Source organism: Neomonachus schauinslandi, chromosome X (assembly GCF_002201575.2).
Source record: "Neomonachus schauinslandi chromosome X, ASM220157v2, whole genome shotgun sequence".
Classification (NCBI taxonomy): domain Eukaryota; kingdom Metazoa; phylum Chordata; class Mammalia; order Carnivora; family Phocidae; genus Neomonachus; species Neomonachus schauinslandi.
This window is the reverse complement of record NC_058419.1, coordinates 89,180,072-89,252,160: the sequence shown is the minus strand read 5'-3', so window position 1 is coordinate 89,252,160 and position 72,089 is coordinate 89,180,072. Positions and strand designations below refer to the sequence as shown.

The 72,089-nt window shown below is 38.4% G+C and overlaps 1 protein-coding gene and 1 pseudogene across 1 annotated transcript; one reads left to right on the top strand and one right to left on the bottom strand.

Annotated features, from left to right (window-relative positions):
- Nucleotides 1–7,800: 7,800 nt before the first annotated feature.
- LOC110573384 (E3 ubiquitin-protein ligase RNF128-like) lies at nt 7,801–9,095 on the bottom strand. Its single transcript, XM_044911867.1, is given in 2 exon segments — nt 7,801–8,795; nt 8,798–9,095. Coding segments are annotated over 2 exon segments (1,293 nt in total).
- Nucleotides 9,096–36,089: 26,994 nt separating this feature from the next.
- On the top strand, nt 36,090–37,671 carry LOC110573015 (annotated as a pseudogene).
- Nucleotides 37,672–72,089: the final 34,418 nt, after the last annotated feature.

Below are 72,089 nucleotides of genomic sequence, written 5' to 3'. Positions count from 1 at the left end.
CCCAAAGGTATGGCAGCTTGGAGCTGTCAGCTAATGGTGCTCCTTCCAGAACGTTCTCTCTTACGGGGCAATCTGTAAGTGCACTTCCATGCTGCCTCCATGGCTGCCATCATCTTCATTATCTTTATTCACAATCCTAATTCTTTGTTTTTACAGACACTACCAACAGACAAAGTTGCCATCTTCCAAATTTCTACAAACTTTTATACATCAGGATCTCGACTGACACTGTTCCCTCCCTCTGCCTTTCCCTTTCTTCTCTGCCTGGTTATCTTTTACTCAATCTTGAATAATTAGCCAAACAGTTCTTCCTTTATGATGTCTTCCATACCCCAACTCCTTTTATGTCCCCCACAGATGTTGGCAATACTTCAGAAAAGCGTTCATAACATTTTAGTTAGTTGTTTGCAAGCATTTATAATGCTAAACTTGAAAACTCTTTAGTGAAGGAACTATTTTTTTCTTTTTTTTTTTTTCTTTTTTTCTTTTTGTTTGAAGGAACTATTTTTTATTTATTTTTGTATCCCTAACTCTATGATTCCCAAACTGTATACCCAGGCACCCCAGAGGTGTACAGGGAAGTCACAAGGGCTGTCATGGGGGTAATTAAAATTTGCAAAGAAAGCAGAATGACACAGCACGAACTCTAACTATTAAGTTGCTTGGCTCAAACTACTTAGTAAGTGGAACTGTTAGGTTTTTTTTTTCCTTTTGGCCTAAGACTGCTGTGAAAAATTGAATGAGACACTAAAGGCTCTGTGAACGGAGAAAGTTTCAGAAACTCGGCCCTAACTCCCAATAAGCTCAGTACTTGGCACGTAACATCTGGTAAATAACTCAACTATTGATTTTAGAGAATTTATCTCACTTGCAAACATTTTATTGGCACGTCCTTTCTCTGTGCCAACCATTGTACTAAGTACTTTATATGCATTATGTCATTTATCCTTCCAACAGCACTGCAAGGTCATTAACATTGTGATCTCCATTCTAAAGTTTGGGAACCTCTGACATGGAGTCACGAAGTCACTTTCAGGAGTCCACACAGCTCAAAAGTCATGGAGCTGAGATGCCAAAGCCCATTCTATTAACCACTACACTCTACGTACCTACATACAAACTCCTAAAAAGTTTTCAAAATAACAAGCGGTGAACTTGATGGAAAATAAAAGAATCACATTCACATTTCATTGCAGTATATAGCGAAAGCGACCCTTTGACAGCTAAGTAGATGAATTCATTAGGGGATACTTCTTCAACAACTATGATTGAGTGTCAGGTGCCTGGGTGGCTCAGTGGGTTAAGCGTCCCGGAGTCCTGGGATGGAGCCCCGTGTCGGGCTCCCTCTGCCCCTCCCCCCACTCGTGCTCTCTCCCGCTCTGCTCTCTCTCAAATAAATAAATAAAATCTTTTAAAAAAACTGTTATTGAGTGTCTGCTGTGTGCAAAGTGCTACAAGGGATACAAAGACGAATAAGAGATCACTCTGAAACTGACAATGTTGAAACAAAGTTCTTTTCACAATGGTTTCATATTTTCAAGATACTTTGCTCTTCTGATCTCAGTCTGCCAGTGAACCTTTTCTCTTACATCTATATTTTGCAAAGAAGCTCTTAGGGATTTAGTTTTGTCCATTCAATTAGCTTCTTCCTACTAGGGTTGAAATTTTGACTGTCTAGGCCAGCCACTGCACTTGCCCTACTTAAGTTTTAGGAGCTTCAGGCAACTGAAAGAGGATCTCCCATTCCTTCTTTCCTCTCCTTTCTAATTTAAGAGGGGCTCCTAGTTGATAAATTAACAGCAGCAGAGGGTATGAGGATCGATAAACTGAGGGTTCCAGAAGAGAGGGGGTGGAGGGATAGGGTAGCCGGGTGATGGGTATTAAGGAGGGCATGTGTAGTGATGAGCCCTGGGTGTTACATGCAACTAATGAATCATTGAATACTACATCAAAAACTAATGTACTAATGTACTATATGTTGGCTAACTGAACATAATGAAAGAAAGAAAGAAAGAAAGAAAGAAAAAGAAAGAAAGAAAGAAAAGGAAGGAAGGAAGGAAGGAAGGAAGAAAGAAAGAAAGAAAGAAAGAAAGAAAGAAAGAAAGAAAGAAAGAAAGAAAGAAAGAAAGAAAGAAAGAAAGAAAGAAAGAAGAAAGAAAGAAAGAAAGAAAAAAAGAAAGTAAGTTGGTGAAGCACAGCGGGTAATGTATGGAAGTGTTGAATCACTATATCATACACCTGAAACTAACAGGACACTGTATGCTAACTAACTGGAATTTAAATAAAAACTTTAAAAAAATTGGTTAAGCAGCATGTAGGGGCAAGTGTTCTGCTGCCCTTGGTTGGCAGGGCCAGGGAGTACCAGAAGGACAAGAGTCATCATGCACAGGTCACCAGCATTGGACCTCATTGTCACCAGCATTGGACTAGCATTGGACCAGCATTGACCTCAGGTCACCAGCACTGGAATCACCAGAGGTCTTTTGAAATGAAGTCTGGGACTCCACTACTGACTCCTGAAATCTGCTTCTTGTGGAATCTGTCCCCCCATGTGAGTTTCACACTCCCTAAAATTAAACGAGGCCAGATTCTGTATATTTGTAGGAAACATTCAGATTGAGTTATATGTTTATAGTCAGCAATTCGTTAAGGTAAAATTGTGGGCTACAAGTCTTACATTGTTCTGACAGACGGGAGAGCTGGTATCTAGTTAGGATTCTGATGCTGACTCTGTATAACCTTTAGTAAGTCACTTAACCAGTCTGAGTCTGAGATTTTATTTGATCTCTTGTATTACAATCTTGAAGCTCTATGATTGTATTCTATTGAGCACAGTCACAAAATAATTTAAGAGGCTATTACTGGACCCTTAAAAAGCAGAAAAAAGTTTTATAGATAATGAATATAAAATAAGATAAGCATAAAGCCCTAAAAATATAAAAGAAAACTTCAGAAGGCACCATTTCAGCCCTGCACAAGCACATATCCAAAGCCTTCCAGAATTCTGTATGAATAAATGTAAAATAAGGGATTTGGTCTTACTTTGATGCTTATAATACCAGGGGCAGTGGACCAGACTGAGTCAGTATCTGGAGAAATTGATGAATTTTACATGGTCTTATGTGACAGATGTAATGTTATTAATATCAGTGAAGACATAAGATAAATTGAGGAATACAGAAAATAATTTTATCATTGTGTAATCATATTTTGTTTGATTAAATTGCAAATATACTTAATTTTTATATGTAACCATGCAAGTTTAACCTGTTACTACAAATACCAATGCAGTACTGGTGATGAGCTGAGAAGATGCACAACACTGGCTTTTCATGCCTGACATTCCTTTCCTTAGAACATTTGAACCATCAGGAAAAGTAAAGAACTAGCTATAGAAGGGTAATATATACCCCTGGCTGAGATTTCAAAGTGGAAACTAAGTTTTCTAATTTCCCTTCTACCTTTATGGTGTTATAAAAGGTTGAGATAGAAGCCAAGAGGTTGACCATTTGAGCATTTTCAGAATCTATATTCTTAAACTGGAAGGCATTTTTCTTAGATATGGCTGTGGAAACACATCTCTGAGAGTTTTTTGATATTCTGAAAGGAGAAAAATACAGAGAAAAATCTCTCATGAATTTAGAAGCACAAATTTAGAGGCAAAAATCCTCAACAATATACTAAGAAATTGAACCAATATATAAAAAGAATTATACTTCAGAGACAAGTGAGGTTTATTTCAGGAATGCAATGTTATTTGAAACTTAATAAATATAATCTACCATAGCAACAAAGAAAAATCACATGATCATATCAATCAAAATGCAGAAAAATATTTGATAAAACTCAAAACCCATTCATGATTAAAAAATCTTAGGAAATTTAAAATAAGCTCTTTGTAAATTAAAAATAGAAGGGGATTTCCTCAGGTTGACAAAGAAAATCTACCAAAATAGAAATCTATAGCTAACATTGTACTTAAAGATAAAAGACAATGTTTTCCCCCTAAGCCTAAGATTGGAAACAAACCAAAGATGTCCATTCTCACCACTTACATTCAATCTAGTATAGAAAGATCTAGCCATTGCAATAGGACAAGAAAAGGAAACAAAGGAATGCAGATTGGAGAAAAAGAAATAGAACTATCCTATTTTCAGATGACATCATTGTCTATGTAGAAAACACCAAGGAGCCTACCAATAAGCTGTCAGAAACTAACAAGTTTGGCAAAGACACAAGATGCAGGATCAACACACACAAATTAATTGTATCCTATATACTAGCAACAAAAACATGGAAACCAGAATTAAAATGGAATATTATTTATAGTTGGGTAAACAAAAGAAATCTAACAAAACACATATAGCATCTGTATACTGAAGATTACAAAACATCAAGAAAAGAAAGTAAAGAAGATCTAAGTGAATAGACAGATATATCATATTCATGGATTAGAAGACTCACTATAGTAAAGATGTTAGCTTTTCCCCAACTTGATCTATAGCTTTAATGCAATTCCTATCATAGGCCTAGCAAGGTTTTGGTTTTTTTTTTTTTTTTTTTGCAGATATAGAGAAACAAATTCTAAAATTTATATGGAAAGGCAAAGGAACTAGAATAGTTAAAAGAATTTTTACAAAGAATAAAGTAAGGAATCTGAGATCACAACTTACTATATATCTACAGCAAGCAAGACAATGTGTTATTAAAGAAGAAAGAGACATATAGATCAATGTAACAGAACACAGAACTGAAAAATAGATTAACACAGATACGTCCAGATGATTTTTTATAAAGGTGCAAAAACAGCTCAATGGAGGAAAGATAGTTGTTTTCAACAAATTGTGCTAGAACAATTGGACATCCACAGGCAAAAAAAAAAAAAAAAAAAAAAAACCTTTGATCTAATCCTCACACTGCATACAAAAATTAATTCAAAATGGATCATGAATTTAAATGTAAAATGAGGAACTATAGAAGAAAACATAGGAAAACATATTTGGGATCTAATTCTAGGTGATGACCTACTGCTTAAAGATGACCCCAAAACCATGTCCCATCTAAGGAAAGTCATAAATTGGGCCTCTTGCAAATTAAAAACTTTTATGCTACAAATAATACCCTAGTGTGAGGTTGAAAAGACAAACTACAGATGGGGAGAAAATAATTGCAAACCATATATCTAAAAAAGGCCTTATATCTAGAGTTTATAAATAACTCTCAAAATGCAACAGTTTTCTTTTTTTACAAATAACTCAATTTAAAATGGGTAAAAAACCACAAAAAGATATTTCTACAAAGAGAAGATACAGATGGTGAGAAACATGTGAAAATGTTCAAAGTCATTGGCCATTAGGGATATGGACATTAAAACCACAATGAGATATCACTACATACCTTTTAAAAAGCTAAAATAAAAGTCAGTGATAGTGCCAAATGCTGGCAAAGAAATGAAGAAATGAGCTCTAATATACTACTGGTGGGAATGTCAAATGGTACAGCCACTCTAAAAAATAGTTTGGCTGTTTCCTACAAAACTAAACATGCATTTATATGACTCAGCAATCACACTGTTGGGCATGATCTCTGAGGAATGAAAATGTATGTTCACCAAAACACTTGTACATGAATACTCTTAGTGGCTTTGTTCACAATAGCAAAATATTAGAAACAACCCAAATGCCTTTCAATAGGTGAGTGGTTGAGAAAACTCCGGTACATACATACAATGCAATACTGCTCAGTAATAAAAATGAATGAACTAATGATATATGCAACAAGCTGGTTGGACCTCAAGGGCATTGCACTTAATAAAAAATGTCTCAAGGAGCCTGGGTGGCTCAGTTGGTTAAGCGATGGACTCTTAATTTTGGCTCAGGTCATGATCTCAGGGTCCTGGGATACAGCCCTGCATTGGGCTCCCTGCTCAGCGGGAAGTCTGCTGGAGATTCTTTCCCTCTCCTCCCTCTACCCCTCCCCCTGCTCGTGCGCTCTAAATAAATAAATAAATAAATAAATAAAATCTTTTAAATATGGTTCCACTTACACAGCATCCTTGAAATGACAAAGCTATAGAAATGACAAACAGATTAGTGGTTTCCAAGGGACAGAACAAGAGTAGGGTAGTGAGTAGGTATGAATTCAGAGGTAGTATGAGGGAGTTTTTTGGGGTGATGGAATAATTCTATATCTTGATTGTAGTGATGGTTATTAAAATCTATACATAGAATAAAATTATATGGAAATATACATATACATAAAATGTAGGTTAAAAATGGTGAAAACTAAAAAAGGTCTGTATTCTTTTTTTTTTTTTTTGGAATATTTTATTTACATTTTATATTTAAAGAGAATCAATACAAATCGGGAAATATTTACAGCATTTCAAATCAGTGTACAAGAATGCAATGGTTTTGTCCATTCTACATTTAGCAAACAAAAATACATGTCTGTTCAGCTTTTGCCTAAATTCTGCTGGAATTTGCACTGGAAACACAACTTTAAAACCAAGATAAGCCACACAGAATACAAATAAAGTGCATTTTTAAGTAGCTCTATTTTACTTTGGTGGATGAAAGCTTCAAATTTTATATTAAGGCACCTGGAATTCTCCCCCCCCCCAATTCTTTTTCAAACACCAAGAAAATGTGTTCACAAAATTTATAGCTATATGGACAGAATTTTTGTTTACCTAATGTAATTTTAGTCCATTTAGGTAAAATGTAAACTCAATTTTCAAAGTTGACATTGTTTGGAAAACATTTTCTACAGAATGATTTCTGCAGACAAATTCATACACAAAGATCAATTACCAATTTTTGTGTGACTTACTCATTATCATTTTCAAATAGTATGATAATTTATATACTCTGCTTTTGAAAATCCCATAATTTTGAGGAATAGTTATACAGCATTTTTTTTTAAAAGATTTTATTTATTTATTTGAGACGGAGAGAATGAGAAACAGAGAGCATGAGAGGGAGGAGGGTCAGAGGGAGAAGCAGACTCCCTGCTGAGCAGGGAGCCTGATGTGGGACTCGATCCCCGGACTCCAGGATCATGACCTGAGCCGAAGGCAGTCGCTTAACCAACTGAGCCACCCAGGCGCCCAGTTATACAGCATTTTTATAAAGAATCTTTTTGTCTATAATCTTATGTCAAATTGGTGTCATTAATATACCAATCAATCAGTCCAGTGCATATTCTCTGATAAACTATGCTCAACACTCACATGAAGTACATTTAGCCTAATTTTTAAAAACAAGAAATTGTTAAAATGAATACTTTGCTTTAATCTTGTTCTATCAACTTAATGTAGCCTAAAGAGACATTTCATGAAGTACTAGCCTAAGTTTGCATTGCTTTTTACATTACAATTCCAGATCAATATAAGCACCTGGAGAAAAACCCTGACACAGATAGCCCAAGCTAAAATAGTAGTATTTTTAATTAAGATACTATCATAAAATAAAGTGATTACAGCTACTCCACATTTTAAAAGCAACATGTTTTTATAAGAAAATTGTTATAAATGAAAAACATGACTACTTGAGAGTTTTAAATGTTTAAAAATGTTGCTATCACTATCGAGAGGACACTTGCCTATGAAAAACATTATGAGCTTGTGGAAAAAAGTTAATAGATTAAATATTTTAAGTAATTTAACTATAGCATTATAGTAGTCAGCACTTTCAGTATCATTCTTATTTAATTAAGTTTATCCAGTTCATTAATAGTAAACTAGCCCTGATTGGCAGTTCTGTTATTACTAAAGTTTCAAGTTTTCTATTGACACAAATTTTATGATTTAATTTCTCAAACAGCAGTCTCTTGATCAGGAGTTTCATCTTCTTCAAAGGTTGGGTTGTCAACATGAGGAACAACATCCACTGCCATGGAACTTGCCTCATGGTTTACCAGCTGGAGATTTTCATTTGCTGACTGCACATGTTCTTCTAAAGGTGGTTCATCTGCTCCCTGAACAGAAGCATAGCCAGACGATGCAGTCTCACTGCGATTATCCTCTTCATGAGGAGAGGCACTATTTGATGTTTCATTGGAAACAGGGACTTGTAAAGACACTGATCCATCTTCAACATCCACCTCAATTCCCAAAGCTTTGAGTGTGTCACATTTGCACATGGGGCAAGTCCTGTGTTCTAACAGCCATGGGTCAACACATGTCTTATGGAAAATATGGTTGCAGGTTAAGATGCGCACCAAATCATTTGGTTTATATAGTTCAATACACACAGCACAACTATCTCCATCAGGGCCAATTTCCTTGTTTCCTTGTTTCAGTGTACGTAGTTGAAGCCTCCCAATAGCTTTTTTAGCATCTGCCTTTAATTGTCTCTGTTTCCTGCTTTGAGCTCTTGCATTCCGTAATCGTCGAGCAGAATAAAAGATAAAATAGCCCACAGTTGCTGCCGTAATAATAAAAAAGGACACAGAAACGAAGAAAATTGAATAGTGATTCACCCAAGGGCCATGTTTTTTCCCTACTTCGATGACCATTGTTACTTGTATGCCTCTTTGAATAGATTGTAGAATTTTTGTGCCTTTCAGATTGCCAATCATGACTGCAACAATGTCTCCTGCACCCGGGTGAGACATGGGGATGACCTCATTGCGGGTCCCCGGGAAGTTAAAGATGACGGCTCCAGACGCCCCTCTCTCGTAAGCCAGATGGATCTTGTCGGCGAAGGTGCAGCCCCCGCCGCGCTGGATGAGGGCCAACCAAGAGACCTGCACGGTGCTTCCCCAGTCCCCTGGGACCGTGGGCACCGTGAAATCGTGTGCGGGTTACAGGCGTTGAGCGCCCCCGGCCCGTCGGGCGGGACCGGGACCCCAGCCACAGGCTCGAGCGGCGAATCCTGGCCGTACACGCCCTCCTCGCTCAGCTCCCACACTGTGCGGTTCACTCCGGTGTGCGGAACCCGCCAGGACACGTTGAGGTACGCGGTCCACACTGCCTCGGCTCCCCGGGAGCCGGGGGCATGGGGGCTCAGCGCCAGCAGGAAGCACCACGCCAGCAATCGGGAAAAGCCGCAGCCGCCGCGGCACAAGACCCCGGCCCCGGGCGGCAGCCCCATGGCGCGCGCGCTCTGCGGTTCCCGAGTGCCCCTGGCCCGCACCCTCCCGGCTCTCGGCAGGACCCCGGCCGGGCCCAGGTGCGCGCCAGGTGGGGAGGGGCCGGCGCGCGCGGGGAGCGAGGTGGGAGCCGCGAGGCACGTAGCGTCGGGCCGAGCGGTTGCGGCAGATGCAGCTCCTCGCAGCTCCCGTCCTCTGCTCAAAAAGGTCTGTATTCTTGTTGATAGTAATGTACCAATGTCAATTTCTGGGTTTGATATTGCATTATCTATAAGCTCTACAAGATGCCACCATTGGGGAAAGCCAGGTGAAGGATACAGGAGAACTTTTATAACTTTTTTTGCAATTTCCTAGGAGTCTATAATTATTTCAAAAGAAAATTTTTTTATATAGATGTAATCAAATGGACTGTTTTCGCACAAAGATGCAAAACTGGTATGTTGAGGGCCTTGGGTTATGTGCTCCCTAGAAAAATTGAAGAACAGGCTCAGATCCCAGGTGGTATTGGATGATCAAAAGATTCTCCATTATAATAAGCACTTCTGGCTTCTGTGCAAAATCACCAAGTCAATTTGGCAGAATAAGATGATGATTTAATATCAGGGCCTTCATAACCATTTCTCAGTCTATCTTTCCAACCGCATCTCCATCCATCCACACAAAGAACATGACATATAGAGGTAGTGGACTACTTTTTTTTATTTCCCTTGGGCAGAATGCATATCATCATAGCTCTGAGTCTTTTTCCTGCTTCCTATTTCCAGGAAGACCCCTTCCCTCATTCTCCACTGATGAAACTCACCTATACCCCTCTAAGATGCCTTTCCTCATTATAAGATTCCACCCTAGCCAGGCAAAATTATTTGTTTCCTCTTTACCCGAAGAACTTATCACATTGTAATACAGAGTTTTTGATTGGTTTAAATCTGCCTCTGAGATAATAAGTTACTAGTGGAAGGAAACCATATCTTACCTATCCCTTGGATAGTGTCTGGCATCATGCTCAATAGATTTTTTGATGACATTAATTTAATGCAGTTAAAATGGATATTGAGGAATTGTTGACTTTACCAGCTAGCACATGAGTATTCTATGTGAATAAAAAGATTTAGAGATAATAAGGCTGGAAAAATGGATCCCTTCCCTCCGTACAGATAAGCCAAAAGTTAATAGAAGTCAAAGACCCATTAATGGTCTGGATTAGACAAGACTTGGCACAAAAACAAAAAAGGAAGAAGACCTTTGGAAAGAGAAAACTGAAGGTTAGTCTCATTCAATTTAAAGGGTTCACAATGTAGAAGGAAAATGGAATCGCTTGATATTATTTTCTCACTTGATATTATTTTCTTGATATTATTTTCTCACTTGAAAAACATCATCAATTCACTGTTGATTGTTGTTCTATAATAAACAGACCAGTTATGTGCCTCACTTGGACTCTGAGGCTCCCAGTTAGACCAGTTGATTACTGAAATCCTCAGGTGTGATTGGTGTTGTAAAGAGTTAGAGTACATGTTAAGGGAGAATACCAGAAGAGAAGATGGCGATAATGTTTTTAACTTATGCATCCCTAACTTTGAAATGTACCCAGAATAAAGCCATTTCTCATGACCACCACTGCCACCATCCTGGTCCAACTTGTCATTGTGCGTCACCTGGACCATGGGAGCAGCTTTCAACTTGGAAGAACTGTTTACTCTGTTTTCAGCTCAGGAGCCAGAGCTGTTAAAATGCAGTCAATTCCTATCACTACTGTGCTCAAACCTTTCAAATGTGTCCAATGTCCCTCAGAGAAAAAGTAAAGATTTTCTATGATTTGTAACTTGACAAGACCTGTCTCATCCTGTTATTACTTGCTAACCTTATCTCCTAGGGCTCCCCTTCTTACTGGTCCCTTGCTACACCTCAAACATTCCAAGCGCACTCCTTTCTTAGGGCCTTTGTCCTTCCCCCCTCCCCCTACAGCTCTTCCACTAACCCCTGACTTCTTGCGTTTACTCAAAGATCATCCTCACTCTAAAATTCCAATTCACTATGCTGCCACTTGACACTGATTTATGTTTTCTCCCTAGCATCTATCCCTATCTAATATAGCAGATTTTTTATTCATTTACCTTGTTTTCTACTCCAAGATACCACATCATTATGTTCTTCAAAATAAGAACTGTTACTTCACTGGGTGCCAGATGCTGGGATGACGCCTTTTTGTGTGTTACCTCATTAGATTTCCACAATTTCCCTGTGAGTAAAGCAATACTACTCCTATTTTTCAAATTAGGAAATAGGTTTACATCAATGGCCTTCCTAGTGTATTTGAAATCTGCAGTGGATCCTTTTTTTTTTCTACTCCCATCTTCCATATGACCAAATTGATTTCAGTAAAAGTCATAGAATAATTAATATTTATCATTATTTTCTTGATTCATTCTTTAGTTGTAAAACAAAAAACCATTAAAAAAGAAAAAAATTTCTTCTAGAGGGGAGGGGGGTGGGAGGATGGGTTAGCCTGGTGATTGGTATTAAAGAGGGCATGTATTGCACGGAGCACTGGGTGTTATACACAAACAATGAATCATGGAACACTACATCAAAAACTAAAGATGTAATGTATGGTGATTAACATAACAATAAAAAATTTTTTTAAAAAAGAAGAAATTTCAATTCAAAAAACCAAGTGGGCACCTGGGTGGCTCAGTCGTTAAGCATCTGCCTTCGGCTCAGGTCATAATCCCAGGGTCCTGGGATCGAGTCCCACATCGGGCTCCCTGCTCAGCGGGAAGCCTGCTTCTCCCTCTCCCACTCCCCCTGCTTGTGTTCCTGCTCTCGCTGTCTCTCTCTCTGTCAAATAAATAAATAAAATCTTTAAAAAAAAAAAAAACCCAAGTGAAATAACTCAAGTTCTTTGTGTGTGTGTGTGTGTGTGTGTGTCTTTAAGATCACTTTACCTTCATTGTTTATTTCAAATCTACTGTTTAAACACAGGAATGTAGAGTACCTCAGGGACTGGAGATGTGAAGAGCACATAAAGTGAGCTCGACTAATTCTGACTGACCCTTTACTTAGTCTCTCTCTAGTCTGTACAAATGCATGTAGCTGAGTCTCTGTGTGTTAGAATAGCTAAGGGTTTTCAAATTTACCACCTTAATGCTCATGTTCAATGTTTGTTAAAGGATCAATAAGAAAAATGTGCTTACATAACACAAATATAGACACAAAGAGTCGTGGAAGCTGGAAACAAAAAGCTCTCAGACTTCAAAAAGAGAGAGGAAAAAATATCCTCATGAATGAATGTCATGACAGATAAGGAGTTTGAGATAAGTCTTTGAATATAAATAAGTCTGAAAGTTGACAATTCCGGGAGGGCTTTTCTAGTGTAAGGTAGCATAGAGGCAAAGGCAAAGAGGCAGGGAAGCTCAGCATGTTTTAAGCCTAATGGGGAGCAGTCTGGTTTTACTGATGCCTTGGGTGGGGAGGAGAGGAGTGGAATAAGAGAAATAAGTCATGCAAGATGTTAATTAGAAGTTTTGAGATTAAACCCAACCCTCTCATTTATACCTGGGCAAGCTATTCTGCAGGTTGCTCACACTTCTTCAACCTACTCCCTTCCCCATACAGGACAGTCTGTCATCCCTGAACAGAGCCAATCAAAGGGTTTTTGATATAGGACTATCAGAGGCTCGGAGAGAGGTATCTGCAAATAACTACCATCCTAACTCAATTTACAACACTGCCAAAGGAGTGTGCCTTCCCCGCCATTTTCTGGTGGAGCAGAAATAGCAGGAGCAAGGCAATAATTAGCTAGCACCACTGATTTGTGTATGTGATCAGGGACTGAGTCAACAGGGAAGTAAAATAGGCTTATGTTATCCCAGGATTTTCCAACACTCAGGTTTACATATTTATACAATAGCACCCCTTCTTAATTCTTTGCTTCCCCCTTTGGATTCCATCCATTTTTCCATTCATTATCTACTAGACCTGCCCCGGATATAACCTGGGCCACTCCCTGAAAAGTCATACAGTGCTGCTACCTCCAGAGCTCAAACCAGGCTTGACCATACTGCTACCTGCTTTATCACCCATACTCTCCTTCCTTATGCTTCATAACGCAGGTCTGTTTGTTTTTTTTCACATGTGCCCAAGCTTTATTATGCTTCCATGATGCATATTGTGTAAAGAAATAGACATTTGCTTTCCATTCTACCCTGTAGTTGGTGTGAAACTGACCTATATCTTCACTGTCATTATACTTTGCCATTTGAGGGAAGACTAGTCTGTACCAGAAACCAAAGCAAACATTACTTGTTTCTGAAATACTATTTGATTTTGAACATATGAATATATTTTGTGGTCAGTTTTAGCCCCTATCATTTACTCCCCAGCACAGTAACAAATAATTTTGTCAGTTAGATACAGGCTTATGATACAACTTTTTTAAAGTAGAGACCATTGCTATTTGGGCTCTGAGCTAGGCTGTACATGGCACTATTTTCATTTCTACCAGAAATCAAAAACAATGTTACTTCTCAGGGCAGCTCTGCCATATTAGTATATCCCAGCAGCCAGAGAAGGATGAGAGCTCAACAAACGAGCAGAAAAAAGGTTTATTTTTTATTAGAGTGGAAATAATCTCTCTTACAAATGTATGCTTGACTTAAATACTTGATGTCAGAATGTGAAAAAATTAAGGGCTTGAAAACATCAAGGATATTTTGAGACTTCAATATGAAGTTATTGGAAAAAAACAAAAGTGTTAATCATGGAATTTGGGTATCTAGTCTCATATCCACAGGACCAATGCATGAATTAACATTAACATTGTTTCTGTTGTTTTCCTGGATGTCTGGGGGCTATTTCATTATGCATTCTAAAATCTTTTGGTATTAGTTTGAAATGCTACAACACATTTCATAGGCAAATAAGACTAATAATTAGATTACTTAAAATGACAAAAGATTGGCAAAAAAATAAATGTCTAACAGGATGAGATCAGGAAATTATGACATATCTACCTACTCACTCAACCAAACTCTACTCAGATATTCAAAATAAATGAGTTAGCTGAACTTTCCCTAGCCATGTTTTACTCTTTCATTTATTCAAGAAAATTTACTGAATAATCCATTTTGTGCCAAAAATCTCTGCTAAGAATCACTGGTAAGCAAAATATATCCGGTTCCTGTTCTTATGCAACTTTCCTCTTAATTGACCAATAAATCATATAATCCAAATATATCAGTATCATGAAAGGAAAATATACAATGAGCTAAGAAAAGATAATAGGGACACCTGATATCAACAGAGATAGAGAAGGATTTTCCAAACTAAATTGTAGGCTATTATAATGTTAATAACAAAATTTTCAAAAACTTTTTACATTTGTAAATTTCAAAGTACTTTATATTAGTCATTTTTGCTTTCGTTTTCACTACGTTATCAAAAATGCTCTGTGGAAACAAACATAAACCAGAAAACTAGAGTGTGTTGTTATCTTTTAGCTTAAATATTGCAAAAGTGAGCCTTAAACTTCATGACATTGATTTTAGGATCCATCTGAAATATAGCTAAATAATTACAGAACTTCCTGTGAATATTACAGCCCAATAAAAGTTAGGAGGTTTGAAGTATACCTTTAATGTTCAAAACGAGCACTTTAATATGAGACATCAAATCTCACAGCCAAAAGTGCTCGATCGAGATTAATCCAGATAATTTCTTCAGGAGATCATGTTATTTATCAGTAGTATATATAATTCAGGGTATTACACAATCTGCAAAACAGTAGCAATTTAATATAGAGGAAGGGCATCAGCACCAGCTGAGAGCACTTAGAAGACATACCAATTTGCAACCATTGCCCTTAACAGCAACTTGCTAAACATGAAAACTACAACACTACCTTTCTTTTTAATTAAAAGGAAACCTAGAGAAGTTAATTGACCATTCATTCACTCAGTGAGTATTTATGGAGTGGGTATAGAAGAAACTGTACTAAATCATCAATTATCAATCCACATGGCAGCTTTTTTTGAAGAACAACACTGTCGACATTAGGAGGATGTTACTGGGAAGCCTCTATGACATAGTCTGCCCTTCATATGCAGTGGCCCATTTTAAAGTTCGGTATTGTTACAGGCAGCAGTAAATACAGGCATCTGGGACTCTTGGGGGTGGGGAATGGGGACTCTCAGGTGAAGTGGGAAGTCATTACTTTGAAACATTGTAAATTTAGAAGGAGCCATTGACAAACTATTTTGCTACTGTGTGTGCTCGTAAGACGAGGTATCATTAGGAAAAGCCACATAAAGCTGTTGCAGCTGTGTTATATAAAAAGTGGGGACAATTTAATAGAAAATGTCATCCTTTGCAGAATGCTGATTGCCTATTTTTTTTCCATAAAGGCTTCTCATCAGAGGGACTCCAGCAGCTTGAGAAGGCATCCTGTCACTGATGTTCCCAGACGTCCCCGAGTACAAAACTCTACATGTGCTGTTTGGCATCTAAAACATTCTGCTTTCTTTTCCCTTTTCTTTTCTTTTTTTTTTCCTCCTTTGTACTCCACTATGGACTTTGGAATATTGTCTTCTAGTGAGGATGGAACAAGGACTGACTTTTTGACACTGGAATTTCAGTGTAAACAAACAAGCAAACAAAAAAAATCGGCTGAAGCCACGAGGTGCTATTTTTCTGTATTCTGGTTCAGGAAATCCTAAAGCTGTAACATGAGATAATTCTATAATGTTAAGGATTTCTCCTTAACAGATGGCAGTCATTACAAGTTACTGTAGGGCATAACTCTTCAGAGGCTAAGATAAAAATTTGTGTCCACACAAAACAGAAAAGAGATTTGATGGAAAAGAGGCAGGGTCAAGTGCTTTTTTAATCACGTTAGAATTCTCCGACTTGAAAGTTCTATTTTCTCATAATTAGTTTCAGAAAGGTGACTTGGTCGTAAATTTTACATCATAAAAATCACTGGGCTTCAGAAATTTAATAGCTACATGTCTTCACTGAGTTCAAAATAATCCCATAATTCTTGTCAAATGTTCTACATTCAATAATTCAGAATTTGTTGTCACTAAGAGGATAAAGGTTTATACTATTTGGGTGTAAGAAATGCTGCAAAGTAAATATATCATACACTACCACAGCCCAAAATAATTGTCAGTGCCATGCACACAGTGGGGATTCACTTGTTCATCAATTCATTCATCCCACAAATACGTAATGAGCATCTCCTTTCTCGGGTATTGGTCTGGGTGCCGAAGATGCAACTGTGAACAAAAGAGACAAAAATCTCTTTTCTTATGGAGCTTATCACCACTTGAAACACACACAGACACACAGACACACACACACATATCTGTGTTAAATTAAAGAGTGACATACCTTAGTGGTTCTACAGTTTGGTAGTCAGATTTTGTGCCTTCTCAGATTACTGGTATTTACACCAGAGGATGGCAGAATATGCCACCCCAAAATAACCTTCTTTGCCATAAAGATTATTTTGAGCTGATTATTTTGAGAAACAGGAGACACAGGAGAAGCTCTGAAAAGAGTAAAAGTTACTCTTTTGTATGGGACATTTACATGTATAAAGGAAATCTCCATTTCTATTTTTTTTAAGATTTTATTTATTTGAGAGAGAGAGAGAGAGAAAGCGCAGGAGCAGGGGGAGGGGCAGAGGGAGAAGGAGAGAGAAATCCAAGCAGACTCTGTGTTGAGCACAGAGCCCTATGTGGGGCTTGATCCCATGACTCTGAGATCACCTGAGCTGAAATCAAGAGTCAGACTCTTAACAGACTGAGCCACCCATGCACCCCTGGAAATCTCCATTTCTAAAGGTGTCTCCTTCACACTACCAGGAAGGGAAGGATGACCGCAAATCACAAGAGACTCTTATCAATGGAGAAGGCACTTAAATAAATCTGCATAACAAACCTTATTTGGTTTACCTTACTTTTCTAGGTCACCTGCTCATAAATGGCCTCCCCCTTGCCCTTCTTTCTTTTGTTTTTAGCTGAAGATAGTATTTAAGCCTGAATTCTAAGCCACCTCTGAGAATTACTCATTTTCCCCTGGTTATTGAGACAGGGAAACTAAAGGGACCCCATGAAAAATGTTGTTTTGTCCTTTGCTCCTTTTCCTGCTTCTCTTCTTGCTAGGACCTGCACCTCTGCCTTACACATGTCTTAATGTATGTCCACCTTGTAAAGGTCAAGGATTTAATGGTTTCTTTGGAGCGTTCCAGCACCATAGATAACATCTAAGGAGTGACCAGACCAGGTCATCATATACGTTTTCTGAGACCGCGGACTCCAGGCACCTTGATGCCAAGACCCCTTGCTCCAGGCCATAAGTGACTTATGGAGGACTCCTGAGCACTCATTCATTTCAGGATGCCTGAGAGGACACATCCACCAGGCCACCATCCTAAATAAAAACTCCAGACCCCAAGCAAAGATGAGACTCATTCTGCTTTTCCATTCTGAGTCTCCCAGACACTACATCTGTATATACTCTCTCCATATCTTCAATAAATTCTACCCCCACTTCCTGCTGGCTTGGATTTGATGTCCATCCTGTGCAAAGCCAAGGACACTCTTCACTGGTCCTGCAGGACTCCTCTGGGTCCTCAGACCTGGCCTGCTTATATCAGTATCTTCCATGTATACAGGAGATATACATGCTAAACTTTTGTTTTTCTCTTATTAAGCTGACTTCTGTTACAGGAACTTCAGCCAAGACAAGTGTTACACAATTAAGTGATCATGTACACAGGATGACCTACATCCCATCACCTCTGCCACTGTGGATTGGTTAAAAGCAAGCCACAGGCCCTCTTTGTAATCCTTTCCCATTGAGTATATGGAGAAGATACGTGGCTTGTTTTTGATGGGAACCCAGTCTTACCTAACACATTGATTACAGCTTTGTGAGACATGAACCAGAGGACCCATCTAAGCTTTGCCTGGACTTGTGGCCCACAGGAACTGGGGGATAATAAACATTGTAGTATTTTTTTTTAATATGGCAGAGAAAATTAACACAAAACAGAGTTGTGATCTTGCTTTTAGATCACAGAGATAACTATCACTCATCAAACTAAAATACTTCAAAGCCATTTTTTGATAATTAGGTTATATCTTCTGTGAAGGAATATTTTCAAAAGTATTGCCTCATTGGGTCAAATAATTGTTTTGTGTTAATATTTTTGTCACACAAGTCCTAGTGGCCTACACTAATCTGATGGAATGAGCCAACCACATAGGACCGGCCTTGTCTTTACGGAATGAACCAATTTATAAACAAACCCATGAAGGTCCCATTTCTGCTCCTCACTCAATGAGCCAAGACAATGGGCCCATCACAATAGCTTAAGTATAACTGTGCTTAATGTGTATTTTATCAATTTATCAAGAGCTTTTACTAACTTCATCTCTCTTAGTTCTAAGTCAGTGAGAGAAGTATGTTCCCCAGGTTTACAACAAGGAACCTGAGGCTGAGGGAAATGACAAACTAAAACCATATCATTAGTAAGTGGCAGAGGTGGGACTCAAGCCATGAAATGTCATCAGAAAGATAATGCATTGCTTGTTTCCCTCTGCCACAGCAAACTGTATAGGAAATTGACTGCTCTGTCCCTGCAGTCTGCCCTGAGCCAACAGAGACTTTCAAAGCAGACTCTGAGCTGAGGCAGCTCCCTGCCATCACCCTCCTTCACAGGAAGCTTAAGCCAGAACCAATGCTCTCCTTTCAATTAGAAATAACTACAAGCAACATGTGAACCAATGGGAAAGAACAAAAGGGAATATCTCCTCCTTCGAGTTACAGATTTAGCCACAACCAGTCACTATGTTCCAAGTACTGCACTGGGTACTGGGAATAGAAAAATGAGTAAGAACCATTTCCCCCACCCCACCTCCTACACACCACTACTACCACCACTGGGGGCTTTTAGTCTGGGAGACAGAGACTTACATTATTTCAATTTGATGTGTTGAGTCTTAAGAGTGGGCACTAATTGCAAGGGTACTATGAGACCACAGTGGACCAATGAATCTACCCATGGCTTTCGAGGAAGTCTTCTGACAGGAGAAGGAACCTTAGTGGAGGTCTACAAAGGTAATTAAAATTCCAGTGAAATGTTCCAGGCAAACGAAGGCAGTAGGCAAATTACAGAAGCAGAAAGCAACTTGAAGTGTACAGGAACACTCAGCAGTTGAGTGTTAATAATAAATGAAGCATAAGACATGAAGTTGTTGGAGAGTTAGCTATAAAAATCATAGCCTAAATTGCGTACATGCCCGCCATATGCCAAGCTCTGTGGCAAGAATCATACTTACAGACAGCAATTGAATTCTAACAACAACCGAGGTAAGCGCCACTATTATGTCCATTTTTCAGATGAGAAAACCGAGGCTTGGAAAGGTTGAGTAACTCACCCAAGTTCCCACAGCTAATAACTGGCAGAGTGGGCATTTTAACCTATGTGATTCCAAACTCTTAGCCAAATCCCACACTGCTTTTCTAAGTAAGAGACAGGTCTGAAGAACACTGTACTTCTTCTTAGCCCATAGCAAAGGTCATAAAACTGTTTTTATTTTTTTTAAGATTTATTTATCTTAAAAGAGCTGGGAGCTGGCAGAGGGAGAGAGAGAATCCTGAAGCAGACTCCCTGCTGAGTGCAGAGCCTGACGCAGGGCTCAATCCCAGGACCCAGGATATCACAACCTGAGCCGAAACCAAGAGTCGTCCGCTTAACTGACTGAGCCACTCAGGCACCCCATAAAACTGTTTTTATAGAGGATCGTATCATAAATATTTTAGGTTTTGTGGGCCATATGGCTTGTTGCACTATTCAACTATACTGTTGTAGCAGGAAAGCAGCCATAGACAATACATAAATGAATGAGTATGGCTCTGTTCCAATAAAACTTTATTCACAAAAACAGGCACTGGAATGGATTTGGCCCATGGGCTTTAGTTTGCCAACTCCTGATGAGTAGGAAACCATTCAAGGGTTATAAGCAAGAAATGGACATGATCAGTTTTGGACAACATGACTTAATTGTCTGGTTCATGCCAGAGACATCCTCAGGCCATTTCAGTCTAAATGAAATGGCTGTTTCTATAAAGTGTCAGCAACTGAGACTCAGTCTCCTTATACTTTCACTTCTCATTCATTTTATCCCTTTATTTCAAAAATATTTATCATAGTGAGACCTCAATATATTAATAATAAATATTATTATTATTAATAATAGGTCTCACTATGATTCAGGCACCGTTTAGGCATTAAGGATATAAGAACAAATAAAAATAAAGTTGCTTTTCTCATGATGCTTACATTCTGGTGGCAGGAAGACATACATGCACGCACACACACACACAAATAGGAACAATATGGTAAGTTATGATGAATCCTCTGGAGGAAAAAAACCAGGGCCAGCCAGCACTGGGCAGGTGGATTTTATATGAAGTAGTTAGGAAAATCACTCTGATAATGGGACATTTGAACAAAGACTTGAAGGAAACAAGAAAATGAGTCAAATGGATATTTGTAGGGAAGAACAAATTTAAAACCCAGTAGTGGGAATATACCTAGACCATTTGAGAAACAGCAAGGACATTGATATGGCTGGCATTGAGTGAAGATGAGTGGGGTGCAATATAAGAAGAGGTCAGACAGGGACCAAGGGTCAGATCAGAATAAGAAGGGCAAAAGAGGGATAGTTAGTTTATTTATTCTTAAAGATTTTATTTATTCATTTATTTATTTATTTAGAGAGCATGAGCAGGGGTGGGGGAGGGCAGAGGGAGATGAGAGAAAGAATCTCAAGCAGACTCCTTGCTGAGTGCAGAGCTTGACATAGGGCTTGATCTCATGACCCCAAGATTATGACCTGAACCAAAATCAAGAGTTGGACACTTAACCAACTGAGCCAACCAGGTACCCCAGGGTCTAATTTAAAGTATGACTTTCAGTGGTGGCCTAATTGGGCAAGGTTTTAACATAATATCTTAGTATTTAATGGTAGACAAATGATCTCAGAGCAAGCCTTGGCAAGTACACTGTTGTTTGGTAAATGAATTGCTTCCTAGGAGAGTAAAGTAAACTTCGCTTACAGGAATGTCCTGAAGCAAAGAGGGAAGCTATTTATTATTTTATACTCTTACATTTCCTGGGTGAGATTATCCTGGAAAAATAAGTCATGTTGACACAAGCGATCTTAATTCTTAGTCCCATTTGCTGTGTGATGTTGATGTAGGTGGACACATGTCTCACATGCTTAAAAACATTGCACCAGGGCACCTAGGTGGCTCAGTCGGTTAAGTGTCCAACTCCTGATTTCAGCTCAGGTCATGATCTCATGGCTCATGAGATCGAGCCCCAGGTCAGGCTCCGCCCTCAGCACTGAGTCTTCTTGAGATTCTCTCTCTCCCTCTGCCCCTCCCCCTACTTGTGTGCGCTCTCTCTCCCTCCATATCGCCCTAAAATAAACAAATAAATCTTTTAAAAAAATATATCTCATGTAACCCTCACCTTCAGGAAGGAATGAGGCAGGAATTATTGTTGTCCCCACTTCTCAGATGAAGAAGTTAAGGCACTGAGCTTTTAGGTACCTCATCTTGGTCACATAGCTACCAAAAACGTCAAACAGGCCTGACCAGGTTCAGTGCTGTGCCTTTCAACCATTAGGGCTGGTGCGTCCTGACTCTAGACATGAGGTCTAGATAAAATCATCAGAAATGGAGGCTCTTCCCACAGACAGTCAGCAAGTTCAAATACACCACTGCACTGCTGCATTTTAGCCTCCAAAAGCATCAGTTACTACAGGACCAGAGAAGCAGTCTGTACCCTGCATTTCAAGTATAGTTGGAAGGCGATTTCACCAAGGTTTTTTTTTTTTTTAAAGATTTTATTTATTTATTTGAGAGAGAGAGTGTGTGTCTGAGAGCTAGAGCACAAGTAGCAGGGGAGGGGGGCAGAGGGAGAAGCAGACTCCCCACTGAGCAGGGAACAGGAAGCAGGGCTCGATCCCAGGATCAGGAGCTGAGCCAAGGGCAGACGCTTGACCAACTGAGCCACCCAGCGGTCCCTCACCAAGGGTTTTTAAATCTAAATCAAGTAAAAGAAAGAAGCTGGGATGAGCCACAAAATTTAATTTAGAAAAAGGGCCCCAAAAGGAGGCCTTTGCAACCTTGTGGAGTTTCCTTGCAGGTGTCTGCAAATGGAGAAGGGGATCTGGAAAGGAGCTCTGTGTGCAATGGAAATGACCCCAGCTCAATGCTTATTCTCATGGGATACATTTCCTCCTGCAGGGCTAGAGAGGCTAAGAAAAATAGCAAGCATTCATTGAGAGCTTACGGCATGCCAGGCACCTTTGGGGCTCTCATTGCTTTACATACATTATCTGATTTGGTCCACACAACACCTCCATGTGACACAAGTGGAGAAATACAACCCTACTTTAGAGAGTCAATGGAGAAACAACATAATTTAAAGGGAAGTTCACGGAAAGCACAATGGCTGTATTTACACAAAATAAAATTAAGAAAATAAAAATAAATGTCTGTTGCCTATAGATTCCTGTAACTTTGTGTAATTGCTGGAGAAAGGGATTTTGAAATGTACCCAAATTGAACTGTACCTGTTATTTTCCAGTTATTTATTTAAAGGTAATTTTATCACACCCTCCACCCATCAAATGGGATAGCATTTCTATCAGATAAATGGCTAGGGATTTTTAAGATAACAAAACACAAGTGAAAACAACAACAACAACAACAACAAAAACCACTTCAAAGTCTCTGAATTCTTTCTGGATAGATGTGTTCTTTACCAAGTAAATGTGTTCTTTATCCAAGTAAATATCAAATACAACCGAAGCACAGAGAAAGAATATGTATCTTCTTATTTTAATGACAGAAATGATCAGGGATACATTACATATGTGTAGAATGATCTCTTTATCTTATATTGAAAAACCGTGAAGAGATATTTCTTCCCATATGAAATCAACCCCCACCATCACCCAAAGAATATGTAAAATGGGAGGAAATTGCATTTCAAACGAAATCAAGAAATAGCCATAATAACAAACTATAACCTGAAAGACTATCAGCCAAATGCAGTGTAATCCTAATCTAAACAGAGGTGAATGCCAGGACAGACCTAAAATTCTGCAGATATTGGGGAGTAATTGGTAATAACTACAAAGGATGTACTATATACCAAGAAATGTTCTAAGTATTAACTAATTTAATCCTAATGGCCCTGTGAGGTAGGTACTTTTATTATCCCCATTTACAAACAATGAAACAGAGGCACAGAGAAAGTAAGTAATTCACTCAAGATCACCATTGGGGAGCAAAAATTTCTGTCCCCTTCCAGGTCCTTCTAGCCAGACTAAGAATCAAATTGATATGAAACAGATTAACAGGAGAAAATCAAATTAAAGAGTGTACATACAGGGAATCCACAAAGACATGGAAACTCCAAAGACAGTCAGGCAAAATGATGTCTGTAAGTCATCCTGAAGTAAGCAGCGGGTGGGGGCCTGGGACTTCAAAAGGAAGAAGTGCAACTCTGAAGAAGAATGAAAAAGAGTCTATGTTTGGTAAACAAATATTTGGCAGGTCACTCAAAAAATGGGACACAGAGAAGACTTTGATCAAACAGGCCTTGATAGGTTCCTCCCAGTCCACACTACATAACTTCCATCATAACGTAGTTATCTATGGTGAAAGCTCTTTTCCGGGGGCAGGTCCTCTACCTAAATTCTTCCACGCAACTGAGGGGGGGGTAAAGAGCTTCAAGGGAAGAAAAAATTCTTCTCTAACCTCAAGGTCTTCCAGCTGGTCTAAGAATTCAATTGACATAAAACAGATTAAGAGGAGGAAAAAAACAAAAGTTTTATTACATGTGCATGGAGGCCCAGTCATAGAATGGAGACCTAAAGAAATGACCAAGGGAGTTTTTATACTTTTTAGACAAAGAGATAATCAATCTGCAAGGAACTGGTGGACAAAAAAAAAGAAAAGAAAAGAAAACTGAACTTTGGGAGCTTCAATGAGTGATGAATTCTAAACAGAATTTGGACTGGGGTAGTAAATTAGTAAAATATTACAAGGGTTGTGTATACAGTTTTCTGGGCTTTAAATTTCCTATCTCTGGTGATAAGGATTTTTCTTTACTTTCTGGTACAAGGAGGGTACCTTTTACATGGGAGGTTTATTTCTTGCTTTCAGAGGGGCAGAGAGGGCCTGAATGTCCTTGCTACACAGGCTGTCTCTTAAGTAACTTTTATTTAAAATAATCAATATGCCAAAGTGGCACATTTTGAGGCAGCCTGCCCTTGGCCCCTACAGAGCTTTTCCTGGATCTGCTGGGTTGTGATTGCTTTTTAACTCAAAATAATCTTCATGCCAAAGTGGCCCATCTTGGGGCAGCCTGGCCTTGGCCCCTAATTATCACACAGCTACTAATTATCAGAATTACAGTGTGAACTCTGGAATCTGAGTAGAGCACAAAGCTTTTCAAAAATAAGTAGCATAAGAATCCCCTGTTTAACAGAGCAAGTTTAGTGCAGGGCTGGGCTGAGGTAGGGGATAATGGAGGGCACTTTGAAGAAAGGAAGGCAAGGGCCAGGGGCCCCCGTCTTAAGAGGAAACTGCCCTTAAAAGGAAAAGGACCCCATTCTGTTATTCTATACCACCCTGGAAGGAGCCCTTCACCCTCTCCCATGTAAACAACTACTTGATAGGTAGATGAGCACATGGACAAAAAGCTGATTGGATGACAGGCACAAGGAGGGTTAGTCAAATTAAAACACCCCACCAACAATCTCATAAAAACTCCTAGATTTAAACATCAAAATGGCAACCCTCTCGGGTCCCCTCCCTCTTTGGGAGCTTCGTACTATCACTCAATAAACTTTGCTTTGCTGCCCACCACTCTTCATCTGGTCTACCTCTTCATTCTTTGGAGCAGTGTGACCAAGAACCGTGGGCACTGAAGGAAAAGAAATCCTGCAACATATAGACTCCTTAGAGCTACTGTCTGACATAGAGTGGCAGGGCAGGCAGCCCTGATCAAACCATCTTCTAGAAACAGGCAGTCAGTGTGGCAGCAAGGTGGGGGGAGGGGGGAGGAGGAAATGTAGCAGTGGAAAAGTTTTTTTCATTCTTCCCTTCAAGGTTCTTTGGCTGGTCTATTAATTAAATTAATATAAGACAGACATACAGGGGCACCTGGGTGGCTCAGCCATTGAGCCTCTGCCTTCGGCTCAGGTCATGATCCCAGGGTCCTGGGATCGAGCTCCGCATCGGGCTCCCTGCTCGGCGGGAAGCCTGCTTCTCCCTCTGCCACTCCCCCTGCTTGTGTTCCCTCTCTCGCTGTGTCTCTCTCTGTCAAATAAATAAATAAAATCTTAAAAAAACCCAGACAAACATACAGGGAAAAAATGAACGGAAGTTTAGTAACACGTATGCCTCCTGTACGCACGGGAGAGACCCAGGAAAATGGAGTAACTCCCTGAAATGGCCCTAAATACCATCTTCAGCAAAAGACAAAAGAAGATGTTGGGGGTGGGGTATACCTTATGAGAGGTTACCAGGCAAAGCACAGTAACAAGGGTACGGTTGTCATGAAGATTTAGGTCTTTGCCTTCCCCATTGCTAAGAGTTCCTCAAGGTTTAGCCACCCTTCTTTTGCTAGTCCAGCAAGGGAGATACACTTCCAAATGGAGATTTCTCTTATACATACAAATGTTTCTTACAAAAGGGTAATTTCTCACTTTTCAGAATTTCACCTGTGTCTGCAGTTTCTTAAAAATAACGAGCTTCAAAAAATCAATATGCCAAAGAGGTATATTTCAGGATGGTATATTTCACTCTCCTTCAGGAGGCAACCAACTTGTAGCTCATCCTTAGCAGGAGAAGACCAAATGCCAAGTCACGCTCAAGAGGCCTGTGGCACAGGGGGCTTTACTGCAAGACCACCGGGCCAATCTTGTTAGCCTGAGCCACACAATCCACGAAAACCCCTTCTGACATTCTGGATTTAAATCCAAGCAGGCTGAAGCCTCATGTGTCCTTCACACACAATTCTTCAGCCAACAGTCCATAACACAAGTCCCGCATCACATTTTGAAGATAGTTTTATGTCATTGGGCCCCAGATAGATTATTCACAGCACAGGTTGGTCACTGGAAAATAAGCTGATAGGGGGTAATGGAGGGAACGATCCCTCACTCCACTAGCCAAAATAAACTCCAAAGACATGAAATGTTTAAACATAATGAAATATTTAAAACCCAAGAAGAGGGGACCCTTCCACTCAGACAGAAGAGCACGTGACTCTTATCTCAGCGTAGTGAGCTTGAGCCCCACATTGGGTGTAGAGATTACTTATTTAAATAAATAAAGTTTAAAAAAAAAATTAACAAAACCCAAGAAGAAAGCAGAAGGGATTTTAAACAACGCATTTAGGGTGTTGATCAAAAAAGTTTGAAGATCACTGCTATATCCATTAAAAAAAAGAGCATATAGGGCGCCTGGGTGGCTCAGTTGGTTAAGCGACTGCCTTCAGCTCAGGTCATGATCCTAGAGTCACAGGATCGAGTCCCGCATCGGGCTCCCTGCTCGGCAGGGAGTCTGCTTCTCCCTCTGACCCTCGCCCCTCTCATGCTCTCTCTCTCTCTCTCATTCTCTCTCTCAAATAAATAAATAAAATCTTTAAAAAAAAAAAAGAGCATATAATCCCTGCTAATAGATCTGTATCTTTAGGGTACACAGTATACATTATATATATAAAATACTATATATATGAGATATGGATTTATGCCTACTATTGGAGATAGTGGTTCACCATACCATAAAATGTATTTCTATATACATCCACATAGAGATATAAATTTAATCCTTACAACTCCATGAGGCACATGTTCAGAAATCAGCCCTATCTTTAGAAAGCCAACGTGTAATAATAATGGTAAACTATAAACAGTGGTTCACTTCATATTTTATAATATGTGCATGAACTCTGTAATGTCTGTTAATCAGGCTCCTCCGAACTGTCTTTTCAACTAGGTCCTGACTTTTGGGCCTCCATGTTCATCTTTGCACTGTCTACTTCTAGCAAGGGTCCTGTTAAGCCAGTTTAGCCAGAATCACCAGCCCTTGATACCTAATCCCTTTCTTTTTTTTTTTTTTTTTAAGATTTTATTTATTTATTTTGAGAGAGAGAGAATGAGAGAGAACACATGAGAGGGGATAGGGTCAGAGGGCAAAGCAGACTCCCTGCCGAGCAGGGAGCCCGATGCGGGACTCGATCCCGGGACTCCAGGATCATGACCTGAGCCGAAGGCAGTCGCTTAACCAACTGAGCCACCCAGGCGCCCATACCTAATCACTTTCAAGTTCTAACCACATTCTTCATCCTCCACCATCCCCTAGGTGATGTCCAATCAACCTGGCCTGCCTTCAGGAAAAATTCTGTTGGGTCACTTTAGCCAGAAAATCCACCCCCCTTACCTCTGATGTTTCCTTTCACTAATTTTTCCATCAATGGACCCCCACTCTGCTCCTTGGCTAAAAATTCCCATTTTTCATTTATGTATTTGGAGTTGAGTCCTATCTCTCTCCCCCACTGCAAAACCCCTTTGCAGTGGTTCCTACACCAATCGTGGTGGTTCTGAATAAAGTCTGCCTTCCTGTTCTTTCACAAGTGTTGTGACTAACTTTTTTTTAACCAATCTTAAGGTGAGGTAAACCCCTATTTACAAATGTAAGCATAAATCCATGTTTTGAATCAGTGGATAGCACCGATGCTAGACACTTGGTAACATGGTCTCAGTAATGGGGAGGATACCCTAACTTTCCCTTGTGTTGCTGAGTTACTCTCTCTAGTCTTAAAGTCCTGGGTGTGGGTGCACAACCTCATGATGGAATCTGGGTTATGGGTTTATGCCTGGCTACCTTGGGGCAGAGACAAAAAGAATATTTCATGTTCCCTGATGGGAGGCGAAGCTCTGCGTGAAATATGGGATTCCCAATGAAGGGGAAGTAGAATATAACACCCCAAAATATGCCTCTTTGGCATTAGGATTATCTTGAACCGGTTATTTTTAAGAAACAACAGACACAGGAGAAGCTCTGAAAACTGACTAGAAGTGATCCTTTTGTAAAGGGAACTCCCTTTGTAAGGGTGTCTTTTTCTCCGTACCAAGAAAAGGGAGAGGACTCTAAATCTCTAGAAACTCTTCCCAATGGAAAAGGCAACAATTTAAATCTGCATAACAATCTTACCCTTGTTTAGTGTGCTCTGCTTGATAACCTTCCATAACTGACCCCCAACACACACACACACACACACACACACACACACACACATCTTCTTTCTCTTTAGCTGGAGATAGTATAGAAGGTGGTGGCTTGAGCCATTTCAGGGAGTTATGCAGTTCCTGGGTCTCTCCCATGTATACAGGAAGGATACACGTTATTAAACTTACGTTTTTCTCCTGTGAATTTTTTATTAGCAGGGTACAGAGTCTCAGCCAAGAGCCCAGAAAGATAGGAGAAAAATTCGTTCTCTTCCCCTTATACCAACAATAGGAAAAGGTTGAATATTGGACAGCTGTGACAAGGAAAACTGTCCATGAGAGCATGTCTTAGCAATTCATAGTGGCTGAGAACATGGGCACTAGGGTCAACAGACTGAGATCCAATACTGGATCCAAACTCTGCCAATCCTGTAACCTGACTTCTCTCTCATTTTCTTTTCAGTTGAAATATAACTGATATACAACATTATATTAGTTTCGGTGTACAACATAATGATGGATATCCGTGTATATTGCAAAATAATGATCACAATAGGACTTCTTTTTTTAATGGGATTTCACCTGAGAATTAAACCCTAATGCCCCAAAGCAATCACTGGATGCAACACATGAATTTCTCTCCTATGTACCTAGAATGGTGCTAGCTACATGTTCTCTTTGGAAGAAATGAGAAAACACTCATTCAAACCTTTTTCTCTAGGGCTTAATTCTCACACCAAACCCCTTATGAGAGTAGTTGCAGGCTAAATAAATCACTTCTCTTTTCCATGCCTGTTTTTTTCATTTTAGCTTCTGAAGTATAGGTACAAATTGTACCTGTTCATATTTTTTAATGAGAATTTAATGAGCTAAGACATGTAAAGCACTTAAAACAGTGCCAGGCACAATAATATATGTCACCGTTATCAATATCACATTCATATTTGTATTTTCCGCTTCTTCTTGAAATATGGGTCTCAGTAAATAGTTGAGAAATGAACAGGTGTGTGCATGCGTAAAGATAAACAGTAGTACTGTGCAGAATAAATTAGGACAGATGGGAGGCAGAAAAACTGGTTGAAACCTGCTGGAATAATAATATATATATATATAAATATATATATATATATAACTGAAGAGGTTTTGAAACAGGGGGACAGTAGTGAAAATGGAGAGGATGCAGGTTTCTGACATGTTGCAGAGATGATTCCACAGGACTTGGGATATGACAGGATGTGGGCAGTAGAGATCACTCATAGCTGTTAGCTTGGGTAACTGAATGAATGAATAGCGGCATCATCCAGAGAAAGGAAAAAATTCCAGGGAAGAATGATGAGCTGAGTTTGGGACATTTGGGTAATTAATCTTATAAGAAATCTTTTTAAAGATTTATTTATTTATTTATTTATTTGAGAGAGAGCGTGCACAAGTGGGAGGGGCAGGTGCAGAAGGAAAGAGAATCTCAAGCAGACTCCACACTGAGCGCAGAGCCCGACGAGGGGCCGGACGATCCCAGGACCCGGAGATCACGAACTGAGCCAAAACCAGGAGTCGGAAGCTCAACTGACTGCGCCACCTAGGTGCCCCTAATCTTATAAGAAATCTTATAATCGGTCTTTTTTTTTTTTAAGATTTTATTTATTTATTTTGACAGAGAGAGAGAGAGACAGCGAGAGAGGGAACACAAGCAGGGGGAGAGGGAGAAGCAGGCTTCCTGCTAAGCGGGGAGCCCGATGTGGGGCTTGATCCCAGGACCCTAGGATCATGACCTGAGCCGAAGGCAGCCGCTTAATGACTGTGCCACCCAGGCGCCCCTCTTATAACCAGTCTTTTAAGACTGGATATTTATTCAAAAAGATCTCCTGTTAAACCCGAAGAATCCTCCAATCAGGACTGCATCCAAAACATTTCGAGAAGAGCACCATACTTGGTGGTTTGGTTGTATGCTGGCAAGTCACAGAAACAATTGTAACGATATTAGGAAGCAGCAGCAGAAGAGTACAGGAATTTATTGCTGTAATACAGGAGAATACTGTGGAATTAATTGGGAAGACTATAGCAGGGCCTCAGAAAGAGATTATAGTTGGGAAGGAGAGCCAGCAAGTACCCAGGAAAGGCTCTGTGTCTGGGTCTTCTTTCTTGGGCTGGCTTCCTTATTCTGTCCCTGAAGACTGGCCTTTTACTCAGATCATATGCTGGGAAGTGGCCATGCCCCCTGTAGCCGATGTCAGTGTTCCACCCAGACCTCCATCAATCCCCTTTTGTCCTTTTTGTGGATCCCTTAGCTTTGGTATACTTTGCCTTCCAAAAGTTAGCACCTGTGACCCGTTTAGGGGACAAGTGAGGCAGTCCTGGAGTCATTTGCAGGATGTAGCAGAAATGGAAGTGCCTGGAATTTACATTCCTTCACCTCTAGGGTAGCCCCCCTTTTTTTGAAGTATATATATATTTTAGGATTTTATTTATTTGGCAGAGAGAGAGAGACAGAGCACAAGCAGGGGGGAGCGGGAAAGGGAGAGGGAGAAGCAGACTCCCCGCTGAGCAGGGATCCCAATGTCGAACTCGATCCCCGGACCCTGAGATCATGACCTGAGCCGAAGGCAGACGCTTAACTGACTGAGCTACCCAGGCGCCCCTAGGGTAGTCCTTAGACAGTGGTAATGTCTGAAGGCATCTGAATGCCCTGCTTCCTTGCCTCTAATCGGGAAAACTCCAAGGTTTACTTTATATTCACAGGTTTTACTGTGGAATAAGACTGAGTTCCCCTACCCTCTGTGGGACTTTTGGTTTTCCCTTTTCCAACCCTGTTTCCCTTAGTCCCTGACTGATTTTTCCTGTGAACACTTATCTAATGATTTATTTGCAGATACATCTTCATCTCAGGATCTGCTTCAGGGAGACCCAATTATTATACATTATATGGTGTCCCCCCAAAAAGATATGTTGGAAATAAGGTCACTGCAGATGTAATTAGTTAAGATGAGGTCATTAGGGTGGACCCTAATCCAATATGACCAGTCTCCAATGGAAAAGGGGGACATTCGGACACAGATGGACATGCAGAAGGAAGACACAGGGAGAAGATGGCCATGTGACTTGACTGAGGTACCTACCAGCCAAAAAATGCTAAGGATTGCAACAAACACAAGAAGCTAGAAGAGGCAAAGAAGAATTATCCCCTAGAGCTGCCAAAGAGAACACAGCCTTGATTTCCGGCTTCTGGCTCCAGAATATGAGAGAATAAATTTATGGTGTTTAAAGTTTCTCGGTTTGGGATATTTTATAATGGTGGCCCTAGGAAACTAACACACTAATCACGAGTAACTCTGGTCCCAAGTTTTACATCTCTTCTAAGAGATCAGCAGAGATGGACACCAGATTCTCTTAGCTCCTATTCCAAGTACAGGTTCTGATTGGAGAATACAGGTCCTTCAACTCTATGCAGGGGGTGGAGTAACACTGTATAAACAACAATGTTGTGATTAAGAGGAAACAGTTCCCACAGCAAAGGGGAGCACCCTTGAGCCCATGGATGGAGAAACATCCCCAAAATAGCCACTGGAAAGAGATTTCTCAGCATGGAATTTTCCTGTCCTTTGTACAGTCCTAAGTATCCAACAAAAACCAATGAAGGAGTTTGGTTACTTTTTCAGATTCAGAAGATGTTCCAAATTTATAGGGATTTCAAAACATGAGATTTGAAAAAGCCTCCAAGTTGATTAGTGTTGCCATTTTGATTCCCTGATTTGGCTTCTCGATGGCAACAATGCATGCTACGGAATAACATTAATTCAGAACCAACAACAAATCCTGCTGTGCATTGAAACATGAAGTCAATTTATGTCAAATGTTGTTTCATCGAGTTTGAAACATAATAAACAGAAATGGTACCAGTAAATCTATGAATTTATTTAACACCACAGTATTCTGGATTTTAAGCCAACTCTAAAAGGGAGGAGAAAAGAAAGTTAGGGAAAGGCTTTTTTTTTTTTTTCCTTATGACTCAAACTGAAAGCAGAACATTTTGCACACTGGCTCAGACATTGAATTTCATTCCCACCCTCTCCGCAGCAGCCAATTTGAACCTGATTCAAAACTGATTGTTTTCAAGCAGTTACTAGTATACATGTATTTATTAATGGACAGGCACTGAGTCTCACTTCTCTTCTACTTCCTCTACTAATCAAGTTATGAAATGTGATTTTCAGTAACTCTGAACATATGTGCAATGAAATGAAATACAATTTGTTTATTTCAACATCCATCCAACTTTTTTTTTTTTTTTTTACTACCATTTATTTTCTCATTTAGGGCAGAGGAATTTCAAAGAAAGGAACCTGGCTCTTTGAAGTTTCTTCTTGAGTATAAGTAGTGGTTTCTAATACATTGGCTGTCAACTGTCACCATCAGTTACCCAAAAGCACACCCTGCAGTAAAGATTCTGATACAAGTGTTTTATGACGGATGGGTTTTGAGGGTAACCTGGCCAAAGGGAAGAAACAGGGGAGAGGAAGAAAGCAAGCAAACATGTGTCTTAGGCCAGGTCTTGACCTCCACCTGGTCCTGAGGAAGTTACACCTCAGACGTTGTGCTGTTTCTCGGGCAATAGCTGGGCTTTCTTTCTTACTCCTGCACCCATCAGTCATTGGATAAAGGTCGCCCAGTGCTCTGGTCTGAATGTTTGTGACCCCCAAAAATTACAGGTTGAAAACCTAATCTCCAAGGTGGTGGTATCCAGAAGTTGGGGGAAATGGTGATTAGCTCATGAGGGTAGAGCCCTCATGAATGGGATTAGTGCCCTGACAGAAGAGACCCCACAGAGCTCCCTGGCCCCTTCCACCATGGAAAAACACAAGAAGTCCACAACCCAGAAGAGGGCCATCACTTAATCATGCTAACATGCTAACATTCAGACTTCTAGTCTCCAGAACTGTGACAAATACATTTCCGTTGTTTATCAGCCACCCAGTCTGTGGTGTTTTGCTATTTTTTTATAGCAGCCCGAACAGACAGAAATGGGTTGGGAGCGGGTGGAGGGCATGTGAACTCCCTGGCAATTCCAACTTTCTGCTGTTGTGACAAGAGCAGACCCAGTAGCCCAAGGGTAGGCCTCCAAAGACGGCACACAGGATCGAAAGAACAGTGCTTAGAAATTTGAAAAGGAAAACACACACACGAAAACAAAAAAATTGGAGGTGACGGAAATGTGTAGATTCTTGATTGTGGTGATGGTATCACAGGTGTATGCTTATGTCCAAACTCACCAAAATGTGTCCATTAAATATGTGCATGTTTTATATATCAATTATGCCTCAATAGAGCTAAAAAAAAAAGTTCAAAGAAAGGGATCATTAGTATACTTGATGATCTCATTTAAACTGGTCTCATTAGGATAGAAAGCACAGCTTTTGGTTCAGCTTCTCCACAAGCTTAGATGGCCTACTTTAGCCTTCTGTATTACAGCCCCCAAGCCTAACCCAGATTCCGGGGTCACAGTATGTCAGCTTGGACATGAGTGTCCTCGGTCCCCACTAATCTCACAAGATGGATCTAACACAGACTGATGCTTTTGCCTTCTCTTTTTTTTTCCTTTCTCCAAATTTTTATTTAAATTCCAGTTAGTTAACATACAGTGCAATATTAGTTTCAGGTATAGAATTTGATGGCTCATCAATTACATACAACACCCAGTGCTCATCACAAGTGCCCTCCATAATCTCCATCACCTATTTAACCCATCCCCCCCAACCCCACCCCCGCCGCCCACCTCCCACCCAGTTAACCCTATTTGTTTTCTATAGTTAAGAGTCTGTTTCCTGATTTGCCTCTCTCTTTTTTCCCCCATGTTCATTTGTTGTTTCTTAAATTCCACATATGACTGAAATCATATGGTATTTATTTTTCTTTGACTGACTGATTTCCCTTAGCATATTTTTAATACTCTCTAGCTCCATTCAGGTCATTGCAAATGGCAAGATTTCATTCTTTTTGATGGCTGAGTTACTCAGCCATCCATCGGGACATTTGGGGTCTTTCCATAGTTTGGTTATTGTTGATAACGCTGCTATAAACATCAGGGCACATATATCCCTTCAGATCAGTATTTTTGTATCCTTTGGTTAAATACCTAATAGTGCAATTCTTGGATCCTAGGGTAGTTCTATTTTTAACTTTTGGAGAAACCTCCAAACTGTTTTCCAGAGTGGCTGCACCAGTTTGTGTTCCCACCAACAGTATCAGAGGGTTCCCCTTTCTCTGCATCTTCACCAACACCTATTGTTGCCTTCCCTAACTTGAAATCTGATTGGCTTGTGACATAGGTTTCATTGAAGGCAAACCGTATTTTTCATAAGACTACAAAACTGAAGTTGCTGAAATCATTATTTTAGAAATATAATATTTTAAACATCAGACAAAATTTTAAGTCTATTTATTAAGCCTTTCACTATGTATTCAGGAATTCCAATTAATAATACCATATTTATACATGTCTCCCTGCCACTGACTCATTCCTGACAAAATCGGAAGAAGAAATAGGATTCTTTTTCCACAGCAGCCTTCCTATGGGCTGCTACAATTGGGGAGAATAAGCCAGAAGGGGGACAAATACTGTAACTGATCATTGCAGTGTCCAGGTAAAACTGCTATAACTTGGCAACATGAGCCCAGGCTTTGTCTTCAGCTTCTCCTTTCTTTGGAGGATTTCTACATGCTTGGGTCTGTCTGAAATCCTGAGGAAGCAGTTAGAGAAATCTACTTATGTGAGAGGTTAATTTGGCTCCTGGGAAAGACTTTTCATGTGGACAAAGAATCATAAGGGCAGTTTGGTCAAAGACAGTAGCCAGTATCTGAGGGAAAAGAGAAATTCTAAAAAAAAATAAAAATAAAAAAATCAATTACTCTAGTTGTGACTCATTCCTCCAGTCCAGCCCCCAAAAATTCATGCCTAAGCCCCAGCATGAGGAGGCTCTAATAAAAGAATGAATGAAGAGTTAATGTCTAAGGCCATTGGTATGATAAGACATCAACCATGTTAGTTTCAGTACCTTTGCTGGTAATGGCAAATGGCATGGCATTATGGGCTCATTTCTTCCATGCATCCTAGATGCTCTTTCCTTCTGTTTTAACGTAGAATCTGATTATCTAAAGCTATCTCATTCATCCAGGGAGGTCAAATACATGGTGTTCAGAAAACACCCTCCCAATCACAATCCAAGAACAAGGGCCCTGAGGCGGGGTGACCTCAGAAGGACACCATTAGAGCAGGGCTCAGTGATACTAGAAGTGAGGGCTGGCCATGACCACCTCTGCACAGACTCTGTGGGCACAGCAGTGGCAGGAGAAACAACATGCTTATTGGTAGGCATTACCACAAGATACCACCTTGGGAAGAAGCAGTGAAGGGAAGAAATGATTACCTAATTTAACTGTTTGAAAGAAAAATGATGGGCAATGGAATTAAGGATATATAGAAGCCATACACAGAGTCTAGCCTTTCACCATGTGAGGATGCAACATGGAAACTGTGAACCAGAAAGATAGCCTCACCGGACACCGAATCAGCTGGTGCCTTGATCTTGGACTCTCCAGCGTCTAGAATTGGAGGAAAACAGAAAAAACAAAAACAACAACAACAACAACAAAAACAAACAAACAAAAAACAGATAAAAATCTCTTCTAAAACAGCTACTTAATATAAAAAAAAAAAAAGGCAAGTTGAAGTACAGAGTCAGAATGAATGTACTGCTCACCTCAAGGACCAGATGCAAGAGATAAAGGCCAAAACCAGCACGGAAAACTGCTGCCTGAAGAGAAACACTGAGCCAAATATTTCTCAGACCCAGAACAAACGTAACAACACAGAGGAACTCTTATAGGACTGAGACTGAGAAAGTAAGGTTAAAAACCAAAAACGAGAACCGGATTCATATGGAGATTGAAATGTTCCTTAGAAAGGAGTTGCAGAAACTGGCGGAGAAGCTAGGGTTCTTTTTTTTTTTTTTTTTAAGATGTTATTTATTTATTTGACAGAGAGACAGAGACAGTGAGAGAGGAGAACACAAGCAGGGGGAGTGGGAGAGGGAGAAGCAGGCTTCCCGTGGAGCAGGGAGCCTGATGCGGGGCTCGATCCCAGGACCCTGGGATCATGACCTGAGCCGACGGCAGACGCTTAACGACTGAGCCACCCAGGCGCCCCGAAGCTAGGGTTCTGGAAGGAGAAATTCGATAGGGACACAGAAATGAAACAGAATGAACTAGATGCTCTCAAAGCTGCAAAGTCTTTGACTTAGCACACCTTCAAGACCTTGCAAAGACGCTAGGAGAATACAAACAGGTCATGATTAAAGATCATATAGAACAGGAAAAGACCAGGAAGGAAGTAGAATGGGATGACTTGGAATTGCACGGCATTATAAAGCTCCAGGCATGGTGGCGAGGGGCTGTGGTAAGGGATGAAATTGGTGGCTTCAAAATGCCTAAGCAGGACAAAGATGATATCAAGGATTCAAAAGGAAAAGGAAAAGGCAAATGGAGAGGCAAGAAAAGGTATCTGAGTCATCTGTGTTTTCTTCTGGTATTCTGGAGAGGACAAGGAAAACTTGAAAGCATTAGAAACATTTTTACCATCACAGATAACTCATCTATGGTTGATTCTTACTTGGATATCCCCCCCCGACTTTTTTAAGATTTATTTATTTATTTGAGAGAGAGAGAGAGAGTGGTGGGGAGGGGCAGAGAGAGAGGTAGAGTTTTAAGCAGACTCCTCGCTGAGCACAGAGCCCCACTCAGGGTTCAATCTCACAACCTGAGCCAAAACCAAGAGTGGGACTCTTAACTGACTGCACCACCCAGGCGACCCCCACCCCCGCACTTCTTTTTAAGTAAGCTCTATGCCCAGTGTGAGCCTTGAAGATCAAGAGTTGCATGTTCTCCCAGGTGAGGCCTAGTTATTTCACTTTGCCCATTATATTAGTTTTCAAAGCCTGAATTAGAATTGTATCATTGATAGGGCTTCTTGATATTTTGAAATAATTTGGCCAAGTAGAAGTATTTCTAGGAACCTTGGGAAGATTCTTCTTTGCTCTTTATCACCAGGAAAAAAAAAAAATAGTTCATGGGTTTAGTTACAGTGTTGCATTAAAGCTTCAGGAATTCCTATAATGTCTTTGATTCTGATTTCAGTCAACTCATCTACAGTGAAAAAACTGTTATGAGTAAAATGAAGTATTCAGAAGGAATTACAAGATGATGTTTATTTTTTAAAGATTTATTTATTTATTTATTTATTTATTTATTTATTTGAAAGAGGGCGAGCACAAGCAGGGGGAGTGGCAGCAGAGACAGAGGGAGAAGCAGGCTCCCCGCAGAGCAGGGAGCTCAATGCGGGGCTCGATCGCAGGACCCTGGGATCATGATCTGAGCGGAAGACAGATGTTTAACTGCTTAAAACTGAGCCACCCAGGTGCCCCAAAAGATGATGTTCATAAAGTACCTAGCATAATTGAAGTTTAAGTAAAGGATGGTTCCTAAAAAACCAACCCAGAGATTAAAAAATATTTATTAAGCACCTGTGTAAAAATAACAGGACAACTGAGCTCTATCATTTTTACCACCTGTGTTAAAGATAATACAACTATGCCTACACCTAAGAACCCCACTGTGGCTCTTCCTTATCGTATTCTTTTTCCTTTCCTCTAGCGGTCACCACGGTCTTAACATTTGTGATAATGATTTCCTTAATTTTCTTTATAGTTTTTTAACTTAAGGATACATTCTTCTGATGCAATATAGTTTCTTTTGTCTTGTTTTTGAAACTTTTTATGAATAATCCCATATCATTAGAATTTTTGTGACTGTCTTCTTTAGCTCAACATTATGTTTGTGATAGTTGGATACAGTTGTTTTTCCTTCGTTTTCATTTCTGAATAGTATTTTCTGGATACAACAGAATTTATGTAAATATATTTAAATGTGTGTGAGAGAGAGACTCTTTTTTAATCTATCTGTTCATGTGGTAGATTACATAAATTGATTTTCTTTTTTTTAAGATTTTATTTATTTGAGAGAGGGGGAAGAGCAAGAGAGAGAGTGAGAGAGTGTGTGTGCACACCAGTGCGGGGAGAGGCAGAGGGAAAAGCAGGCTCCCGACTGAGCAGCTGAGCCCAGTGCAGGGCTTGATCTCAGGACCCTGGGATCATGACCTGAGCTGAACACAGACGCTTAACCCACTGAGCCACCCAGGTGCCCCATAAATTGATTTTCTAATGTTTTATCATCCTTGTACTCCTGGAATACTGCTAATATAGCAGGATGTATCATCCTTTTAAAATACTGTTGCATTGGGTTTAATATCTTGTTTAGCAAATTTGCATCTATACTCATGAGTGAGATTTACCTTTAATTATCTCTTCTCATATTGTCTTTGAGTGCCTTTGAATATTGTAAGGGAGGAAAAAATAATTTTCCCTCTACCATTCTAACTTCTCAACTGGAGACCCTGTAATGAAAGGCAGATATGCAAGAGGAAAACAAACAGAAGTTTATTAACATGTCTACCTCATGTATACATGGGATAGACCCAGGGAAAAATGAGTAACTCTCAGAGATGCCTTAGAAGTCAGACTTAAGGTATTTACCCCAGAGATATAAATGTAGTGATCCGAAGGGGCACCTGCACCCCAATGTTTATAGCAGCAAGGTCCACAATAGCTAAACTATGGAAAAAACCCAGATGTCCATCGACAAATGAATGGATAAAAATGTGGTATACATATACAATAGAATACTACACTGCCATCAAAAAAAAGAAAGAAATCTTGCCATTTGCAATGACATGGATGGAACTAGAGGGTATTATGCTAAGCGAAATAAGTCAATCAGAGAAAGACAATTATCATATGATCTCACTGATATGTGGAATTTAAGAAATAAGGCAGAGGATCACAGGGGAAGAGAGGAAAAAATGAAACAAGATGAAATCAGAGAGGGAGGCAAACCATAACAGACTCTTAATCTTAGGAAACAAAATGAGGGTTGCTGGAGGGGAGGGGGGATGGAGTGACTGGGTGACGAACACTGGGGAGGGTATGTGTTGTGGTGAGCATTGGGTGTTGTCTAAGACTGATGAATCACAAACCTGTACCGCTGAAACAAATAATACATTATATGTTAATTAAAAATAATTAAAAAAAGAACTCAGACTTAAATACCATCTTCACTTAAGGACAAAAGAAATACCTGTTTCTTCTTGATTGAGTCCTCCTTCTCTTCCTAGTACAGAGGGAGATACTCTTACATATGGAGATTTCCCTTATACATGTAAGTGTCCTCTATAAAAGAGTAAATTCTACTGTGTTTTCAGAGCTTCTCCTGTGTCTGCTGATTCCCAAAATAATCAGCTTGAAGTAATCCTTATGCCAAGAAGAATATTTTGGGGTAGCATATTCTGCCACCATTCAATATCAAGGTTATACTGGCTTCATAAAATAACTTGGGAGTATGTTTCCTCATTTGACTGGGAAGAGTTTGTGTAAGATGAAAATTATTTCTTTGTTAACTATTTGCTACAACTCCCCATTAAAGGCACCTGGACCTGGATTTTTTTCAAATTTTTAGTCATTTTGGTATTTTACAGATACACAATATATTTCTTTTTATATATTGTATTTGGAATTTACTGGTCTTTTTTATTCTGTAGATTATTGAATTTACATCATTCTGGAAAATTAAAAGCATGATCTCTTCAAATATAAACTCTGCCTAATTCATTACCTCTCCTCAACTCTTTGAACCTTGATTAGATATTCTTATTTTATCTTTTATGTCACTAATCTCCCTCTTTTATTTTCCATTTCTTTTCTTTTTACTTCATTCTGAAATATGTTCTTTGACTTCTCCACCATTTCACTAATTCTATGTTCACCTAGGTTTAATTAACTAATAAATCCATCTATTTAGATTTAACTTTCAATTATTATATTTTTATTAAATATACTTATCCATATTGTATAGGTTTCTGTACCCTGCAAATTATTTCAAGGTTATCTTTTATTAAACATTTTCTATATAGTGTTTTTGAAATTTGTTTCTGATAATTTCAGTATCTAAGTCATGGTTGACAGGGGGCATAAATTTCTGGGGTCTGTTTTTTCTAATGATAGTCATTGTAATTTGTTTCTTTTGTGTTTGGCTCTGTCTATCTTTGTACTTATTACCAGCTGCTCAGTTTTTGGAAAATTGTTTACATGAGCTCTTTGATGTCTAGCATGAATATGATTCATACAGAAAGGATTTGCATCTACTTCTGCTCAATACATGATGACATTATCAGTCCTCAACCACGTTAATCTAAATTCTTGGCTTGAAGCTTTTGTGACCCACCAAATGATGTAGGTTGTAAACCATGAAAGGCCTGACTCGTGCTTACAACTTTTTGGAAATGTTTTAGGAACTTCTTTATTCAGCACCAGTACTCTAGAGTCAAGGGACTGGGACTTCTCATTCAGCCTTTATTAAACATGTCTAGTTTAAGGAATAGAGGTCTCTTATCAGACTTTTACACATGGGCAGATGCTGGGATTTATTTCTTTCCCCAAGCCCTACAAAAATATAGAATGACCTCAAAATAATGGAAACTTCAGTGCTCTCCTAGCCCTCTGATTTGGTCTAACTTAGATCTGGCTTCACAATTTCTGACATGTCAGTTCTTTATTACTTTTAAGGACTTTAAACTTTAGATTTTTTCATTGTTTTTAATGACCTGCTATATTACCCAACCACCTATTTATAGTAAGGATGGTTTGGCTTGGGAATGCTGAATTTTATTATGATGATTACTTCAGACAACATTTCTAGATAAAGTATAATTTTGAAGCTTTTTGCCTCTTCCTACTATTTGGGGGGATGAAAAGATGGTGAGGTATTTGGCTAATGATGTGTTTGTTAATGATAGTGATATATTTATACATTTGGCCCAAAGGAAGAGAATTCTGTTGACTATATTCATGCTGATAAAATTTGTTGAAATGAAATATTTCATATTAGTATTATATGTAATTTTCAATTTAAGACTGTGGAAATTGGTGATGAGGTTCACAACATGCTACTTCAGAATACAGCACCTTGGCATACTGAATATTTTAAGCTGAAGGAGTGTGAGAAAACAGCAGAAGCAGGAACCTCACTATGAACAGGAACAGGGGCTCACTATGAACTCCTTCTTCCCTAGTACTTCTTCCCTGAAACAGGTCACAAAATCTTCATGTACGATGTGCCATCCCCATACCGAGAGGAAAGAAGCATCCCTATCACTGAAGACAACGGGATGCCAAGAAAAGTCCTAACAAACAGACCATGCTAAGTTTCTTGCTAACTTTTGCATACTCCTTAACCTATCACAGTCCTCCATGACTGTCTACTCTTCATCAAAACTAGCCAAAAAAATACACAGGCCTGTTTCTTTGGGTCTTCATTACCTTATGGAAGGTTTGCCTGTCACGTAAAAGTTATATTAAGTAAGCATGTATGTTATTCTCCTTTTAATCTGTCTTTGTCAGTTTAATTTTCAGACACAGCCAGGGACCCTAAGAGACTTGAGGAAAATGTATTCCTCCCTACAGGTCATAAATCTTTCAAGGGCAGAGACTAGGTCTATTTTGTTACTTGATTCCCCATAGCAGCTACCACAGAGTGGAAATCAACAGATATTTACTGAATGAGTAAATTAATAAAATTGGTAAAGAATTCCATTATGCATTTGCTGCTACCTCTACTGGCTACCATTAAGATTTTTCTTTTTTTCTTTTTCTTCTGTGGGGTAAATCAAAATAAATAAATAAAATAAATAAATAAATAAATAAATCTGTGTAAAAACCTCTACTGTTTTCTGATATAATCTAAGATTTATGGGTGAGGGGGGTGGGGTAGAGGAGGACTATAAGCAGTTAAAACACCTCAGGAGAACAGAACAAAGAGAAGAAGCTTTGTAGGTGTTCTTTGAAATTCTGATTAGCCAAGGAACTCCTGCAAGGAGATTTGGCCTCTGAAAGCAGGATTCCAGGTCCTTACTTCCCATTGAATAGGTAAATACATGTGAAAAGCATATATTAAGAAGGAGAAGCATAATCGTAGGAAATGCTTTATTTTAACGTTCTTTCTATGATGAGCCACACAGACATATACTATCTCTACTATTTATACAAAATACTGTTCATTTGCTGAATGATATGTCTGCAAATATGTCCAAGAATTAATTTGCCTTCCAGGGGGCTCACATACGCACGAAAGGGATGATTTCTGTACATGAAAAAAATCAAAGTAGAGAGGTTGAGAGAAGCGAAAATTTTTCTGCTTGGGGATGAGTTCATGGGAGAAGTGGGGAGGTGATAGATGTATGGGCATGTTGATATATTAGATTTTGTATTCTTTTGCACACATTTTCCCTTCCTTGACTGTCCTTTTCACATATCTCCATTGTTTGGAAAAATATGTAGTTTATAAGCATGTATAAAATTTCTATATTTTGCTTTCTGCAAGCTTATAAGGAAACAAAGTCAAAGATTTCTCTCTACTTCAGACTATTTGTAGGGGAGTAAGGAGGAACTAGGTAATCTCTGTTCAATAAGATACAACAAAAGAATAAGCAAATAAATAATACAGAACCTCTGATTAATATCTTTACCATCCTGACCAGTGGATTGATGTGGAAAGGTAAAGAATGCTGCACCAGGTGTGAATCTCATCTAGGCCTATTGGAAAATTGCCAAGCATTTTATTAGCAGTGGTAATTATTTTCCAGATTTTTGAAATATGTTATGTAAAAATGATTCTGCTTTTCACACGAACAATCTTTCAAGATCTGCTTTTGAGGGGCACCTGGGTGGCTCAGTTGGTTAAGCATCTGACTCTTGATTTCAGCTCAGGTCACAATCTCAGGATGGTGGGATTGAGCCTGGTATCAGGCTCTGCACTCAGCGGGAGTCTGCTTGTGGATTCTCTCTCTCTCACCCTCTTCCTCTCCCTCTGCCCCTCCCCACCCACTGCCCGCTTGTGCTATTTCTCTCTCTCTCTCTAAAATAAGTAAATAAATCTTTTAAAAAAGATCTGCTTTTGAAAAAAAGGTCTAATGTATTTTTGTGCTTATTTTGTTAATTAAATTGTTCAGGTTAGTTGAACATATTTTACATTTAATACAGACAGTAGAAATGAGAGATAGGATCACTTAAAACAATGGCCAGAGATAGAAAATATATGTAGATATACTAACTCATGTATACACATATATCTACCTTTCTGTTTATATGTTTATTAAAGTAAACATGAGTTCAAAGTGATGACTCTGAGTCTAATCCAGCACCACAAGGTTGATTCTAATCTTCCCCCTTTACTGACTTATAACTTCTTTCTCCAACAGTGAGAAACCTGGACCTCATTATCTACCACAAGGGTTAACAAATGTTTACCAAAAGGTGAAGGGGCCAGATAGTAAATATGTTAGAATTTGTGGGCCACACTGTCTCTGCCACAACTCTTCAGCTTTGAATTTCAATTTTAAGTAATCTCTAGACCCAGCATGGGGCTAGAACTCATGACCCAAGATTAAGAGTTTCATGTTCTACCGACTGAGCCAGAGATGCCCCTCATGTGTCATGAAGTACTATTTTTCCTTTGATTTTTTCTGCCCTTTATAACTGAAAAAAAAGTTGTTTGTGGGCCATCCAAAAATGAGCTAGATTTGGCCCATGGGCCCCAGTAAGCTGATCCCTATTCTGTAATTATTTGTTCAATCCTAGTGTTCATGTGGTTTCAGAATTGCTAACCTATACCTCTGAGATAAACAAATTTACCAGTTAAAGAAGTTTTGTATAGAATTCTTTTAGCCTTTGTCCTACAGTCAACGTGTTATTTCCAAAACATTTACATCACCTCCTTTCTTCCCCACTCCCATCAGTGTGATGTCATTCCTGGAAATGTGGGTTTTTCATTGGCCATGGTCTGCATTTCAACCTGGGATTCCACAGCATCTTGTGTTGTTTTTTTTTTTTTTTTTTGATTGCACACATGAAAAATCACACTTTGTGATGTAGACTTCTATATGTTTTGGTAAATGCATAGAGATGTATCCACCACCATGGTACCATGGAGAACAGTGTCATTACCTGAAAATATCTCTCCACCTTTTTGTTAATAGCCAGCCCCTTTCTCAACATCCATTCTATAGAAATTATTAGTCAGTAACTTCATGGTCAACCCCCCCAAACCCCTCAAACCCTGGCAAATACTGATCTGTTTTGTTGCCCTATAGTTTTGCCTTTTCCAGAAGGTCATAAATGGAATCGTACATGTAGGCTTTGGGATTAAATTCTTTTATTTAGCCTAATTATTTAGGATCATTATGCCCTTATGAAGAATTGAACCCTTTATCATTATAAAATGATATCTCTATTACTGCTAATATTATTTGCTGTGAAATCTGTTTTATCTGATATTAATAAAGGCTCATTGGCTCTCTTTTGACTGGTGTTGCCATTAATTTTTTTTCTATCCTTTTACTTTAAATTTACTTATAGACAGCATATACTTGCGTCTTGCATTTTTATCCAATCTGGCAATCTCTTCCTTTTAATCAGGACATTTAAACTATTTACATTTAATGTCATTAGTGATATACAGGTTTAAATCTATCATCTTGTTAATTCATTTCTATTTGCCCCATCTGGTGTCTTTTCCCTTTCCAACTATCTTTTGATTTTATTGATTTTGGGAGGAGTCATATTTTTTCATTCACTCTGCCAATGTCTTTAAATTGGTGTATTTAGGCTTTAACATTCAAAGTAATTATGGTTATATTCAGGCTTAAGTTTGGAATTTTATTAATTTTTGTTTGTTTGTTCTCCATCTCTTCTCTCTCTGTTTTCTTTTTCCTGGCTTTGTGTGGGTTACTTGAATATTTTTTAAAATTTCATTTTGATTTATCTACAGTACTTTTTAGTGTATCTCTTTCTATAGCTTACTTGGTGGTTGCTGTAAGGATCACTATATATATTCAAGTAATGTGTTATTTACCCATAATTTTGGTCTTTCTGGGTTCTTTCTTCCTTGATAATGTTCCAAGATTCTTTCTTGTATCATTTCCCTTCTGCTTAGAAAAATTTCTTTATCCATTCTTTTGGGGTAGTCTCCTGGTGACAAGTTTTCTTAGTTTTCCTTCATCTGAGAATGTCTTGATTTCCTCTTCACTCTGAAGGATATTTTCAATAGACACAGGATTCTGGGCTGACAATTCTTTTCTTTCAACACTGGAAAAGTGTCATGCCACTTCCTTCTGGCCTCCATGGTCTCTGATGAAAAATCTGCTTTCATTTGAATTAGGAAAGTATTTCTCTCTTACAGATTCCAAGCTGGTTTTGTCTTCAGTTTTCAAAAGTTTGACTATTATGTGTCTTTATGCAGATTTCTCAGGGTTTCATTCAGCTTCTTGAATCCATATGTTTACATCTGTTGCATTAGGGAATCATCAGCCATTATTTCTTTGAATACCTTTACAACCTCACCCTATTTCTCCTTTCATTTTGAGATTCTGGAGATATGAATGCTAGATCATTTCTTATAGTTCCACATGTCCCTTAGGATCTCTTTATATTTTTTATTCAACTTTCTCTCTGTTCTTCAGATTTTGTAATTTCTATTTTGTCATGAAGTTTGCTGATTCTTTCCTATGTCTTCTTCATTCTGTTGCTGAGTGCATCCACTGAGTTTTCTATTTTGGTTACTGTATATTTTATTTCCAAAATTTCTCTTGGGTTCCTCTTTATATCTTCTATTTCATTTTTTTCCTTAAGATTATTATTTATTTGTTTTACAGAGAGAAAGAGAGGGAGAGAGAGCAAGCAGGAGCAGGGGGAGCTGCAGGCAGGGGAGAAGCAGGCTCCCTGCTGAGCAAGGAGCCAGATGTGGGGCTCGATCCCAGGACCCTGGGATCATGACCTGAGCCAGAGGCAGACGCTTAACCAACTGAGCCACCCAGGTAGCCCGTATATCTTCTATTTCTTTGTGAAGACTTCCTGGGTTTTTTTGGCGAAGGTCTTCTATTTTTTCATTTGTTTTGAGGGTGTGATTGCTCATTAAAATACTTTTATGATGGCTGCTTCAATATTCTTGTCAGATAATTCTAACATCTATGTCATCTCCATGTCTGTATATGTTGATTATCTTTTCTTGTTCAGTTTGATACCTTGGTTCTTGGTATGGCAAGTGATTTTCAGTTGAAGCCTGGATATTTGGATATTATAAGATTTGGGGGGCTCCTGGGTGGCCCAGTCGGTTAACTGTCTGCCTTCGGCTCAGGTCATGATCCCAGTGTCCTGGGATTGAGCCCCACATTGGGCTCCTTACTCAGCGGGGAGCCTGTTTTTCTGTCTCCCTCTGCCACTCCCCCTGCTCATGCTCAATCTCTCTCTGTGTCAAATAAATAAATAAAATCTTTTTTAAAAAAAGATTCTGGATCTTTTTAAAAATCTTTTTTTTTTAAAGATTTATTTATTCATTTTAGAGACAGAATGAGAGAGCAAAAGCAGGGGGAGGGACAGAGGGAGAGAAAGAGAAAATCCTCAAGGAGATTTCCCGATGAACACAGAGCCCCACATGGGGCTCAGGGTACCCTGAAACCATGACCTGAGCTGAAATCAAGAGTTGGCTGCTTAACCAACTGAGCCACCCAAGCGCCCCTAAAATCTTGTGTTCTATCAGGCCTCTTGTGACACTGCTTAGGTGAGTGAGGAAAGTGCCATCTTGTTACTGCCAGGTTCTCTTCTCTACTCAACCTCTGCTCACACCTGGGGAGGAGGGCTCTTTATATTGTTAGGCAGAGGTAGGAATCCAGGCTTCCCATTTTGGTTTCTCTGATACCACCATGGCTAGTAAGAGGAAGTTCGCCACATGGCCTTCACTGACAATTACAAGAGATTTACCCTGTTACCACTAAGTGGTGGTAAAAATCATGACTCTCCACTAGGCCTCCTCTGGCACCATGGCATTGGGAGGGGTAGGAGATGTCTAGTTACTTCCAGGTGGAGATACAGATGCAGGCTTTTCACATGGCCTCCAATGACACCACAAAGGGTAGTGGACTCATTATCAGTGAATGGTGTGAAAGTTCTAGTTCTCCACTAGGGTCTCTTCTGACACCATCCCAAGAACAAGGGGGTGGGATGCTTTGTTACCACCAGGTTGAAGTAGAAATCTAGGTTTTCTATGTCTTTTCCACTCATGTCATGTGGTGGAGGAAGGAAGATTTGGGGAACCTCATTATTACCCTGTGGAGATGAGAGTACTGGCTCGCACCTTAGGCTCTTCTCATACCACCCAGCAGGGATGTTGGGATTTCTCATCATAATCTGGAAACTATTGTTTCATTATATTGGGTCCATTTTTTGGTTGTTTCTGACAGGAGGATGAATCCAGTCCTTGTTACTCCAGCTTGGTTAGAAGAAGAACTTCCTATTTTCATAAATTTTTTTCAGTTCAGTTTAAACAGTATGCCAATCACTATATGATTAAAAATATTTTCAGGCAGATCTAGTTTAGTAGGCATTTAATCATGAGTATTAAACTACAGGCTAAACTACAGTTTGAACAATGAAAGCCTGTGAAATTAAAATTTAGAGATAGAGGGGAAAAAGGAAGAAAACGGTTTCATTACATACCTAAGAAAAGTAGATTATTAAAAACAATACTGCAATGTTCCAAGAAAATAATTACTATCCGTTTTTTGTTAAAGGTTTTACTCTATTCTACATAATTAAATCTTGTTCCAATGATATTGCTCAACAGTCTAGTTTCATAAAGGCATCTCCTTCTAGAAAAAAATAATCCTGGAAATTCTACCTCTGGAGTTCCCTATAAGTTGAGTCTCCCAAGTGTCTGACTACAGCGGTAACATTAACATATATCCATGAGCTCATTCCCTCAAACCCAGCTATATTAAAACAATCCAGGGGCGCCTGAGTGGCTCAGTCATTAAGCGTCTGCCTTCAGCTCAGGTCATGGTCCCAGGGTCCTGGGATCGAGCCCCACATCAGGCTCCCTGCTTTGCGGGAAGCCTGCTTCTCCCTCTCCCACTCCCCCTGCTTGTGTTCCCTCTCTCGCTGTCTCTCTCTGTCAAATAAATAAATAAAATTAAAAAAAAAAAACAATCCAGAGTCTCTGCTAAAGGCTGTTTTTTTCTTTGTTTTTTGTTTTGTTTTGTTTTAAAATAGGCTCCACGCCCCACGTGGGGCTTGAACTCACAAGCCCGAGATCAAGAGTTGGATGCTCTACTGACTAAGACAGCCAGGCACCCCTCTGCTAAAGGCTGTTTTACCAAATCTCTTAGGTTATTTTTAATATTTCCTTCAGAAATATTTGCCAATCTGTAACTTATGGCTTTGATGTTAGATAAATGGGAAGTGAGAGCAGAAATCTCTGATTGAGGAAAAGACTGTCACTTTATTCCAGGAACTGTATCTGAGTGAAGAAGAGTGAAGGATCTTATCAAGATACAGTTCTGAAGCACGTAAACCTCCCTATAACATTTCATACCAACCTAATTGAATATTATAAAGTTCTGGTCAGCAGACGAATTGCTGAATCTAAAGCACCTTAGGGGCGCCTGGGTGGCTCAGTTGGTTAAGCGACTGCCTTCGGCTCAGGTCATGATCCCGGAGTCCTGGGATCGAGTCCCACATCGGGCTCGCGGCTCGGCGGGGAGCCTGCTTCTCCCTCTGACCCTATCCCCTCTCATGCTGTTTCTCTCTCTCTCTCTCAAATAAATAAATAAAATCTTTTAAAAAAAATAAAGCACCTTAGGATCTCTCCTATGAAATGTATGTCATAATCACTAACCACTAACATCTGCTAAGAGGTTTTTATACCTGGGCATAAATGTTTTTGAGAAGTCAGTTTATTGATCATGTGTCATCCCTTGCATAGGAATAAAACTGGGAATCTACACCTATTATAAAGATTAAGCAGTATTACAAATATCTTTGTATTATAGCACTTGTCTTGCACAAAATTAACGAAGGGGAAATTGGGCTTCTTCTTTGATTTGACAGTTTTCTTCAGATTTTTCACCCTAATAAAGAACAACCTTACCATTCTGTTGAGCCAATTAAGAAGATAATGAGCATACCAAGCAAAGCTAATTATTTCTAACATTCCTTCTTGCTCAAGAGTGCCAATTTATCAGTTATAAGATGAGGAAAAATCCTTTGGTGCTATCTAGCAGCTGTCTTGGGAGCAATGAATATGGTTGGGGTGCCAATAAACCCTTTTCATTTGTATTACTCTGATTTTGAGGTCTGAGCTCAGAGGAAAGAAACATCATATGAGTTTTCAGATGAGAATACAATTGTTTGCGGACAAGGCAGGTCCAGAGAATAGCAATACCATATAACAACTATAACAGAATTATTTGATAATAAACATTAGAAATTCAGTTCTTTATGTCAGTATTTTACAGTTGTCTATAGTTATGGAATTCCCAAAAGCATAAACTAGCATAAAAATTTACTTTTTTGAGAATGCACAGTCAGGTTGTATGAGGCAAAAATCATTTGCCATCTAGGTAGGTAGAATATACTGAAAACAACTAACTTTTTATTGCCTCACATTCAGAGCAAACAATACTCTAATGACATTTTATTTTGTCTTCTGAGCTACCAGTATTTCCTCGCACTTAAACATAAAATTTCTTTTTTTTAAGATTTTATTTATTTATTTGACAGAGAGGGAGAGAGAGAGAGAGAGCATGTGTAGGGGGAGAATGAGAGAGAGAAGCAGTCTCCCCGCCGAGCAGGGCTCCATCCTAGGACCCTGGGATCATGACCTGAGTCAAAGGCAGATGCTTAACTGACTGAGCCACCCAGGCACCCCAAACATAAAATTTCTTAATAAATAAGTAAAGAGAAGAAACTTATACATATATAATCATACTAAAAAATGAAAGATTATAATATTATTTGAAAATTTAAACTTTAGCTTTCAACCTTTATAAAAATAAGTACTTCTTCTACATTGACAAAGATGTTTACATATAGCTGAGATTATATAAATTAAAGTTATTATTGGTGATCAATTACTTTTGCTTTTATTTATCTCTATTCACTTTGATTTCTTTAAAAAAATTTCCAGGTAACCTAAGATTATTAATTAATTACACCAATATTTTACAAAAGAACTTAAATTATAACTGCAAGATTCTGAATAAGTTGTAAATTAATTAACAATGCAATTACAGTTGACATTAAAAAAGTAACTTCTCAGAAAATTATAACAATGAAATTTTACTCACATAGTGTAAGGTAGACTAAGGTTTACATATTTTAAAATATTGGCTGGTATTCACAAGAACAAAAAAATAAGAAGGATATTAGTTATTATAATTTAATTTAGTTCAGCATCTATGTTTACATTTACATATTCCTAAAATTTGTATCAGTAATGATCACTTTCTTTTCCCATAAGACAGATATAGAAGAGTCCCAATTATTTAGATTATCTTGTAAGAAAATTAAATCACGTATTCTGTATACTTTATACAGAAAGAATGCATCTATCTTTTTCTAATTAATTAATTATTTTAAATGAGGATTCTTTTTTAGAGTGGTTTAAGGTTCACAGCAAAATGGAGAGGAAAACTGTGAGATTTCCCTGCCCCACAAATGTATAGCATTCCCCATCATCAACACTCCCCACCAAAGTGGCACTTTTTCTTTTTTAAGATTTTATTTATTTATTTGACAGAAAGAGACACAGCAAGAGAGGGAACACAAGCAGGGGGAGTGGGAGAGGGAGAAGCAGGCTTCCCGCGGAGCAGGGAGCCCGATGCGGGGCTCGATCCCAGGACCCTGAGACCATGACCTGAGCCGAAGGCAGACGCTTAATGACTGAGCCACCTAGGTGCCCCGAAAGTGGCACATTTCTTACAACTGGTGAACCTAAATTGGTATATCATTATCACACAAAGTCCATAATTTACATTATAGTTCAATCTTGGTGTTGTACATTCTATGGGTTTGGACAAACGTATGATGTGTATCCATCATTATGGTATCACAAAGAGTATTTTCACTGACCTAAAAGTCCTTTGTGTTTTGCCTATTTATCCCCTCCCCAACCTCTGGCAACCACCGACCCCTTTATTCTGTCCATAGTTTTGCCTATTCCAGAATGTCAAAGAGTTGGAGTCATACAATATATAGCCTTTTAGGATCATCTTCTTTGACTTAGTAATACACATTTATGCAACCTCTGTGTCTTTTCACGGCTTGATAGCTCATTTTTTCTAGTGCTGAATAAGATTCCATTGTCTGGATGGACCACAGTTTATCCCTTCACCTACTGAAGGGCATCTTGGTTGCTTCCAAGTTTTGACAATTATGAATAAAGCTGCTATAAACATCCATGTACAGGTTTTGTGTGGACATAAGTTTTTGATTCCTTTGGGTAAATAGCAAGGAGCACAATTGCAGGATCCTATGGTTAGGGTATATTTAGTTTTGTAAGAAACCTCCAAGCTGTCTTCCAAAGTGCCTGTATCATTTTGCATTCCTACCAGCAGTAAATGAGAATTCTACTGCTCCACTGGCATTTGGTGTTCTCAGTGTTCTGGATTTGTCCTAATAGGTGTGTAGTGGTATCTCACTGTTGTTTTATTTTTTTATTTTTTTAAAGATTTAATTTATTTATGTGAGAGAGAGAGCAAGTGTGCGCATGAGCAGGGGGGAGGGGCAGAGGGAGAGGGACAAACAGACTCCACGCTGAGCAGGGACCCCGATGCAGGGCTCCATCCCAGGACCCCGGAATCATAACATGAGCCAAAGGCAGACGCTTAACTGACTGAGCCACCCAGGTGCCCTCATTGTTGTTTTAATTTGCATTTCCCTGATGGCATATGATGTGGAACATATTTTTATATGCTTATTTGCCATCTACATATCTTTGATGAGGTATATGTGAAGATCTTTGGCCCATGTTTCAATGAGGTTGTTTGTTTTCTTATTGTTGAGTTTTAACAATTCTGTGTGTGTATGTATAGTTAAAATTTTACTCAGTTTATTTAAAATTTTTTTAAAGTTTACTAATTTCTCTTATCCTCCACCCTCTGCCTCTTGCAACCACCAATCTGTTCTCTGTATCTGTGAGCATGTTTTTCTCATTGTTGTTGTTAAGATTACATATACAACAGATCACACAGTATTTGCCTTTCTCTGTTTGACTTATTTCACTTAGCATATGCTCTTAGGTCCATCCATGCTGTTGAAAATGGAAAGATCTCATTCTTTAAATAGCTGAGTAGTATTCCTGTGTGTGTGTGTGTGTGTGTGTCTGTGTGTGTATGTCTGTGTATGTGTCCCATATCTTCTTTCTCCATTCATCCATTGATGGACATTTAGGCTACTTCCATGTTTTGGTTATTAGAAATAATGTTGCAATGAACATGGAGGTGCATGTATCTTTTCAGATTAACGTTTGCATTTCCTTCAGATAAATACCCAGAAGTGGAATTGCTGAATCACAAGTAGTTCTATTTTTAATTTTTTTGAAGAACATCCATACTGTTTTCCATAGTGGTTGAACAAATTTACACTGCCATCAACAGTGCACAAGGGTTTCCTTTTCTCCACATCCTTGCCAGCACTTGTTATTTCTTGTTTTGTTTTTTTTTTTCAGTAAAGCTATTCTAACAGTTGTAAGGTGATTTTGTGGTTTTGATTCGTGTTTCCCCAGTGATCAATAATGCTGTTTTGGTTAACAGTCTTTTATCAGATGTGTCTTTTGCAAATATTTTCTCCAGCCTCGGCTTATCTTCTCATTCTCTTGATTTTGTCTTTAAAAGAGCAAAAGATTTTAATTTTAACAAAGTATAGCATATCAATTATTTCTCTCATGGACTGTGCCTTCAGTGTTGTATCTAAAAAGTCATTGCCATACCCAAGGTCACCTAGAATTTCTCCTATGTTATCTTCTATGAGCTTTCTAGTTTTGTGTTTTACATTTGGGTCTGTGATCCATTTTGAGCTAATTTTTGTGAAGGGTTCAAGGTGTGTGTCTAATTTCATTTTTTTGCATGTGGATGTCTAGTTGTTCTACCACCATATATAAACTATCTTTACTCCATTGCATTGTCTTTGCTTCTTTGTCAAAGTTCAGTTGACTGTATTTATGTGGGTCTATTTATGAGCTCTCTGTTCTGTTCCATTGATCTATTTGTCATTCACCAATGCCATGATGTCTTGATTCCTGTAGCCTTATAGTAAGCCTTCAAGTAAGGTAGTGTCAATTCTCCAACTCTGTTCTTCAATATTATGTTGGCTATTTGGGGTCTTTTGCCTCTCTATATAAACTTTAGAATCAGTTTGTCAATATCCATAAAATAATTTTCTGATATTTTGATTGAGATTACATTGAATGGATACATCAAGTTGGGAAGAAGTAACATCTTGAAAATATTGAGTCTTCCTATCCATGGACATGGAATGTCTCTCCACTTATTTAGTTCTTTGATTTCATTCACCAAAGTTTTGTAGTCTTCCTCATATAGATCTCGTGTGTATATAGTTAGGTTTATACCTGAGTATTTCATTTTGGGGTGTGCCACTGTAAATGGTATTGTGTTTTTAATTTCAAATTCCACTTGCTTTTTGCTGATATTTAGGGAAGTAACTGACTTTTGTATATGGACTTTGTCTCCTGCAACCTTGCTAAAATCGTTTATTACTTCCAGGAGTTTTGTTTCTGAATTCTTTTGGATTTTCTACAGAGACATTAATATCATATACAAAGACAGTTTTATTTCTTACTTCCAATCTGTATACTTTTTTATTTCCCTTTCTTGCCTTATTGCATTAGATAGAACGTCCACTATGATTTGGAAAATGAGTAGTGAAAGGGTATATTCTTGCCTTGTACATGATCTTAGTGGGAAAAATTTAAGTGTCTCACCATTAAGTATGATGTTAGTTGCAGTTATTTTTGTAGATGTTCTCTATAAAGTTTAGGATGCTATAACTATTTTTTTAAACAAATTTAACAAAATAGTTTGTGTATGATTTATGATAACCAAGAGTAATAAACATTTATAATTCTCTCATATTTATTTGTTACATAATACTAAAACTATTCTAATTTTGCTCAAAAGTCCTCATTTAGAACATTTTCTTAAAATTGGCATTGATTACAATGTTCATTCCTTTGTTTCTTATCTTAGTGACCTGAAGGTCAGCCATTACCTAAAACTTAATTGTTCCCTTTTGAGCAAGTTTTTTCTTTTTTATTTCTCTCTTTTAGCATATAAATTCTTGAGGCCATTTATTCTAAATATACATAAGCTAAGTCCCTAGACTAATTAAACATGTACTCTATTAAATATGATAAATTTAACAAGCTTGTTAATTTCCCTCTAGATTAGGCAATTTAGTTTCACAAAACTACATGACTAAGGAGGTGGACCCCTTTATGCTCCTCCGGGATTCCCTCTCATTGAAAGACATGCCCCAGCTGCTAGGAGTGATGTAAACAGGAAGCCTTCAGCTGTCCGTGGTATCTCAGCTGCAGGGAGGCACAAAGTTACCACTATCCCGATCCATGTGGAGATTTAATGTGTGGCCATCTTGCCCCAACAGGGAATAACTCTGAAGGGCTATTTTAACTCCAGAGTGCCCCCATAGGGTTGCCTAAGGCATCTGTAGGGCCTGCATTACAGTTTGGACTTCTCCCTCTGCACAAACATGTTTTATCCCCCTCCCTCTCACAGGTGTTGATCTCTTCATACCTGCCTGCTAAACCCTACCCCTGGATCTACTTCCAGGAGAACCCAACTTGCAAAAGTAAGTAGGTAAGTAAATAGTTTGCATTTGATAATACTATTTATAGCTACAGAGATAATTCCAGCTCTTAGTCTATTCCAGCCAATCCCTCAAGTCACTTGCCCAACACACGAAACTATCTTTTTCTTTAACATCACAGAATAAGATAGTATATTTTTACGATAATAGTTGAAAAGATTTTCTGTTCCTTCTTCATCTGAAGATAGGTATCTCTGCTTGGACTAGATGTTCTCATGGTGCATACAAATGACCAATTCCTGCAATCAATTACCTATAATTTGTCAAAGGTATTTTAAATGAACAGGTAGCTCTATATCTAGAATCTCTCTGGTCACAAACACAAAGAATTAGAAATGACTATTTGGAGACATATACCAACATGTAAAAAATTGCCAGGCCAATTATGCAATTTTAGCTAAAAGAAAAATGAAAATAAGACACAAAGTCCTTGCCAATGAAACACAGAATAACTTCCTAAAACCAACTTAATAAATGAGTACTTTCATACCCTATCTTTGCAAGGGCCTTTGGTCATCCCTTATTAGCATAATGTAATACACTGACCAAAAGCCTATGACATCAAACTCAACTCACCTTTCCTCCAGTCCTCTGACATCCTTCTGACATCAAATGACTTTTCCAGGAACTTGAAGAGCGAGGATGGGCACATTCACTGTCCCCAAACCATGGGGACATCCAATACTCTGGCTCCAAACTCCCTCTCCATGTTTTCAATGTCATTCTTAGTGTGGTATTACTTGATTCAGGGCTGTTTTTTCTTCATTCTGGTAGGTTCTCATGAGTTGAGCCATCCTGGTAGGACCTCCAAATTCTTAAGAAAAACAGATGTGACAAATTCAATATGTTAATGTTTTACTTAAGTTTCATTCAAGAGACAAGGCCTCTAAATCTGCCAAGCAAAAGATTTTACTCTTGGTAGAGACACAGGAAAAAAAAAATTGATTAGGAAATCATTGTTAGACCAGATACAAGAAGAAAAAGAATGCTTAAAGATATTTAGACTGCTACATGATATGTAGATGGATAGGTTAGTATTTAACATCTCCAGTTTAAGAAATTTCATTTAGGTCTATCAGAGTAGTCCCCAAGCATATTATCATATCATAACTTGTCTAAAAGAGTTTGGGAATTACATCACACCAGGTTCAAGTCAGTTTTTCTCCCTTACTCCTCTGTAATCCAAATTCTCCCATCCATCAAGATTCACCTCAGTAGTTCCTTTGGAGAAGAAAATGGCATTCCAGTGTGTAGGTGTGGGATGAGTGGAGAGATATGACTTTGAGGGTGGAATGCAAATACATCATAGACGGAGGTGGTATGGTAATGCAGAAGTCAGGATGAGATCTACCTAACTCAGGTGGGCATTGATGAGTAGAGACACCCAGGAACAGGATTCCAAAGATAATGAAACAGTTACATGGAGCCTCCATGTTTTCTCAAATGGGAGAACTAATGCTCTTTTCTCCCTCATTCATATTAACTTGGTTATTGACTGGCCGGGAGCCCTTTGTTCATGTACCTTCCAGGCCCGGATAAGCCAGGAAACATTTCTGGTCTCATGTTTTTGTACCAGAAAGGGGCAGCTATTTGGGTAACTGTGGGTCTCCGGTATATTTGTGATTACAGTAAAGATTTTCTGATGTAGCAAGACTGATGTACTAAGGGCGCCTGGGTGGCTCAGTCATTAGGCGTCTGCCTTCAGCTCAGGTCATGATCCCAGGGTCCTGGGATCGAGTCCCGCATCGGGCTCCCTGCTCAGCGGGAAGCCTGCTTCTCCCTCTCCCACTCCCCCTGCTTGTGTTCCTGCTCTCACTACCTCTCTCTCTGTCAAATAGATAAATAAAAAAAAAATCTAAAAAAAAAAAAAAAGACTGATGTACTAAAACTCCACTGAAGTGGAGAGTAAGTGGAGCTCTTTTATCCTTTACAATTCAGCAAAGTGCACCTTTTGCATGATCTCTTGCTCCAAAGGGAGAAGTGAATGACAGAGTACTTTTAGAGGTTCCAACTGACTACAGAAAAAATATGAATGACAGTGGACAAAAATCCAGACTAACGAGCCCACTACTAAATTTTATCTACCTTCTAGCTATAAATTGGTATTTCTTAGAGGACAATATGGTAACCACAAGGCATGTGTGGCTACTTGAATTAACATTTTTTTAATTTAAATTTTAGTTAGTTAGTAAATATAACTTGAATTTAAATTTTAACTAAAGTTGAAAAAAATTTTTTCATTGCTCAGCCACACTAGCCACATTTCAAGTGCCTGAAGGACACACATGGCTAGTGTCTACCATACTGGGCAGCACAGATTTATAGAACATTTTCATTATTGCAGCAAGTTCTATTGGAAAGTGCTGCTCTAAATGATAAGGAAGCATCTCAAAAAAAAAAAAAATCCCTACCAATGTGCCCACCACTAAATGTCTTATGTTTATACATAAATATACACATATAGAAGATATACATATATGTACATACCCATACAAAGTCTATAAACACAGTATACTTTAATTAAAAACAAACAACCCACTCTAAATTATGATAATTCAATGTTTTAATATACTTCCTTCAACTTGCATATGTAATTATATGCTCTCATACTTTTATATGCCATTTTGTATTCTTCTGGTTTTACATTAACATTATATCAAACAAACATTTCTACATAATTTTAATTATCATTTTAATGCCTGCATAATATTCCATCATTTTGATGTGCTATAATTTATTAAACCATTTCTCTAATGTTAGACATTCTCATAGTGCTCTTTCCTTTCTTTATCCTGATTAAGGTTACAAGGCATTTTCTGTGTGTAAATGTCTCTGCTGATCTCTTGTACTTCATACCTCTTTTATTCCCATATGCTTTATAAGAGATATCCCATTTAGAGACTCTATAGTGCCCAGAACATAAAACTGTCTTTGACTAATTTAATACAACACTCAAAACAAATAGTTTATGGAAAGCAGTGGATTTAATAGTTTTTTCGAATGTGTGCCTTTGGCAGATGACCTTGATTTAATTATCCAATTTTCATTATGTCGTAGCTTTTACTCTCTTATATTCTGTAATGCTTTTGGCCCTAGAGAGAGCCTCTAGAAGAATAGAAGTCATGTGAACCAGCAGAAATAACTGGCAAAACCCATTTTAATTTCACCTGCGGTCTCAATTACCCCCACCCTCCAAACAGAGTTATACTCTTGATAGAGGTAGGGAACCTGGGATCTGATGGCCCAGGAGTATCTATTCTATGCCATGCTACTCCCCAGTTTCCCTCTATTTACACTTAGAACTAAGATCCAGCATCCCACAGACATCCTTATGGCCTCTTATCCAGACCTTGAGTCTGCCTTAAAGCCCAACAAAGATTAGGGTCCTTACTGCTTTCCCATTTTCTTTTCAATTTATGGTCTCCAGAACTAGTGCTTGCTTTACCTTTTAAGGTGAATTTTAGGAAGGGCTCAAGGTCTCAGCCTTGAACCTAGGGTTTGTGGGTATAACAATCACACAGGGTCAAAAAATTGAAAGGACTTACAGCATTTCACACATAAGGCTTTAATCAAGGTAAGTACAGTAGCAGAAGAAAAGTATAGTCCATCATGGAAGGGTTTGATCTGTTCAGGCATCCCTCTAAGGGTCCTTTTTCAGTTGCAGAGGATGTGCTGTACACTCAGATTATGGACCACTAGAATATGTTCAAGGTTGCCTTGGTTTCAAGGAACCCAAGATATAAGTTTACTGAGGGGTCTTTAATACTCCACTGGTCACAACTAAAACCAGACCATGTAAACTCTGAAACCGGGGGCAAACCATCAATCTATAGATCCCTAACCAATGTGGAAAAGTCAGTAAAGGATGCCTCTGAGGGAGTTTTGAGCTTTAAAGAGCATCTTATAAATCATTAACCAGCACATTTCATCCTTCTCTCAGCCAAGGGTCAGTACCAGACTTTCAGACATCCCTGGAGATGAGCATAGAACTATCCAGTCCGAGCGCAAGTTAAGTCTATCCTCACGCAGAGAGATAAGCTAAATATAGATCCTCAGTACATAGGTTTCTTCCTTCTATCTTTATTCTTTAAGGCAACAAATAATCCTGGGTAAAGTTTGTTGAGGGACACACGTCAGGTCTCACAAAATTTGCTTGAGCTTACTGCCTTTCTTTGGGTTGAGAGTCTTCAGGTTGAGAAATTCTTTGAAATTTCACTGATTAATTTATTGGATAAGTAGAAGAGGGCAGAATAAGAAAAACATCTGGGACCTATATATCAAAGGGCCTCTCAGTTGCCATTGGAAAAGAGCTGTAGGGCATACTATTGCATGAGGGTAAGTAGTAATTAAGTTCACAGTCTCATCCAACCCTGACAGGGAAAAATTACAGAGAAATCTTTCCAGCAGCTTCTCTGTGTTTTTTTTTTTTTCCTCAAGTGACCACAGGAAAACAAAATGTGCTGAACTACACTCCCATAATGGTATTTGGCTGGAAACCTCCTGCAGTGGCTTTTGTTCTTTTGGGCACCGTATTAGTTTGCTAGGTCTGCTGGAACAAAGTACCACACATTGGGTGGCTTATACAACAGAAATTTATTGTCTCACAGATCTGGAAACCAGAAGTCCAAAATCAAGGTGTTGGCAGGGTTGGCTCCTTTTTAGGGTTGTGAGGGAGAATCTGTTCTAGGCCTCTCTCTTAGCTTGTAAATGGCTGTCTTCTCCCTGTGTCTTCACATCATCTTCCTTCTATGTGTGCCTGTCTCTGTCCCAAATTTCTTCCTTTATAAGGACACCAGTCATACTGGATCGGGGCCCACACTAATGACATCATATTAATTTGATTAGCTCTGTAAAGATTCTATTTCCAAGTGAGGTCACATTCTGAGGTACCGGGGGTTAGGACTTCAATATATGAATTTGGGGAACACACAGTTCAACCCATAAAAAGCACATATTGCAAATCAGGTTGCTTCTCAAAGCCTCTACAGTATCCTTTTCTTTGTACTCCTCTTACTCTTGACAGTAGCTGTCTTCAGGATAGGCTGTGGCTGATGCTGCCTTCTGTCATGAAAGAATTCGTTTCTGATGGTCAAAATAACAAGACACATATATAAAGAGGTAGACATAACAGACAGCCTTCTGGACAGGAATCAACTGTGACATAATTAGAGACCTATGTGTGTTTTCAAAACATAGAAACCAAGATAGCTTGGTTGCTATGAATGACCACCATTCAATGCTAAAATGGCAATGAAGTCCTTTAGCTCCTAAAATGAACAGGAAGACTGCTTAACTGTACTTAGATGAGGGCCATTAAACAATGTTTTGCTGTAATTTGCTAAAAATTGTTTACTAACAATTATTTACTAATTGCTTACTAACAATTTACTAAAAATTGTTTTACAGTCTCTTGTCATAATTGCCAAAAATAACATAATAACAATAATTACTCTGGCAAATATACAGTTTTGTGAAACATATTGGAACCCATAAAAAAGTTTGTAGTATCCTCTTTCATTGTACAACAAAAATATATTACATAAAATTAAGTTCCTTTCAGAAAAGGATATTTAAAGAGGGTAGAATAATGATGTTTACAATCACATTTGGTTTCCACTTTATGACTAAACTGTATTTGTCACCCAGGAGATAGTGACATGCTCTGGTCAATGGTCCTGGTTGGAAGCATAGGCTATAGGCATGTTCTGTAGAGAGATCCTGGAGCTATCTTGCCTCTATCATTTAACTAGAAATGTTCTATTCTTAGGTTTCTAAGCGTAAGTTCTTTATTTTTTTAAAAGATTTTATTTATTTGTCAGAGGGAGGGAGAGAGCACACGCACAAGCAGGGGGAGTGGCAGGCAGAGGGAGAAGCAGGCTCCCTACTGAGCAAGGAGACCAACGCAGGACTCAATCCCAGTACCCTGGGATCATGACCTGAGCCAAAGGCAGGCACTTAATCAACTGAGCCACCCAGGTGTCCCAAGCATAAGTTCTTTAAAGTAGCCAAGTAAATATAAATATCATTACCACTGGAAAATGTTTAAAAATAAATTTTATTAGTATATATCTACAGTATGATTGGTTACTTTCTCACATATTCTTAACTATCTCCTTTTCTTTAGTAATTCATGTGGAAAAAATACAGATGAATATTCTCCAAGATAGACCAGATCCTGGGTCCTAAAACAAACCTTAACAAGCTTAAAAGAATTGACATCTTCAAAGAATATAATGCAATGAAGGTAGAAAATAATAAGAAAAGGATAACAGTAAAATCTTTAAACACCTAAAAATTAACAGAAACTTGTTTTTAAAGATTTTATTTATTTATTTGACAGAGAGAGACACAGCGAGAGAGGGAACACAAGCAGCGGGAGTGGAGGAGGGAGAGGCAGGCTTCCCGCAGAGCAGGGAGCCCGATGCCGGGCTCGATCCCAGGAATCTGGGATCATGACGTGAGCCGAAGGCAGAAGCTTAACAACTGAGCCACCCAGACGTCCCTTAACAGAAACTTCTAAATAATCCATGGGTCAAAGAGGAAGTCTCAAAAAATATTTTTTTTAAAGATTTTTTATTTATTTATTTGACAGAGAGACCAAGAGAGCACAAGCAGGGGGAGCAGCAGAAGGAGAGGGAGAAGCAGGCTCCCCGCGGAGCAGGGAGCCCTATGCGGGGCTAGATCCCAGAACTCTGGGATCATGACCTGAGCTGAAGGCAGATGCTTAACCGACTGAGCCACCCAGGTGCCCCTCGAAAAGTATTTTTAACTGAATAAAAATACAACATATCAAAATTTGTGGAATGCAGCTACAGCATATCTTACAAGTTTTATAGCAATATGTGCTTACATTAGAAATTAAATAAAGCCTGAAATCAATAATCTAAGTTCCTATTTCAAGAAACTAGCGAAAAAAGCAAAATAAACCCAAAGCAAGAAGGAAAAAAATAATAAAGAGCAGAAGTCAAAGAAATTGAAACAGAAAAAAAAAAAATAGAATAAAACAATGGACCACAGGGTTAGTTCTTGAAAAGATTTTTTAAAAGTGATAAACTGGCCAAATGGCCACAAATGGCCAATATCAAGAATGAAAGACGGAATATAGCTAAAGATAACAGATATTAAAAGGATAATAGGGAATACTTTAATCAACTCTATTCATATAAATTTTATAATTTAGATTAAATGGATCAATTTCTTGAAAACCACAGACTACTCAAACTCACTCAAGATGAAGTATATATCCTGAATTGTTATGTAACTATTAAAGAGATTTAAGCCCTGGGTAAAATCTTCCAAAAATGAAAACTCCAGGTCTATGTGGTTGCATTGGTGAATTCTACCAAACATTAAAGCAAAAAGTAACACCAGTACTACAAAATCTATTCCAGAAAATAGGAGAAGAGGAAACATTTCATAATAAATGTTATGATACCTGCATTACTTCCAAACCAAAACCAGGTAAAAATAGTACAAAAAACAAAACTATAGTCCAATATCCCTTATGAACATAGGCATAAAAATCCTCAGAAAATTAGCAGAGCAATATATAAAAAGATTAATATACCACGATCAAGTGGAATTCATCCTCAAAATGCAGGGCTAGTTCAATATTCAAAAATAAATCAATGCAATCCACCATATGTACAGTTTAAAGTTGAAGGCCACATAATCACATCAACTGATACAGAAGAGGCCTGGGAAAAAGTGTACAACCCATTCATGACAAAAATCCTCAGCAAACTGGTAATAGGAGGGAACTTCTACAATGTGATTAAGGGTATATACAAAAAACATATGGCTAACACCATACTTCATCATGAAAGTACTTTCACTTAAAATCAGGACAAGGCAATGATGGCCCTCTGTTAGTATCCAAAATCATACCTGACTTGTTAGCCAGTGTACAAAGGTAAGAAGATAGCAAAGGCCCACAAATTGGGAAAGGAGAAATAAAACTGCCCTTACTCACAAGCAACATTATTGTCTACCTATATGATCCTAAGGATCTACAAAAATATCCCACCAGAACTAATAAATTAAGTTTAGGCGATTGCAGGATACAAGGTTAGCACACAAAAATCAATCACATTTACATATAGTGATAATGTACAATTGAAAATCGAAAATTTTTCAACAATACAACTTATAATATTTGTACAACATAAAATAATTAGGTATAAATCTAAGAAGTACATCATCTATATGTTGAGAACTACAAAATGCCAGTAAGAGAAATTCAAGGAGACCTAAATAAAAGGAATGATAGTCTATGTTCATGGGTTGGAAGACTCAACATAGGAAAGACATCAATTCTCCCCAAATTGTCCTACTAATTCAATGCAATTCCAATCAAAATCCCAGAATATTTCTATAGATACAAACGCTAGTCCTAAAATCCATATGGAAGAGCAAAAAAACTAGAATAACAATTTGGGAAAAGATGAATAAAGTGAAATGCATCACGCCACCTGATCTTAACGCTTATTAAATAGAGTAATTAAGAAAGTGTAGCACTGGCATGTGGACAGACACGTAGAGCAATGTAATAGAAGAGAGTTCAAAAATAGACCTACATGTGGGAATATGGAGTAGACATGCTTATTCCTATTCCTCCCACAAAGTACAACTAAAGACCCTGCATATTACATATATAACAAACATGAGACTCTGCAAAGTGGAGAGAAAAATGCAGATCAGCTAAAAACCTTAGGACCCAAAGAGAGACATCGTGGTAAGTTCCCTGGGTTTTCTTTGTGCCTCATATATGGCAGTCTGGGTACTGGAGAAGCCAGCAACCAGGAAATGCCAATGGGCACAGTTAAAAGAGAAAACAAAAGCATACTCTCCCTAGCCTAAAAGTTAGGGAAGAGGCAGCTTAGCAAGAGATAAGACTCTTAGAAAATAACTTTTCTAATATAGCCAGACATCACTGGGAAAAAACTGTGGCCTGACCTCTACCCATGCCAGCAATGGCTAAGTAGGGAGCCTCGACTTCCACTTTCACCAGGTTCTGAGGCATTCCAACCTCCATGCAAGTATGGTGTCAGAGAAGGTCAAGGAAGAAGCTGGTACTTTCATCCACACCAAGCAGTACAGGCACCCCCCACCCCCACCCCGAGTCATGGAGTGAGTAGAAACCAGGTGGGGAGCCTCAACTTCCTCCACCACCTGGTAGAAACCAGGCACCCCTCTTCCTCTTTACTGAAATGGTACAGGGGCCTGAGGAAAGAATTGAGATTTACAATACAACCCAGTGGTAACAACGGGGCCTACCCCATGGTGTCACTGGAGATCATGTTGGGAGTACTTATGAGGCACTCCTACCAATCACAGCCAGGGAGATCAGTGGAAGCCTAGTAGGAAATTGAAACTCCCACCCTTGCTCAGCAGTAATGATGAGTTCCCTCCACTTCAGTGTCAAGCAAGGCTACGTGGGGGAAACTAGACTTCTGCCTGCAACCAGCAATAATGAGACAGTGCTCTTCCTTCCACTCTGAAGTATCAGAGGAATCTCGCTAAAACAAAAGGTTTATATACAATGCAGAGTCTCACATAGTAAAAAAAATGTCCAGGTTACCATAGGGAAAAAAAATCACTTATAGCCAAGAACCAGGAAGATCTCAAACTGAATGAAAAAACATAACCAATACAATTCCCTGCAAAAATGACAGATGTGTTAGAATTATCTGACAAAAATTTTAAAGCAGCCATCATAAAATTGCTCAAATAAGAAATTATAAACACACTTGAAACACATTCATGAACACACCTGAAATGAAAAATAGAAAGCCTCAGCAAAGGAATTGAAAACCACAGCAAAGAAATAGAAGCTATAAAGAAGAACCAAATATAAACTTTAGAAGTTATACATACAAAAACTCAATGGATGGGATCAAGAGCAGAATGGAAGGCAAGTAGAGAATTACTGAACTTGAAGACTAAACAACAGAAGTTATACAGTCTAAACAACAGAAAGAAAACAGACTGAAAAAAAAGGAACACATTCTCAGAGGGAAAAAAAAGTCTAACATTTATGTCATCGAAGTCTCAGAAAGCAAGGAGACATAGGGTGGGGCTAAAAAAGCTTGATGAAATAATTGCTGAATACTTCCCAAATTTGGCAAAAGGCATAAACCTACAGATTCAAGACACTGAGGGAACCACAAAGAAAGCCACATAAAGGCACAAGTCAAATGTCTGAAAACCAAAGACAAAGAAACAATTTTAAAAATCAGTGATAGAGAAACAACTACCCGATAGTGGGAGAACAGTTCAAATGACAAAGGATTTCTCATCAAAGAACACAGAGGCCAGAGGAAAGTTGTACAGCCTTTCTCCACTGCTAAAAGAAAACTGTAAAGCCACAATCCTATAGCCAGTGAAAATATCCTTCAGGAGTAAAAAGGAAATAACGTCATTTGCAGACAAAGGAAAACTAAAAATAAGTATTTGTCACTAGCAGATCTACCCTAAAAAAAATGTCTAAAGAGAAAGGAAATGATTAAAGAAGGAATCTTGGGTCACCAAGAAGGAAGAAAGAACACAGGATCAGAAAATACAGGTAAATGCATTGACTTTAGTTCTCTTGAGCATTCGAGATTTTGTTGGATGACTAAAGTAAAATTGTAACAATGCCTGATATGACTCTAAATGTCTATGTAAGAAATATTTAAGATAATCATATTAAAAAGGGGGGAAGGTAAAGAGAGGTAAGGTTTCTACACTTCACTTAAGCCAGTAAAATGTCAACATCAATAGACTGATAAGTTATGCATTCATAACATGAGACCTAGACAACAATTAAAAATGCTGTGCAAAAAGATGCATTCAGAATCAGTGGAGATAAATCAAAATGGATTATAAAATAAGTTCAAGTAGGGGCTTTTGGGTGGCTTAGTTGATTAAGTGTCTAACTCTTGATTTCAGCTCAGGTCATGATCTCAGGGTTGTGAGATCTAGCCCCACGCCGGGCTATGTGCTGGGCATGGAGTCTGCTTGAGATTCTCTCTCTCTGTCTCTCCCTCTGCCCCTACCCCAGCTCCTGCTCACTCTCTCTCTTTCTCTGAAAAAAAATTTAAAAGTAGGTTCAAGTAATCCACAAGAAGGTAGGAAAAAGAAAATAGAAATAAAAGAACAAGCAGAAAAAAATAAAACAGCAGACTTGAACCTTAATATTCCAATAATTGCATTAAATGTAAATAGTCTAAAATAATAAAGACAAAGATTAGCAGAATGTATTAAAAACTATGACCCACCTATATGCTCCCCACAAAAAAACTCTTCAAATATGATATAAACAGATAGATATATCATGGTAACATTAATCAAAAGAAACTGAAGTGGCTACATTAATTTCAGATAAAGTGAACTTCAGAGCAAAGAAACTTACCAGAAAGTATCATTATGTAATCATAAAAATTTCAATTCACTAAGAAGATGTAGTAAAATGTGTATGCATCAAACAACACAGCAGCAAAAAATATAAGGATAAAAATTGATGGAACTGAAAGGAGTAATAGGCAAAGGCAAATTAAGGCTCGAGATTTCAATATCCTTCCCTCAACAACTGTTAGAATAATTAGAAAATCAGAAAGGGTATAGAAAAACTCAAAAGCACCATCAACTAAGAGATCTAATTAACACTGAACATTCTACCCAACAACAACAGAATCCACATTCTTTTCAAGTGCCAGTGGCGCATAAAACAAGATAGGCCACTGAACACATTTAACAATATTGAAATCATACAATGTATTCTCTGACCACAAAAATCAAACTCTAAATCAATAACAGAAACATAAAGAAAAATTCCAAACACCTGGAAACTAAAAACCCCACTCCTAAATAATCCATTGCTCAATGATAAATCTCAAGGGAAATTTTAAAAAATACTTTGCACTGAATAAAAATGAAAATACAACATATCAAAATTTGTGGGACATAGCAAAAGCAGTGCTAGGAGGTAAATTTACAACACTAAGTGTATACATTAGAAAAGAGGAAAAGTCTCCAATCAATAATCTAAGATCCTACCTAAAAAATGTAGAGAGAAATAAACCCAAAATGAGAAGGAAGGATATAAGAAAGATCAAAGCAAAAACCAATGAAATTGGAAACAGAATAACAATAAAGAAAAATTAATGAAACACAAAGCTGGTACTTTGAAAAGATGAGTACAACTGACAAACCCCTAGCAAGACCTGGCAAAGGAAAAATAAGAAAAGACATAAATAACCAAATTAGGAATGAAAGAGTGAATATCATTACAGACACTGCAGACATCAAAATGATAATGACATAGTTGAAATAACTCTACACACATACATTTGACAATTTAGATGAAATGGATCTGTTCTTAGAAAAATGGAAACTACCTGAGCTCATCTAGTATTAAACACTTAATTTGAATTGCCCTGTAACTATTGGGGCACCTGGGTGGCTCAGCCAGTTAAGCATCTGACTCTTGGTTTTGGCTCAGGTCATGATCTCAGGGTCCTGAGACTGAGTCCCATGTCAGGCTCTGCACTCAACGTGGAGTCTGCTTGGGATTCTTTCCCTCTCCCTCTGCCCCTCCCTGTGCTTGTGTGCACTCTCTCTCTCTCTCTCTCAAAATAAATAAATAAAATCCTGAAGTACCATAACTACTAAAGGAAATTGAATTTGTAATTTTTAAAACTCTCAAAATAAAATGTCCAAATGGTTTCACTGCAAAATTCTCCCTAATGTTTAAAAAGAATTACCACCAATTTTACACAATCTCTTGCAGAAAATAGAAGAGGCGGGAAGACTTCCCAATTCATCTTATGAAACTATTAGGACTCTGATACCAAAACTAGATAAAGAATGTACCAAAAAAATAAAACTACAGATCAATAGCTCTCATGAGCTTTGATTCAAAAATCCTCAACAAAATATTACAAATTAAAATGTAACAATGTGTAGAAAGAATGAAACACCATGACTAACTGGAGATAATTCCAGGGATGCAAGTTTGGTTCAATATTCAGAAAAAAACACATTGTATTCAACTATATTAACAGGCTAAAGAAGAAAAACCTCATGATCTTACCAACTGATGCAGGAAAAGCATTTGATGAATTTCAACATCTATCCATTATAAAACTGGCAGTAAAACAGAAACAACAATTTCCTTGACTTGATAAACAGTATCTGCAAAAATTCTATGGCTAACATTATATTTAATGATGAAAGAATGAATGCTTTCCACATGTGATCAGAAACAGAATAAGAATGTCTGCTTTACTGATATTACTCAACATAGTGATGGAAGTTTTAGCCAATTTAATAAGGCAAGATAAAAAAAATAAAAAGCATACAGGTCGAAAAGAAGAAAGAAAAAAAAGAAAATACTCTTTAAAAAAACCTCCTAGAACTAATAAGTGAGTTTTTTAAGGTCACAGGATATAAGATGAACACACAAAAACAAATTACATATCGGGGCACCTGGGTGGCTCAGTCATTAAGCATCTGCCTTCAGCTCGGGTCATGATCCCAGGGTCCTGGGATCGAGCCCCGCATCGGGCTCCCTGCTCCGCGGGAAGCCTGCTTCTCCCTCTCCCACTTCCGCTGCTTGTGTTCCCTCTCTCACTGTCAAATAAATAAAATCTTTAAAAAAAAAAAAAAAACAAATTACATATCTATATATTAAGAGGAACATGCAGAAACCAAACTTTAAAACACCATACTACTAAAATTGCTAAAAAAGCAATGAAAGAGTTAAGTATACAGTTAACAAAACGTGTACAGGATCTGTATGTTGAAAATTTTTAAATGCCGATAAAGGAATCAAAGAAGACCTAATACATGGAGAGACATACCACATTCATGAATTTGAAGGCTCAAGAGAGTAAAATGTTAATTCTCTCTTAATTGATATACTGGGTTAAGAAAATTCCTATCAAAATTCATGCAAGTTTTTTTTATAGACATAGACAGGCTTATTCTAAGCTTATTCTTAAATTCATAGGAAAGGCACACTCTCTAGAATAGTTGAAATAATCTTGATAAAGAACAAAGTGGAAAGATTCACTCTAGCAAATATTAAGGCTTACTATATGGCTCCAGTAATCAAGGTAGTCTGTAGTGTTGGAAGGATAGCTATCTAGATCAATGGGTTATAATAGAGAACACAGATAATAGCTCCAACACAAGTATAATCAACTAATTTTTGACAAAGATAGAGATGCAGTTCAACAGAGGAAAAAGAGCCTTTTCAAGAAATGTGGGAGTGGGGGACCTGGCTGGCTAAGTCAGTAGAGCATGCAACTCTTGATCTTGGGGTGATGAGTTGCAGCCCCACATTAGAGTTTACCTAAAAAAGTTAAAAGTAAATAAATAAGGAGTGTCTGGGTGGCTCAGTCGGTTAAGCATCTGACTTTTGGTTTCAGCTTAGGTCATGATTTCATGGATACTCCATCCTCAGTGGGGAGTTGGCTTGAAGATTCTCTCCCTCTGCCCCTCCCCCCAATCACACTTGCTTGCTCTCTCTCTCTAAAATAAATAAATCTAAGAAAATAATTAAATAAATAATAAATAAATAAATAAGGAAAAAAAGAAATGTGGGAGTAATTTGCCCTCCATAAACCAAAAAAAAAGAACCTTTCCCTAAACCTCACACTTTATGCAATGATTTACTTAAAATGGACAATGGACTTAGATGTAAAACTATATAACTGAGGAACAAAAAAGGAGAAAAGGATCTCTCCACATTATTTGTTACAACTACATGTGAATTTGCAATTATTTCAATAAAAATTTCAAAAAATTTTGCAAAGTACTGGAACATACACTTCACCAACGAACAAATAAGGATGCTAAACACATGGAAAGATGCTTCACATCTTTAACCATTAGGGAAATGCCAACTAAATCCATGAGGAGATAGCATTACATATTATAATGGCTTAAAAAATACGGACAATATCAGTTGCAGACAAAGGTGTGGAGCAACTGGAACCCTCATACATTGCTCCTGGGAATACAAAACGGTACAGTCACTCTGGAAAATAGTTTGGCAGTTTCTTATAAAGTTAAAAATACACTCATCATGTAACCCAGCTCTCTTACTCCTTGATATTTACCCTAGAGAAATGAAAACTTATATTTATACCAAAACCAGGACATGAATGTATGTGATAGCTCTATTTGTAATTGTCCCAAACTGTAAACAGCCCATGTGTCCTTCGAATGGTGAATGGATAAACAAACTTGTACACCCATATGATGGAATACTACTCAGCAATGAAAAGGAGCAAACTACTGATAAATGGAACATTAATGAATCCCAAAGCATTATGCTAATGAACAAAGGAAGTCTATAAAGGTTACTACTGTGTGATTCCAATTGTAAGACATTCTGGAAAGATAGAAAAAGATCAGTGGATGCCAGAAGTTGGGAGGGAGAAGGGTATGACTATAAAAGGATAACATGAGGTCATTTTGGGGGGCTAATAGAACTGTTCTATATTCTGATTGGGGTGGTGGATACACGAATCTATGACCAATGTATGCCAAAAGGGTAGCAGGGAGCAAAAAGGAATTGATAGGGAATTTCTGATAATCAATAAACCTTTCCAGCAATTTTACTCAATCCTTTAGATGACTCAGGGTAGTTATTGAAAGACTTAAGACTCAGTAACTTATTAAGTATATACTGTGTCTTGATCTCAAGTCTATTTTGTCTGTCCAGGCTGTTTGAGAACAGCCTTTTCAAAATTCAGGTTCCTTCCTTTATATATGACATGCAAACAAAGTCATATGATCCTCCTTTTACACAGCGCAAGCCCCATTTCTCATGACTTTTTCTTCTTATCTGAAAATTGTACATTTCCATTGACTGCTCCTTACTTCCCCTCTCACATAAGAAGTCTGCCTTATTTAAATGAAATTTTATGCCCCTTGAATTTCACAGAAGGTTTGTAACAAGAGAAGCTTTACTATTAGAAAAATCTTATGGTCACAAGTAGCGACTTAAAGTCATACTTTAAGGCAGCTGAAAAAAAAAAACAGCTCTTTTTCCTAAAGTGTTTGAATCCATAAATAAAACAAGACCTTTTTTCAACCTACAATTTAAGTTAATTTCATTAAAACACCAGTGTCATGGTTTCCTCCTTATTTCCAAGCTATTTCCTTGTTATAGGTGGTTTGATGTTATATATTCATTTTGAAATAAATCTGCACAGCAGGAAGAGTCAAGGATCTAGGCGTATTACCAAGAGCAGAATAATTTGTTGAAAACCACATCAGAATTAAAGATTCTCTACCCACTTCAACCTTGAAATAGGAGAATCTCTGGAATAGTCTGCCCTGTTCTGTGTGTACCTGCCACACGTTGGACCCTGAGGACCACTTTATTGAGCTCAGGAAGTTGCAGGGTCACTGTCACCTGCAGTACCACTCTACCTCATCTTATCACTGCCACCTGTCATCACTGTTTTTAAAACCCCGAATACTCAAGAAAGCCCTCACAAATTAATTGTGTGAGTAAACAAGTTTCCCATTATCGTGCTCAACATAAAACATACCTCGACTCTCCAGTCAACTAGTTCCCATATAAATTCAGCAACTCTTTACTTCTACATAATACAAACACCTGAACATTATGCTTATTCATTCCCATGTTTATTATTCAATCACCTGTGTGTCATAAATATATTCTGTCTATCATGGTGGTGCATTGAAGGAAATTAACCATATTCCAGGGAAAGTTATGATCTGCCTCTGCCTGCCAAGCTTGGCTCCAGTCATAAATCAATACTTA